Raw genomic sequence first — 70,408 nt, 5'->3', positions numbered from 1 at the left:
GAGCGGCTTGCCAGATGCTTTGCCGGTTGCAGCAGAAGAGCAGCAGCTCACTGAAGGAGAAGCCGGTCACGTTGTCATCTTCCCCATCGATGTCGTACCGCCACATCTGGCAGATGTGCAAGAAGTCAGAGGTCCTCTTCTGGACAGCAGAGGAGGTGGGTGGAGCTGCCGGGTGTTTGGCCTGCCTTGGATCTGAGCTACTCTGAGTAAACAAATACAAATGTGCCAGGGGCCTGTTCTTCGTACCTCGCTAAGTAAGTTAGCCGGATTTGAATGTTGACGATTTGGCGTGATCTTGGATCGCTCGGTTCTCCGAAGCTCATCTGGGACTTGCTGTCATAGCAACAGATCCGTAAGAGTAAGCCTGCTCGGGAGCAGGTTTACTTTATGTAAACAGGATTAGATCGCGCCACTCAGGTATGTCCGCTGCAGTTATATGAAAGCAACAGCGATATTTCGCCACTGTTTTACCATAAATAAATATTATCAATGTAACTAAAGATAATGCAGTATTTGATGCTTTATTGCTTTCATACAGATACATACAGGTCATTTCAGAAAAAAAGGAAAATGTATTATTAATCATTCTATTACATGTATTTGATCATTCCAGATGTAATTCATATTTTAGAGTAGTAATAGTAAATTACTACGTGCAATCAAGATCAGAGACCACGCTACAAAAGCGAAGGTGGAGTTGGGAAGTCTGTTGCAGCCATGTCCTGTCCGTTTGTACGCGAGCAACCCATTGCGGAAGGTGCAAGATTGATAAGGAGGGTTTACAGAATTCAGCGTAGATTGCGGGATAGACGGGATCCTTTAGCTCAGCGCGACAGTTTGCTCATAGAGAGATATTGATTCTCCCGTGAGGGTATTATTTACTCTTCTGTCTCTCTCTCTCTCTCTCTCTCTCTCTCTCTCTCTCTCTCGATCGATCGATATATATATATATCTCCCAACTTACTGTGCATGCTTCAGTCACCCCTTGCATGGGAACAGGTAAAAGTGATGGAGTGTTATGTCAAACTACACACAAAAAAAAAACCCACAATGTCAATAAATGGCACAGTACGTAAAGGGTGTGTGACGAGGGGTGCAGGACCACCACCTGTCTTTATGTGCTCTGCCCTTTTCTGGGTTGCTGTTATGAACAAACAAACAGATTATTCCAGGGTCATAGACTAAAAAGCAATATAAGTGATAAATATTACCATACTGTAGAATATTCCTATATTTCACTTTTACTTGTTCCCATGTTCTAGTGGGTCCTGTTGTGGCTCTAATGTGGAAGAGGATATGGTGTAATATAATATAATGTGGTATAATATAATATCACATGATATAATGTAATGTCATGGATCACTTACGAGTGTAATTTGTCAGCAACTTTCTGCCAGCCCTCTCTCTTGCTTTTGCAGCCTTTGCAGTGTTCCCCTGCGTTTTAATTAAACTCTGAAACTTCTGATATCCCAAAATCAAGAGTTCTTGCTCTGCTGCCGTAATACACTGAGTGCGCCCCTTCCACATCTTCGCCGACCAATCACAGGGTTGCCGATCAATGTTTCTACTATCGATGCGTAGCCCCTTTAAGTCACCCAGTGATCTCAGATTACTTCATCCAGCTGTACTAATCGTCAACAACAGGTGTGTTCGGAGAACCGAATTAGCGAGCTCACGGTTAGCGCGATGATTTGATCTTGGATGTGTCATTTGATCTTGGATGTAGTAAGCGAGGTACGAAGAACATCCCCAGGACTCAAAGATGATGGGTAGTTTGCACAACAAAAGCAGGAGGAGAATCGAGCTGACGACCTGGGAAAATCTCAGCAGGGCTGAATAACTCCTCGGGACTTGTACCAGAAAATAAAAAGTCAGTAATTCTAGTCGGTGTTGGGCTCAGGGAATTTCCGCATATTTGCGCAGGGTTAGTAAATCTAGTGTTATGGCGAGATGTAGAGTGTGATTAAAGTGGTGGGTGGGTTCTTTTACATGTTGAGAAAAGCCAGTTGAGTCTAATAAGAGATTAAATGCTGTGTGGCGGCTGTCATTTTTAGCGTCTACATGGATGTTAAAATCACTCACAATAATTATTTTATCTGAGCTGAGTACTAAATAAGACAGAAACTCTGTGTAAGGCCCCAGGTGGACGATAGATGATAACCAATAAAACTGTTTTTCCATTTTTACGATTAGGATGGACAAGGCTAAGCATCAGGCTTTCAAATGAATTAGAAAGTCTGTCTGGGTTTTTGGTTGATTTATGGGCTGCAAGTGACAAAGAGCAGGAAATCTGCACAAACTTGAACGTTTCACTGCAGAATCAATGAATCATCTGATCAATAATCCGGATCAATGGTCTTTGTCTTCAGGCCAGAGTGAAGAAGAAAAGCAGCAGCTCGCTGACGGAGAACCCTGGCCACGTCGTCATCTTCCCCTTGGATGTCGTATCGCCACATCTGCGAGATGTACAAGAAGACTGATGCATACGTCGGGACAACGGAAGAGGTGGGTGTAGCTTTGCCGGGTTTGCCGGCAACCCTGTGCAGTTTTGAGCGCCTCGCCCGGAAGTTTTGCGGGTAGCCTTCGGCTGTCAAAGATATCTTGAGCGTTTCGCCCGAAGCCTTGCCAAGTAGCCGGCGCTTTGTGCGGGCATCTTGAGCATTTTGCCGGACTTCTTTGCAGTTAGCGGGCACCTGTGCGAATTTCTTGAGCGCTTCGCCAGATTATGGGCTCCCCACTCAGAGGGGTCTCTGAATTTCTTTTTTTGTTTTTTTTCTTATCCACAGACTCTGACACGAGGGGCATGGAGAAACCTGTTTTTTTTGTTGTTTTTTGAGGTTGTTCATCGTTAAAGTACCAGGTATAGAACATTTTAATGTTTAGTGTGTGTGTGTGTGTGTGTGAAGATGTCCCTTTGTTGTTGATAAGTTGTGTTGAATATTTTGTCTGTGAATGTTCTCTGTCATCGTAGTCTAAGGAGCTTGGAAAGATGAGCTTCTAGAACTTGTATGTGAGGAGCAGGAGCTCCTGAAGGAGAACCCCGCCACGTCGTCATTTTTTTTGAGGTTGTCCGTCGTCAATGTACCAGGTATAGAACATTTTAATGTTTAGTGTGTGTGTGTGTGAGAAGATGTCCCTTTGTTGTTGAGAAGTTGTATTGAATATTTTGTCTGTGAATGTTCTCTGTCATCGTAGTCTAAGGAGCTTGGAAAGATGAGCTTCTAGAACTTGTATGTGAGGAGCAGGAGCTCCTGAACGAGAACCCCGGCCACGTCGTCATTTTTTTTGAGGTTGTCCGTCGTCAATGTACCAGGTATAGAACATTTTAATGTTTAGTGTGTGTGTGTGTGTGTGTGTGTGTGTGTGTGTGTGAAAGATGTCCCTTTGTTGTTGAGAAGTTGTATTGAATATTTTGTCTGTGAATGTTCTCTGTCATCGTAGTCTAAGGAGCTTGGAAAGATGAGCTTCTAGAACTTGTATGTAAGGAGCAGGAGCTCCTGAAGGAGAACCCCGCCACTTCGTCATCTTCCCTTGGATGTCGTACCGCCACATCTGGCAGATGTACAAGGATCAGTCTGGACAGCGGAGGTGGTAGCAGGAGCTGCGGCGGTATTTGTCCTGCAGGTGTCTTGAGCGGCTTGCCAGATGCTTTGCGGGTGCCGGCCCGTGCGAGTGTCTTGAGCGGCTTGCCAGATGCTTTGCCGGTTGCAGCAGAAGAGCAGCAGCTCACTGAAGGAGAAGCCCGGTCACGTTGTCATCTTCCCCATCGATGTCGTACCGCCACATCTGGCAGATGTGCAAGAAGTCAGAGGTCCTCTTCTGGACAGCAGAGGAGGTGGGTGGAGCTGCCGGGTGTTTGGCCTGCCTTGGATCTGAGCTACTCTGAGTAAACAAATACAAATGTGCCAGGACTCAAAGATGATGGGTAGTTTGCACAACAAAAGCAGGAGGAGAATCGAGCTGACGACCTGGGAAAATCTCAGCAGGGCTGAATAACTCCTCGGGACTTGTACCAGAAAATAAAAAGTCAGTAATTCTAGTCGGTGTTGGGCTCAGGGAATTTCCGCATATTTGCGCAGGGTTAGTAAATCTAGTGTTATGGCGAGATGTAGAGTGTGATTAAAGTGGTGGGTGGGTTCTTTTACATGTTGAGAAAAGCCAGTTGAGTCTAATAAGAGATTAAATGCTGTGTGGCGGCTGTCATTTTTAGCGTCTACATGGATGTTAAAATCACTCACAATAATTATTTTATCTGAGCTGAGTACTAAATAAGACAGAAACTCTGTGTAAGGCCCCAGGTGGACGATAGATGATAACCAATAAAACTGTTTTTCCATTTTACGATTAGGATGGACAAGGCTAAGCATCAGGCTTTCAAATGAATTAGAAAGTCTGTCTGGGTTTTTGGTTGATTTATGGGCTGCAAGTGACAAAGAGCAGGAAATCTGCACAAACTTGAACGTTTCACTGCAGAATCAATGAATCATCTGATCAATAATCCGGATCAATGGTCTTTGTCTTCAGGCCAGAGTGAAGAAGAAAAGCAGCAGCTCGCTGACGGAGAACCCTGGCCACGTCGTCATCTTCCCCTTGGATGTCGTACCGCCACATCTGCGAGATGTACAAGAAGACTGATGCATACGCCGGGACAACGGAAGAGGTGGGTGTAGCTTTGCCGGGTTTGCCGGCAACCCTGTGCAGTTTTGAGCGCCTCGCCCGGAAGTTTTGCCGGTAGCCTTCGCTGTCAAAGATATCTTGAGCGTTTACCGAAGCCTTGCCAAGTAGCCGGCGCTTTGTGCGGGCATCTTGAGCATTTTGCCGGACTTCTTTGCAGTTAGCGGGCACCTGTGCGAATTTCTTGAGCGCTTCGCCAGATTATGGGCTCCCCACCAGAGGGGTCTCTGAATTTCTTTTTTTGTTTTTTTCTTATCCACAGACTCTGACACGAGGGGCATGGAGAAACCTGTTTTTTTTGTTGTTTTTTTTGAGGTTGTTCATCGTTAAAGTACCAGGTATAGAACATTTTAATGTTTAGTGTGTGTGTGTGTGTGTGTGTGTGTGTGTGAGAAGATGTCCCTTTGTTGTTGAGAAGTTGTATTGAATATTTTGTCTGTGAATGTTCTCTGTCATCGTAGTCTAAGGAGCTTGGAAAGATGAGCTTCTAGAACTTGTATGTAAGGAGCAGGAGCTCCTGAAGGAGAACCCGCCACTTCGTCATCTTCCCCTTGGATGTCGTATCGCCACATCTGGCAGATGTACAAGGATCAGTCTGGACAGCGGAGGTGGTAGCAGGAGCTGCGGCGGTATTTGTCCTGCAGGTGTCTTGAGCGGCTTGCCAGATGCTTTGGTGGCGGCCCGCCCCGCGAGTGTCTTGAGCGGCTTGCCAGATGCTTTGCCGGTTGCAGCAGAAGAGCAGCAGCTCACTGAAGGAGAAGCCCGTCACGTTGTCATCTTCCCCATCGATGTCGTACCGCCACATCTGGCAGATGTGCAAGAAGTCAGAGGTCCTCTTCTGGACAGCAGAGGAGGTGGGTGGAGCTGCCGGGTGTTTGGCCTGCCTTGGATCTGAGCTACTCTGAGTAAACAAATACAAATGTGCCAGGGCCTGTTCTTCGTACCTCGCTAAGTAAGTTAGCCGGATTTGAATGTTGACGATTTGGCGTGATCTTGGATCGCTCGGTTCTCGAAGCTCATCTGGGACTTGCTGTCATAGCAACAGATCCGTAAGAGTAAGCCTGCTCGGGAGCAGGTTTACTTTATGTAAACAGGATTAGATCGCGACCACTCAGGTATGTCCGCTGCAGTTATATGAAAGCAACAGCGATATTTCGCCACTGTTTTACCATAAATAAATATTATCAATGTAACTAAAGATAATGCAGTATTTGATGCTTTATTGCTTTCATACAGATACATACAGGTCATTTCAGAAAAAAAGGAAAATGTATTATTAATCATTCTATTACATGTATTTGATCATTCCAGATGTAATTCATATTTTAGAGTAGTAATAGTAAATTATACTACGTGCAATCAAGATCAGAGACCACGCTACAAAAGCGAAGGTGGAGTTGGGAAGTCTGTTGCAGCCATGTCCTGTCCGTTTGTACGCGAGCAACCCATTGCGGAAGGTGCAAGATTGATAAGGAGGGTTTACAGAATTCAGCGTGAGATTGCGGGATAGACGGGATCCTTTAGCTCAGCGACAGTTTGCTCATAGAGAGATATTGATTCTCCGTGAGGGTATTATTTACTCTTCTGTCTCTCTCTCTCTCTCTCTCTCTCTCTCTCTCTCTCTCTCTCTCTCGATCGATATATATATATCTCCCAACTTACTGTGCATGCTTCAGTCACCCCTTGCATGGGAACAGGTAAAAGTGATGGAGTGTTATGTCAAACTACACACAAAAAACCCACAATGTCAATAAATGGCACAGTACGTAAAGGGGTGTGACGAGGGGTGCAGGACCACCACCTGTCTTTATGTGCTCTGCCCTTTTCTGGGTTGCTGTTATGAACAAACAAACAGATTATTCCAGGGTCATAGACTAAAAGCAATATAAGTGATAAATATTACCATACTGTAGAATATTCCTATATTTCACTTTTACTTGTTCCCATGTTCTAGTGGGTCCTGTTGTGGCTCTAATGTGGAAGAGGATATGGTGTAATATAATATAATGTGGTATAATATAATATCACATGATATAATGTAATGTCATGGATCACTTACGAGTGTAATTTGTCAGCAACTTTCTGCCAGCCCTCTCTCCTTGCTTTTGCAGCCTTTGCAGTGTTCCCCTGCGTTTTAATTAAACTCTGAAACTTCTGATATCCCAAAATCAAGAGTTCTTGCTCTGCTGCCGTAATACACTGAGTGCGCTCCTTCCACATCTTCGCCGACCAATCACAGGGTTGCCGATCAATGTTTCTACTATCGATGCGTAGCCCCTTTTAAGTCACCCAGTGATCTCAGATTACTTCATCCAGCTGTACTAATCGTCAACAACAGGTGTGTTCGGAGAACCGAATTTAGCGAGCTCACGGTTAGCGCGATGATTTGATCTTGGATGTGTCATTTGATCTTGGATGTAGTAAGCGAGGTACGAAAGAACATCCCCAGGACTCAAAGATGATGGGTAGTTTGCACAACAAAAGCAGGAGGAGAATCGAGCTGACGACCTGGGAAAATCTCAGCAGGGCTGAATAACTCCTCGGGACTTGTACCAGAAAATAAAAAAGTCAGTAATTCTAGTCGGTGTTGGGCTCAGGGAATTTCCGCATATTTGCGCAGGGTTAGTAAATCTAGTGTTATGGCGAGATGTAGAGTGTGATTAAAGTGGTGGGTGGGTTCTTTTACATGTTGAGAAAAGCCAGTTGAGTCTAATAAGAGATTAAATGCTGTGTGGCGGCTGTCATTTTTAGCGTCTACATGGATGTTAAAATCACTCACAATAATTATTTTATCTGAGCTGAGTACTAAATAAGACAGAAACTCTGTGTAAGGCCCCAGGTGGACGATAGATGATAACCAATAAAACTGTTTTCCATTTTTACGATTAGGATGGACAAGGCTAAGCATCAGGCTTTCAAATGAATTAGAAAGTCTGTCTGGGTTTTGGTTGATTTATGGGCTGCAAGTGACAAAGAGCAGGAAATCTGCACAAACTTGAACGTTTCACTGCAGAATCAATCACTGCTGCAGAATCAATGAATCATCTGATCAATAATCCGGATCAATGGTCTTTGTCTTCAGGCCAGAGTGAAGAAGAAAAGCAGCAGCTCGCTGACGGAGAACCCTGGCCACGTCGTCATCTTCCCCTTGGATGTCGTACCGCCACATCTGCGAGATGTACAAGAAGACTGATGCATACGTCGGGACAACGGAAGAGGTGGGTGTAGCTTTGCCGGGTTTGCCGGCAACCCTGTGCAGTTTTGAGCGCCTCGCCCGAAGTTTTTGCGGGTAGCCTTCGCTGTCAAAGATATCTTGAGCGTTTAGCCCGAAGCCTTGCCAAGTAGCCGGCGCTTTGTGCGGGCATCTTGAGCATTTTGCCGGACTTCTTTGCAGTTAGCGGGCACCTGTGCGAATTTCTTGAGCGCTTCGCCAGATTATGGGCTCCCCACTCAGAGGGGTCTCTGAATTTCTTTTTTTTGTTTTTTTCTTATCCACAGACTCTGACACGAGGGCATGGAGAAACCTGTTTTTTTGTTGTTTTTTTGAGGTTGTTCATCGTTAAAGTACCAGGTATAGAACATTTTAATGTTTAGTGTGTGTGTGTGTGTGAGAAGATGTCCCTTTGTTGTTGATAAGTTGTGTTGAATATTTTGTCTGTGAATGTTCTCTGTCATCGTAGTCTAAGGAGCTTGGAAAGATGAGCTTCTAGAACTTGTATGTGAGGAGCAGGAGCTCCCTGAAGGAGAACCCCGGCCACGCCGTCATTTTTTTTTTGAGGTTGTCCGTCGACAATGTACCAGGTATAGAACATTTTAATGTTTAGTGTGTGTGTGTGTGTGAAAAGATGTCCCTTTGTTGTTGAGAAGTTGTATTGAATATTTTGTCTGTGAATGTTCTCTGTCATCGTAGTCTAAGGAGCTTGGAAAGATGAGCTTCTAGAACTTGTATGTGAGGAGCAGGAGCTCCTGAACGAGAACCCCGCCACGTCGTCATTTTTTTTGAGGTTGTCCGTCGACAATGTACCAGGTATAGAACATTTTAATGTTTAGTGTGTGTGTGTGTGTGTGTGTGAAAAGATGTCCCTTTGTTGTTGAGAAGTTGTATTGAATATTTTGTCTGTGAATGTTCTCTGTCATCGTAGTCTAAGGAGCTTGGAAAGATGAGCTTCTAGAACTTGTATGTGAGGAGCAGGAGCTCCTGAACGAGAACCCCGCCACGCGTCGTCATTTTTGAGGGTTGTCCGTCGTCAATGTACCAGGTATAGAACATTTTAATGTTTAGTGTGTGTGTGTGTGTGTGTGTGTGTGTGTGTGTGTGAAAAGATGTCCCTTTGTTGTTGAGAAGTTGTATTGAATATTTTGTCTGTGAATGTTCTCTGTCATCGTAGTCTAAGGAGCTTGGAAAGATGAGCTTCTAGAACTTGTATGTAAGGAGCAGGAGCTCCCTGAAGGAGAACCCGGCCACCACTTCGTCATCTTCCCTTGGATGTCGTACCGCCACATCTGGCAGATGTACAAGGATCAGTCTGAACAGCGGAGGTGGTAGCAGGAGCTGCGGCGGTATTTGTCCTGCAGGTGTCTTGAGCGGCTTGCCAGATGCTTTGCGGGTGCCGGCCCGTCTGCGAGTGTCTTGAGCGGCTTGCCAGATGCTTTGCCGGTTGCAGCAGAAGAGCAGCAGCTCACTGAAGGAGAAGCCCGGTCACGTTGTCATCTTCCCCATCGATGTCGTGCCGCCACATCTGGCAGATGTGCAAGAAGTCAGAGGTCCTCTTCTGGACAGCAGAGGAGGTGGGTGGAGCTGCCGGGTGTTTGGCCTGCCTTGGATCTGAGCTACTCTGAGTAAACAAATACAAATGTGCCAGGACTCAAAGATGATGGGTAGTTTGCACAACAAAAGCAGGAGGAGAATCGAGCTGACGACCTGGGAAAATCTCAGCAGGGCTGAATAACTCCTCGGGACTTGTACCAGAAAATAAAAAGTCAGTAATTCTAGTCGGTGTTGGGCTCAGGGAATTTCCGCATATTTGCGCAGGGTTAGTAAATCTAGTGTTATGGCGAGATGTAGAGTGTGATTAAAGTGGTGGGTGGGTTCTTTTACATGTTGAGAAAAGCCAGTTGAGTCTAATAAGAGATTAAATGCTGTGTGGCGGCTGTCATTTTAGCGCGTCTACATGGATGTTAAAATCACTCACAATAATTATTTTATCTGAGCTGAGTACTAAATAAGACAGAAACTCTGTGTAAGGCCCCAGGTGGACGATAGATGATAACCAATAAAACTGTTTTTCCATTTTTACGATTAGGATGGACAAGGCTAAGCATCAGGCTTTCAAATGAATTAGAAAGTCTGTCTGGGTTTTTGGTTGATTTATGGGCTGCAAGTGACAAAGAGCAGGAAATCTGCACAAACTTGAACGTTTCACTGCAGAATCAATGAATCATCTGATCAATAATCCGGATCAATGGTCTTTGTCTTCAGGCCAGAGTGAAGAAGAAAAGCAGCAGCTCGCTGACGGAGAACCCTGGCCACGTCGTCATCTTCCCTTGGATGTCGTGCCGCCACATCTGCGAGATGTACAAGAAGACTGATGCATACGCCGGGACAACGGAAGAGGTGGGTGTAGCTTTGCCGGGTTTGCCGGCAACCCTGTGCAGTTTTGAGCGCCTCCCGGAAGTTTTGCGGGTAGCCTTGGCTGTCAAAGATATCTTGAGCGTTTCGCCGAAGCCTTGCCAAGTAGCCGGCGCTTTGTGCGGGCATCTTGAGCATTTTGCCGGACTTCTTTGCAGTTAGCGGGCACCTGTGCGAATTTCTTGAGCGCTTACCAGATTATGGGCTCCCCACTCAGAGGGTCTCTGAATTTTTCTTTTTTGTTTTTTCTTATCCACAGACTCTGACACGAGGGGCATGGAGAAACCTGTTTTTTTGTTGTTTTTTTGAGGTTGTTCATCGTTAAAGTACCAGGTATAGAACATTTTAATGTTTAGTGTGTGTGTGTGTGTGTGTGTGTGTGTGTGTGTGTGAGAAGATGTCCCTTTGTTGTTGAGAAGTTGTATTGAATATTTTGTCTGTGAATGTTCTCTGTCATCGTAGTCTAAGGAGCTTGGAAAGATGAGCTTCTAGAACTTGTATGTAAGGAGCAGGAGCTCCCTGAAGGAGAACCCGGCCACTTCGTCATCTTCCCTTGGATGTCGTGCCGCCACATCTGGCAGATGTACAAGGATCAGTCTGGACAGCGGAGGTGGTAGCAGGAGCTGCGGCGGTATTTGTCCTGCAGGTGTCTTGAGCGGCTTGCCAGATGCTTTGCGGGTGCCGGCCCGTCGCGAGTGTCTTGAGCGGCTTGCCAGATGCTTTGCCGGTTGCAGCAGAAGAGCAGCAGCTCACTGAAGGAGAAGCCGGTCACGTTGTCATCTTCCCCATCGACGATGTCGTACCGCCACATCTGGCAGATGTGCAAGAAGTCAGAGGTCCTCTTCTGGACAGCAGAGGAGGTGGGTGGAGCTGCCGGGTGTTTGGCCTGCCTTGGATCTGAGCTACTCTGAGTAAACAAATACAAATGTGCCAGGGGCCTGTTCTTCGTACCTCGCTAAGTAAGTTAGCCGGATTTGAATGTTGACGATTTGGCGTGATCTTGGATCGCTCGGTTCTCCGAAGCTCATCTGGGACTTGCTGTCATAGCAACAGATCCGTAAGAGTAAGCCTGCTCGGGAGCAGGTTTACTTTATGTAAACAGGATTAGATCGCGACCACTCAGGTATGTCCGCTGCAGTTATATGAAAGCAACAGCGATATTTCGCCACTGTTTTACCATAAATAAATATTATCAATGTAACTAAAGATAATGCAGTATTTGATGCTTTATTGCTTTCATACAGATACATACAGGTCATTTCAGAAAAAAAGGAAAATGTATTATTAATCATTCTATTACATGTATTTGATCATTCCAGATGTAATTCATATTTTAGAGTAGTAATAGTAAATTACTACGTGCAATCAAGATCAGAGACCACGCTACAAAAGCGAAGGTGGAGTTGGGAAGTCTGTTGCAGCCATGTCCTGTCCGTTTGTACGCGAGCAACCCATTGCGGAAGGTGCAAGATTGATAAGGAGGGTTTACAGAATTCAGCGTAGATTGCGGGATAGACGGGATCCTTTAGCTCAGCGCGACAGTTTGCTCATAGAGAGATATTGATTCTCCCGTGAGGGTATTATTTACTCTTCTGTCTCTCTCTCTCTCTCGATCGATATATATATATATCTCCCAACTTACTGTGCATGCTTCAGTCACCCCTTGCATGGGAACAGGTAAAAGTGATGGAGTGTTATGTCAAACTACACACAAAAAACCCACAATGTCAATAAATGGCACAGTACGTAAAGGGTGTGTGACGAGGGGTGCAGGACCACCACCTGTCTTTATGTGCTCTGCCCTTTTCTGGGTTGCTGTTATGAACAAACAAACAGATTATTCCAGGGTCATAGACTAAAAGCAATATAAGTGATAAATATTACCATACTGTAGAATATTCCTATATTTCACTTTTACTTGTTCCCATGTTCTAGTGGGTCCTGTTGTGGCTCTAATGTGGAAGAGGATATGGTGTAATATAATATAATGTGGTATAATATAATATCACATGATATAATGTAATGTCATGGATCACTTACGAGTGTAATTTGTCAGCAACTTTCTGCCAGCCCTCTCTCCTTGCTTTTGCAGCCTTTGCAGTGTTCCCCTGCGTTTTAATTAAACTCTGAAACTTCTGATATCCCAAAATCAAGAGTTCTTGCTCTGCTGCCGTAATACACTGAGTGCGCTCCTTCCACATCTTCGCCGACCAATCACAGGGTTGCCGATCAATGTTTCTACTATCGATGCGTAGCCCCTTTTAAGTCACCCAGTGATCTCAGATTACTTCATCCAGCTGTACTAATCGTCAACAACAGGTGTGTTCGGAGAACCGAATTAGCGAGCTCACGGTTAGCGCGATGATTTGATCTTGGATGTGTCATTTGATCTTGGATGTAGTAAGCGAGGTACGAAGAACATCCCCAGGACTCAAAGATGATGGGTAGTTTGCACAACAAAAGCAGGAGGAGAATCGAGCTGACGACCTGGGAAAATCTCAGCAGGGCTGAATAACTCCTCGGGACTTGTACCAGAAAATAAAAAGTCAGTAATTCTAGTCGGTGTTGGGCTCAGGGAATTTCCGCATATTTGCGCAGGGTTAGTAAATCTAGTGTTATGGCGAGATGTAGAGTGTGATTAAAGTGGTGGGTGGGTTCTTTTACATGTTGAGAAAAGCCAGTTGAGTCTAATAAGAGATTAAATGCTGTGTGGCGGCTGTCATTTTAGCGTCTACATGGATGTTAAAATCACTCACAATAATTATTTTATCTGAGCTGAGTACTAAATAAGACAGAAACTCTGTGTAAGGCCCCAGGTGGACGATAGATGATAACCAATAAAACTGTTTTTCCATTTTTACGATTAGGATGGACAAGGCTAAGCATCAGGCTTTCAAATGAATTAGAAAGTCTGTCTGGGTTTTGGTTGATTTATGGGCTGCAAGTGACAAAGAGCAGGAAATCTGCACAAACTTGAACGTTTCACTGCAGAATCAATCACTGCTGCAGAATCAATGAATCATCTGATCAATAATCCGGATCAATGGTCTTTGTCTTCAGGCCAGAGTGAAGAAGAAAAGCAGCAGCTCGCTGACGGAGAACCCTGGCCACGTCGTCATCTTCCCCTTGGATGTCGTGCCGCCACATCTGCGAGATGTACAAGAAGACTGATGCATACGTCGGGACAACGGAAGAGGTGGGTGTAGCTTTGCCGGGTTTGCCGGCAACCCTGTGCAGTTTTGAGCGCCTCGCCCGAAAGTTTTGCCGGGTAGCCTTCGGCTGTCAAAGATATCTTGAGCGTTTAAGCTGAAGCCTTGCCAAGTAGCCGGCGCTTTGTGCGGGCATCTTGAGCATTTTGCGGACTTCTTTGCAGTTAGCGGGCACCTGTGCGAATTTCTTGAGCGCTTCACCAGATTATGGGCTCCCCACTCAGAGGGTCTCTGAATTTCTTTTTTTTTTTTTTCTTATCCACAGACTCTGACACGAGGGCATGGAGAAACCTGTTTTTTTTTTGTTTTTTTTTGGTTGTTCATCGTTAAAGTACCAGGTATAGAACATTTTAATGTTTAGTGTGTGTGTGTGTGTGTGTGTGTGTGTGTGTGTGAAGATGTCCCTTTGTTGTTGAGAAGTTGTATTGAATATTTTGTCTGTGAATGTTCTCTGTCATCGTAGTCTAAGGAGCTTGGAAAGATGAGCTTCTAGAACTTGTATGTAAGGAGCAGGAGCTCCTGAAGGAGAACCCGCCACTTCGTCATCTTCCCTTGGATGTCGTACCGCCACATCTGGCAGATGTACAAGGATCAGTCTGGACAGCGGAGGTGGTAGCAGGAGCTGCGGCGGTATTTGTCCTGCAGGTGTCTTGAGCGGCTTGCCAGATGCTTTGGGGTGCCGGCCCGTGCGAGTGTCTTGAGCGGCTTGCCAGATGCTTTGCCGGTTGCAGCAGAAGAGCAGCAGCTCACTGAAGGAGAAGCCCGGTCACGTTGTCATCTTCCCCATCGATGTCGTGTACCGCCACATCTGGCAGATGTGCAAGAAGTCAGAGGTCCTCTTCTGGACAGCAGAGGAGGTGGGTGGAGCTGCCGGGGTGTTTGGCCTGCCTTGGATCTGAGCTACTCTGAGTAAACAAATACAAATGTGCCAGGGGCCTGTTCTTCGTACCTCGCTAAGTAAGTTAGCCGGATTTGAATGTTGACGATTTGGCGTGATCTTGGATCGCTTCGGTTCTCCGAAGCTCATCTGGGACTTGCTGTCATAGCAACAGATCCGTAAGAGTAAGCCTGCTCGGGAGCAGGTTTACTTTATGTAAACAGGATTAGATCGCGCCACTCAGGTATGTCCGCTGCAGTTATATGAAAGCAACAGCGATATTTCGCCACTGTTTTACCATAAATAAATATTATCAATGTAACTAAAGATAATGCAGTATTTGATGCTTTATTGCTTTCATACAGATACATACAGGTCATTTCAGAAAAAAAAAGGAAAATGTATTATTAATCATTCTATTACATGTATTTGATCATTCCAGATGTAATTCATATTTTAGAGTAGTAATAGTAAATTACTACGTGCAATCAAGATCAGAGACCACGCTACAAAAGCGAAGGTGGAGTTGGGAAGTCTGTTGCAGCCATGTCCTGTCCGTTTGTACGCGAAAGCAACCCATTGCGGAAGGTGCAAGATTGATAAGGAGGGTTTACAGAATTCAGCGTGAGATTGCGGGATAGACGGGATCCTTTAGCTCAGCGCGACAGTTTGCTCATAGAGAGATATTGATTCTCCCGTGAGGTATTATTATTTACTCTTCTGTCTCTCTCTCTCTCTCTCTCTCTCTCTCTCTCTCTCGATCGATATATATATATATCTCCCAACTTACTGTGCATGCTTCAGTCACCCCTTGCATGGGAACAGGTAAAAGTGATGGAGTGTTATGTCAAACTACACACAAAAACCCACAATGTCAATAAATGGCACAGTACGTAAAGGGGTGTGACGAGGGGTGCAGGACCACCACCTGTCTTTATGTGCTCTGCCCTTTTCTGGGTTGCTGTTATGAACAAACAAACAGATTATTCCAGGGTCATAGACTAAAAGCAATATAAGTGATAAATATTACCATACTGTAGAATATTCCTATATTTCACTTTTACTTGTTCCCATGTTCTAGTGGGTCCTGTTGTGGCTCTAATGTGGAAGAGGATATGGTGTAATATAATATAATGTGGTATAATATAATATCACATGATATAATGTAATGTCATGGATCACTTACGAGTGTAATTTGTCAGCAACTTTCTGCCAGCCCTCTCTCCTTGCTTTTGCAGCCTTTGCAGTGTTCCCCTGCGTTTTAATTAAACTCTGAAACTTCTGATATCCCAAAATCAAGAGTTCTTGCTCTGCTGCCGTAATACACTGAGTGCGCTCCTTCCACATCTTCGCCGACCAATCACAGGGTTGCCGATCAATGTTTCTACTATCGATCGTAGCCCCTTTTAAGTCACCCAGTGATCTCAGATTACTTCATCCAGCTGTACTAATCGTCAACAACAGGTGTGTTCGGAGAACCGAATTAGCGAGCTCACGGTTAGCGCGATGATTTGATCTTGGATGTGTCATTTGATCTTGGATGTAGTAAGCGAGGTACGAAGAACATCCCCAGGACTCAAAGATGATGGGTAGTTTGCACAACAAAAGCAGGAGGAGAATCGAGCTGACGACCTGGGAAAATCTCAGCAGGGCTGAATAACTCCTCGGGACTTGTACCAGAAAATAAAAAGTCAGTAATTCTAGTCGGTGTTGGGCTCAGGGAATTTCCGCATATTTGCGCAGGGTTAGTAAATCTAGTGTTATGGCGAGATGTAGAGTGTGATTAAAGTGGTGGGTGGGTTCTTTTACATGTTGAGAAAAGCCAGTTGAGTCTAATAAGAGATTAAATGCTGTGTGGCGGCTGTCATTTTAGCGTCTACATGGATGTTAAAATCACTCACAATAATTATTTTATCTGAGCTGAGTACTAAATAAGACAGAAACTCTGTGTAAGGCCCCAGGTGGACGATAGATGATAACCAATAAAACTGTTTTTCCATTTTTACGATTAGGATGGACAAGGCTAAGCATCAGGCTTTCAAATGAATTAGAAAGTCTGTCTGGGTTTTTGGTTGATTTATGGGCTGCAAGTGACAAAGAGCAGGAAATCTGCACAAACTTGAACGTTTCACTGCAGAATCAATCACTGCTGCAGAATCAATGAATCATCTGATCAATAATCCGGATCAATGGTCTTTGTCTTCAGGCCAGAGTGAAGAAGAAAAGCAGCAGCTCGCTGACGGAGAACCCTGGCCACGTCGTCATCTTCCCCTTGGATGTCGTGCCGCCACATCTGCGAGATGTACAAGAAGACTGATGCATACGTCGGGACAACGGAAGAGGTGGGTGTAGCTTTGCGGGTTTGCCGGCAACCCTGTGCAGTTTTGAGCGCCTCGCCCGGAAGTTTTGCGGGTAGCCTTCGCTGTCAAAGATATCTTGAGCGTTTCGCCCAAGCCTTGCCAAGTAGCCGGCGCTTTGTGCGGGCATCTTGAGCATTTTGCGGACTTCTTTGCAGTTAGCGGGCACCTGTGCGAATTTCTTGAGCGCTTCGCCAGATTATGGGCTCCCCACTCAGAGGGTCTCTGAATTTCTTTTTTTGTTTTTTCTTATCCACAGACTCTGACACGAGGGGCATGGAGAAACCTGTTTTTTTTGTGTTTTTTGAGGTTGTTCATCGTTAAAGTACCAGGTATAGAACATTTTAATGTTTAGTGTGTGTGTGTGTGTGAGAAGATGTCCCTTTGTTGTTGATAAGTTGTGTTGAATATTTTGTCTGTGAATGTTCTCTGTCATCGTAGTCTAAGGAGCTTGGAAAGATGAGCTTCTAGAACTTGTATGTGAGGAGCAGGAGCTCCCTGAAGGAGAACCCCGGCCACGTCGTCATTTTTTTGAGGTTGTCCGTCGTCAATGTACCAGGTATAGAACATTTTAATGTTTAGTGTGTGTGTGTGTGTGAGAAGATGTCCCTTTGTTGTTGAGAAGTTGTGTTGAATATTTTGTCTGTGAATGTTCTCTGTCATCGTAGTCTAAGGAGCTTGGAAAGATGAGCTTCTAGAACTTGTATGTGAGGAGCAGGAGCTCCTGAACGAGAACCCCGCCACGTCGTCATTTTTTGAGGTTGTCCGTCGTCAATGTACCAGGTATAGAACATTTTAATGTTTAGTGTGTGTGTGTGTGTGTGTGTGTGTGTGTGTGTGTGAAAAGATGTCCCTTTGTTGTTGAGAAGTTGTATTGAATATTTTGTCTGTGAATGTTCTCTGTCATCGTAGTCTAAGGAGCTTGGAAAGATGAGCTTCTAGAACTTGTATGTAAGGAGCAGGAGCTCCCTGAAGGAGAACCCCGCCACTTCGTCATCTTCCCTTGGATGTCGTACCGCCACATCTGGCAGATGTACAAGGATCAGTCTGAACAGCGGAGGTGGTAGCAGGAGCTGCGGCGTATTTGTCCTGCAGGTGTCTTGAGCGGCTTGCCAGATGCTTTGCGGGTGCCGGCCCGTGCGCGAGTGTCTTGAGCGGCTTGCCAGATGCTTTGCCGGTTGCAGCAGAAGAGCAGCAGCTCACTGAAGGAGAAGCCCGGTCACGTTGTCATCTTCCCCATCGATGTCGTACCGCCACATCTGGCAGATGTGCAAGAAGTCAGAGGTCCTCTTCTGGACAGCAGAGGAGGTGGGTGGAGCTGCCGGGGTGTTTGGCCTGCCTTGGATCTGAGCTACTCTGAGTAAACAAATACAAATGTGCCAGGACTCAAAGATGATGGGTAGTTTGCACAACAAAAGCAGGAGGAGAATCGAGCTGACGACCTGGGAAAATCTCAGCAGGGCTGAATAACTCCTCGGGACTTGTACCAGAAAATAAAAAGTCAGTAATTCTAGTCGGTGTTGGGCTCAGGAATTTCCGCATATTTGCGCAGGGTTAGTAAATCTAGTGTTATGGCGAGATGTAGAGTGTGATTAAAGTGGTGGGTGGGTTCTTTTACATGTTGAGAAAAGCCAGTTGAGTCTAATAAGAGATTAAATGCTGTGTGGCGGCTGTCATTTTTAGCGTCTACATGGATGTTAAAATCACTCACAATAATTATTTTATCTGAGCTGAGTACTAAATAAGACAGAAACTCTGTGTAAGGCCCCAGGTGGACGATAGATGATAACCAATAAAACTGTTTTTCCATTTTTACGATTAGGATGGACAAGGCTAAGCATCAGGCTTTCAAATGAATTAGAAAGTCTGTCTGGGTTTTGGTTGATTTATGGGCTGCAAGTGACAAAGAGCAGGAAATCTGCACAAACTTGAACGTTTCACTGCAGAATCAATGAATCATCTGATCAATAATCCGGATCAATGGTCTTTGTCTTCAGGCCAGAGTGAAGAAGAAAAGCAGCAGCTCGCTGACGGAGAACCCTGGCCACGTCGTCATCTTCCCCTTGGATGTCGTACCGCCACATCTGCCAGATGTACAAGAAGACTGATGCATACGTCGGGACAACGGAAGAGGTGGGTGTAGCTTTGCGGGTTTGCCGGCAACCCTGTGCAGTTTTGAGCGCCTCGCCCGGAAGTTTTGCGGGTAGCCTTCGCTGTCAAAGATATCTTGAGCGTTTAGCCGAAGCCTTGCCAAGTAGCCGGCGCTTTGTGCGGGCATCTTGAGCATTTTGCGGACTTCTTTGCAGTTAGCGGGCACCTGTGCGAATTTCTTGAGCGCTTCGCCAGATTATGGGCTCCCCACTCAGAGGGGTCTCTGAATTTCTTTTTTTTGTTTTTTTCTTATCCACAGACTCTGACACGAGGGGCATGGAGAAACCTGTTTTTTTTGTTGTTTTTTGAGGTTGTTCATCGTTAAAGTACCAGGTATAGAACATTTTAATGTTTAGTGTGTGTGTGTGTGTGTGTGTGTGTGTGTGTGTGTGTGAGATGTCCCTTTGTTGTTGAGAAGTTGTATTGAATATTTTGTCTGTGAATGTTCTCTGTCATCGTAGTCTAAGGAGCTTGGAAAGATGAGCTTCTAGAACTTGTATGTAAGGAGCAGGAGCTCCCTGAAGGAGAACCCCGGCCACTTCGTCATCTTCCCCTTGGATGTCGTACCGCCACATCTGGCAGATGTACAAGGATCAGTCTGGACAGCGGAGGTGGTAGCAGGAGCTGCGGCGGTATTTGTCCTGCAGGTGTCTTGAGCGGCTTGCCAGATGCTTTGCGGGTGCCGGCCCCGTGCGAGTGTCTTGAGCGGCTTGCCAGATGCTTTGCCGGTTGCAGCAGAAGAGCAGCAGCTCACTGAAGGAGAAGCCCGGTCACGTTGTCATCTTCCCCATCGATGTCGTACCGCCACATCTGGCAGATGTGCAAGAAGTCAGAGGTCCTCTTCTGGACAGCAGAGGAGGTGGGTGGAGCTGCCGGGGTGTTTGGCCTGCCTTGGATCTGAGCTACTCTGAGTAAACAAATACAAATGTGCCAGGGGCCTGTTCTTCGTACCTCGCTAAGTAAGTTAGCCGGATTTGAATGTTGACGATTTGGCGTGATCTTGGATCGTTCGGTTCTCCGAAGCTCATCTGGGACTTGCTGTCATAGCAACAGATCCGTAAGAGTAAGCCTGCTCGGGAGCAGGTTTACTTTATGTAAACAGGATTAGATCGCGGCCACTCAGGTATGTCCGCTGCAGTTATATGAAAGCAACAGCGATATTTCGCCACTGTTTTACCATAAATAAATATTATCAATGTAACTAAAGATAATGCAGTATTTGATGCTTTATTGCTTTCATACAGATACATACAGGTCATTTCAGAAAAAAAGGAAAATGTATTATTAATCATTCTATTACATGTATTTGATCATTCCAGATGTAATTCATATTTTAGAGTAGTAATAGTAAATTACTACGTGCAATCAAGATCAGAGACCACGCTACAAAAGCGAAGGTGGAGTTGGGAAGTCTGTTGCAGCCATGTCCTGTCCGTTTGTACGCGAGCAACCCATTGCGGAAGGTGCAAGATTGATAAGGAGGGTTTACAGAATTCAGCGTAGATTGCGGGATAGACGGGATCCTTTAGCTCAGCGCGACAGTTTGCTCATAGAGAGATATTGATTCTCCCGTGAGGGTATTATTTACTCTTCTGTCTCTCTCTCTCTCTCTCTCTCTCGATCGATATATATATATATCTCCCAACTTACTGTGCATGCTTCAGTCACCCCTTGCATGGGAACAGGTAAAAGTGATGGAGTGTTATGTCAAACTACACACAAAAAAACCCACAATGTCAATAAATGGCACAGTACGTAAAGGGGTGTGACGAGGGGGTGCAGGACCACCACCTGTCTTTATGTGCTCTGCCCTTTTCTGGGTTGCTGTTATGAACAAACAAACAGATTATTCCAGGGTCATAGACTAAAAGCAATATAAGTGATAAATATTACCATACTGTAGAATATTCCTATATTTCACTTTTACTTGTTCCCATGTTCTAGTGGGTCCTGTTGTGGCTCTAATGTGGAAGAGGATATGGTGTAATATAATATAATGTGGTATAATATAATATCACATGATATAATGTAATGTCATGGATCACTTACGAGTGTAATTTGTCAGCAACTTTCTGCCAGCCCTCTCTCCTTGCTTTTGCAGCCTTTGCAGTGTTCCCCTGCGTTTTAATTAAACTCTGAAACTTCTGATATCCCAAAATCAAGAGTTCTTGCTCTGCTGCCGTAATACACTGAGTGCGCTCCTTCCACATCTTCGCCGACCAATCACAGGGTTGCCGATCAATGTTTCTACTATCGATCGTAGCCCCTTTTAAGTCACCCAGTGATCTCAGATTACTTCATCCAGCTGTACTAATCGTCAACAACAGGTGTGTTCGGAGAACCGAATTAGCGAGCTCACGGTTAGCGCGATGATTTGATCTTGGATGTGTCATTTGATCTTGGATGTAGTAAGCGAGGTACGAAGAACATCCCCCAGGACTCAAAGATGATGGGTAGTTTGCACAACAAAAGCAGGAGGAGAATCGAGCTGACGACCTGGGAAAATCTCAGCAGGGCTGAATAACTCCTCGGGACTTGTACCAGAAAATAAAAAGTCAGTAATTCTAGTCGGTGTTGGGCTCAGGGAATTTCCGCATATTTGCGCAGGGTTAGTAAATCTAGTGTTATGGCGAGATGTAGAGTGTGATTAAAGTGGTGGGTGGGTTCTTTTACATGTTGAGAAAAGCCAGTTGAGTCTAATAAGAGATTAAATGCTGTGTGGCGGCTGTCATTTTAGCGTCTACATGGATGTTAAAATCACTCACAATAATTATTTTATCTGAGCTGAGTACTAAATAAGACAGAAACTCTGTGTAAGGCCCCAGGTGGACGATAGATGATAACCAATAAAACTGTTTTTCCATTTTTACGATTAGGATGGACAAGGCTAAGCATCAGGCTTTCAAATGAATTAGAAAGTCTGTCTGGGTTTTGGTTGATTTATGGGCTGCAAGTGACAAAGAGCAGGAAATCTGCACAAACTTGAACGTTTCACTGCAGAATCAATGAATCATCTGATCAATAATCCGGATCAATGGTCTTTGTCTTCAGGCCAGAGTGAAGAAGAAAAGCAGCAGCTCGCTGACGGAGAACCCTGGCCACGTCGTCATCTTCCCCTTGGATGTCGTATCGCCACATCTGCGAGATGTACAAGAAGACTGATGCATACGTCGGGACAACGGAAGAGGTGGGTGTAGCTTTGCCGGGTTTGCCGGCAACCCTGTGCAGTTTTGAGCGCCTCGCCCGGAAGTTTTTGCGGGTAGCCTTCGGCTGTCAAAGATATCTTGAGCGTTTAGCCCAAGCCTTGCCAAGTAGCCGGCGCTTTGTGCGGGCATCTTGAGCATTTTGCGGACTTCTTTGCAGTTAGCGGGCACCTGTGCGAATTTCTTGAGCGCTTCGCCAGATTATGGGCTCCCCACTCAGAGGGGTCTCTGAATTTCTTTTTTTTTTTTTCTTATCCACAGACTCTGACACGAGGGGCATGGAGAAACCTGTTTTTTTTGTTGTTTTTTTGAGGTTGTTCATCGTTAAAGTACCAGGTATAGAACATTTTAATGTTTAGTGTGTGTGTGTGTGTGTGAGAAGATGTCCCTTTGTTGTTGAGAAGTTGTATTGAATATTTTGTCTGTGAATGTTCTCTGTCATCGTAGTCTAAGGAGCTTGGAAAGATGAGCTTCTAGAACTTGTATGTAAGGAGCAGGAGCTCCCTGAAGGAGAACCCCGGCCACTTCGTCATCTTCCCCTTGGATGTCGTACCGCCACATCTGGCAGATGTACAAGGATCAGTCTGGACAGCGGAGGTGGTAGCAGGAGCTGCGGCGGTATTTGTCCTGCAGGTGTCTTGAGCGGCTTGCCAGATGCTTTGCGGTGCCGGCCCGTCACGAGTGTCTTGAGCGGCTTGCCAGATGCTTTGCCGGTTGCAGCAGAAGAGCAGCAGCTCACTGAAGGAGAAGCCCGGTCACGTTGTCATCTTCCCCATCGATGTCGTACCGCCACATCTGGCAGATGTGCAAGAAGTCAGAGGTCCTCTTCTGGACAGCAGAGGAGGTGGGTGGAGCTGCCGGGGTGTTTGGCCTGCCTTGGATCTGAGCTACTCTGAGTAAACAAATACAAATGTGCCAGGGGCCTGTTCTTCGTACCTCGCTAAGTAAGTTAGCCGGATTTGAATGTTGACGATTTGGCGTGATCTTGGATCGTTCGGTTCTCCGAAGCTCATCTGGGACTTGCTGTCATAGCAACAGATCCGTAAGAGTAAGCCTGCTCGGGAGCAGGTTTACTTTATGTAAACAGGATTAGATCGCGGCCACTCAGGTATGTCCGCTGCAGTTATATGAAAGCAACAGCGATATTTCGCCACTGTTTTACCATAAATAAATATTATCAATGTAACTAAAGATAATGCAGTATTTGATGCTTTATTGCTTTCATACAGATACATACAGGTCATTTCAGAAAAAAAAGGAAAATGTATTATTAATCATTCTATTACATGTATTTGATCATTCCAGATGTAATTCATATTTTAGAGTAGTAATAGTAAATTACTACGTGCAATCAAGATCAGAGACCACGCTACAAAAGCGAAGGTGGAGTTGGGAAGTCTGTTGCAGCCATGTCCTGTCCGTTTGTACGAGCAACCCCATTGCGGAAGGTGCAAGATTGATAAGGAGGGTTTACAGAATTCAGCGTAGATTGCGGGATAGACGGGATCCTTTAGCTCAGCGCGACAGTTTGCTCATAGAGAGATATTGATTCTCCCGTGAGGGTATTATTTACTCTTCTGTCTCTCTCTCTCTCTCTCTCTCTCTCTCTCTCTCTCTCGATCGATATATATATATATCTCCCAACTTACTGTGCATGCTTCAGTCACCCCTTGCATGGGAACAGGTAAAAGTGATGGAGTGTTATGTCAAACTACACACAAAAACCCACAATGTCAATAAATGGCACAGTACGTAAAGGGTGTGTGACGAGGGGTGCAGGACCACCACCTGTCTTTATGTGCTCTGCCCTTTTCTGGGTTGCTGTTATGAACAAACAAACAGATTATTCCAGGGTCATAGACTAAAAAGCAATATAAGTGATAAATATTACCATACTGTAGAATATTCCTATATTTCACTTTTACTTGTTCCCATGTTCTAGTGGGTCCTGTTGTGGCTCTAATGTGGAAGAGGATATGGTGTAATATAATATAATGTGGTATAATATAATATCACATGATATAATGTAATGTCATGGATCACTTACGAGTGTAATTTGTCAGCAACTTTCTGCCAGCCCTCTCTCCTTGCTTTTGCAGCCTTTGCAGTGTTCCCCTGCGTTTTAATTAAACTCTGAAACTTCTGATATCCCAAAATCAAGAGTTCTTGCTCTGCTGCCGTAATACACTGAGTGCGCCCTTCCACATCTTCGCCGACCAATCACAGGGTTGCCGATCAATGTTTCTACTATCGATCGTAGCCCCTTTTAAGTCACCCAGTGATCTCAGATTACTTCATCCAGCTGTACTAATCGTCAACAACAGGTGTGTTCGGAGAACCGAATTAGCGAGCTCACGGTTAGCGCGATGATTTGATCTTGGATGTGTCATTTGATCTTGGATGTAGTAAGCGAGTGCGAAGAACATCCCCAGGACTCAAAGATGATGGGTAGTTTGCACAACAAAAGCAGGAGGAGAATCGAGCTGACGACCTGGGAAAATCTCAGCAGGGCTGAATAACTCCTCGGGACTTGTACCAGAAAATAAAAAGTCAGTAATTCTAGTCGGTGTTGGGCTCAGGGAATTTCCGCATATTTGCGCAGGGGTTAGTAAATCTAGTGTTATGGCGAGATGTAGAGTGTGATTAAAGTGGTGGGTGGGTTCTTTTACATGTTGAGAAAAGCCAGTTGAGTCTAATAAGAGATTAAATGCTGTGTGGCGGCTGTCATTTTAGCGTCTACATGGATGTTAAAATCACTCACAATAATTATTTTATCTGAGCTGAGTACTAAATAAGACAGAAACTCTGTGTAAGGCCCCAGGTGGACGATAGATGATAACCAATAAAACTGTTTTTCCATTTTTACGATTAGGATGGACAAGGCTAAGCATCAGGCTTTCAAATGAATTAGAAAGTCTGTCTGGGTTTTGGTTGATTTATGGGCTGCAAGTGACAAAGAGCAGGAAATCTGCACAAACTTGAACGTTTCACTGCAGAATCAATGAATCATCTGATCAATAATCCGGATCAATGGTCTTTGTCTTCAGGCCAGAGTGAAGAAGAAAAGCAGCAGCTCGCTGACGGAGAACCCTGGCCACGTCGTCATCTTCCCCTTGGATGTCGTACCGCCACATCTGCGAGATGTACAAGAAGACTGATGCATACGTCGGGACAACGGAAGAGGTGGGTGTAGCTTTGCGGGTTTGCCGGCAACCCTGTGCAGTTTTGAGCGCCTCGCCCGGAAGTTTTGCGGGGTAGCCTTGGCTGTCAAAGATATCTTGAGCGTTTCGCGAAGCCTTGCCAAGTAGCCGGCGCTTTGTGCGGGCATCTTGAGCATTTTGCGGACTTCTTTGCAGTTAGCGGGCACCTGTGCGAATTTCTTGAGCGCTTCGCCAGATTATGGGCTCCCCACTCAGAGGGTCTCTGAATTTCTTTTTTTGTTTTTCTTATCCACAGACTCTGACACGAGGGGCATGGAGAAACCTGTTTTTTGTTGTTTTTTTGAGGTTGTTCATCGTTAAAGTACCAGGTATAGAACATTTTAATGTTTAGTGTGTGTGTGTGTGTGTGAGAAGATGTCCCTTTGTTGTTGATAAGTTGTGTTGAATATTTTGTCTGTGAATGTTCTCTGTCATCGTAGTCTAAGGAGCTTGGAAAGATGAGCTTCTAGAACTTGTATGTGAGGAGCAGGAGCTCCTGAAGGAGAACCCGGCCACGTCGTCATTTTTTTTTGAGGTTGTCCGTCGTCAATGTACCAGGTATAGAACATTTTAATGTTTAGTGTGTGTGTGTGTGTGAGAAGATGTCCCTTTGTTGTTGAGAAGTTGTGTTGAATATTTTGTCTGTGAATGTTCTCTGTCATCGTAGTCTAAGGAGCTTGGAAAGATGAGCTTCTAGAACTTGTATGTGAGGAGCAGGAGCTCCTGAGCGAGAACCCCGCCACGTCGTCATTTTTTTTGAGGTTGTCCGTCGACAATGTACCAGGTATAGAACATTTTAATGTTTAGTGTGTGTGTGTGTGTGTGTGTGAAAGATGTCCCTTTGTTGTTGAGAAGTTGTATTGAATATTTTGTCTGTGAATGTTCTCTGTCATCGTAGTCTAAGGAGCTTGGAAAGATGAGCTTCTAGAACTTGTATGTGAGGAGCAGGAGCTCCTGAGCGAGAACCCCGGCCACGTCGTCATTTTTTTTGAGGTTGTCCGTCGTCAATGTACCAGGTATAGAACATTTTAATGTTTAGTGTGTGTGTGTGTGTGTGTGTGTGTGTGTGTGTGTGTGTGTGTGTGTGTGTGTGTGAAAGATGTCCCTTTGTTGTTGAGAAGTTGTATTGAATATTTTGTCTGTGAATGTTCTCTGTCATCGTAGTCTAAGGAGCTTGGAAAGATGAGCTTCTAGAACTTGTATGTAAGGAGCAGGAGCTCCCTGAAGGAGAACCCGGCCACTTCGTCATCTTCCCTTGGATGTCGTACCGCCACATCTGGCAGATGTACAAGGATCAGTCTGAACAGCGGAGGTGGTAGCAGGAGCTGCGGCGGTATTTGTCCTGCAGGTGTCTTGAGCGGCTTGCCAGATGCTTTGCGGTGCCGCCCCGTGCGAGTGTCTTGAGCGGCTTGCCAGATGCTTTGCCGGTTGCAGCAGAAGAGCAGCAGCTCACTGAAGGAGAAGCCGGTCACGTTGTCATCTTCCCCATCGATGTCGTGCCGCCACATCTGGCAGATGTGCAAGAAGTCAGAGGTCCTCTTCTGGACAGCAGAGGAGGTGGGTGGAGCTGCCGGGGTGTTTGGCCTGCCTTGGATCTGAGCTACTCTGAGTAAACAAATACAAATGTGCCAGGACTCAAAGATGATGGGTAGTTTGCACAACAAAAGCAGGAGGAGAATCGAGCTGACGACCTGGGAAAATCTCAGCAGGGCTGAATAACTCCTCGGGACTTGTACCAGAAAATAAAAAGTCAGTAATTCTAGTCGGTGTTGGGCTCAGGGAATTTCCGCATATTTGCGCAGGGTTAGTAAATCTAGTGTTATGGCGAGATGTAGAGTGTGATTAAAGTGGTGGGTGGGTTCTTTTACATGTTGAGAAAAGCCAGTTGAGTCTAATAAGAGATTAAATGCTGTGTGGCGGCTGTCATTTTTAGCGTCTACATGGATGTTAAAATCACTCACAATAATTATTTTATCTGAGCTGAGTACTAAATAAGACAGAAACTCTGTGTAAGGCCCCAGGTGGACGATAGATGATAACCAATAAAACTGTTTTTCCATTTTACGATTAGGATGGACAAGGCTAAGCATCAGGCTTTCAAATGAATTAGAAAGTCTGTCTGGGTTTTTGGTTGATTTATGGGCTGCAAGTGACAAAGAGCAGGAAATCTGCACAAACTTGAACGTTTCACTGCAGAATCAATGAATCATCTGATCAATAATCCGGATCAATGGTCTTTGTCTTCAGGCCAGAGTGAAGAAGAAAAGCAGCAGCTCGCTGACGGAGAACCCTGGCCACGTCGTCATCTTCCCCTTGGATGTCGTATCGCCACATCTGCGAGATGTACAAGAAGACTGATGCATACGTCGGGACAACGGAAGAGGTGGGTGTAGCTTTGCGGGTTTGCCGGCAACCCTGTGCAGTTTTGAGCGCCTCGCCCGGAAGTTTTGCGGGTAGCCTTCGGCTGTCAAAGATATCTTGAGCGTTTCGCCCGAAGCCTTGCCAAGTAGCCGGCGCTTTGTGCGGGCATCTTGAGCATTTTGCGGACTTCTTTGCAGTTAGCGGGCACCTGTGCGAATTTCTTGAGCGCTTCGCCAGATTATGGGCTCCCCACTCAGAGGGTCTCTGAATTTCTTTTTTTTTTTTCTTATCCACAGACTCTGACACGAGGGGCATGGAGAAACCTGTTTTTTTTGTTGTTTTTTGAGGTTGTTCATCGTTAAAGTACCAGGTATAGAACATTTTAATGTTTAGTGTGTGTGTGTGTGTGTGTGTGTGTGTGTGAGAAGATGTCCCTTTGTTGTTGAGAAGTTGTATTGAATATTTTGTCTGTGAATGTTCTCTGTCATCGTAGTCTAAGGAGCTTGGAAAGATGAGCTTCTAGAACTTGTATGTAAGGAGCAGGAGCTCCCTGAAGGAGAACCCCGCCACTTCGTCATCTTCCCTTGGATGTCGTGCCGCCACATCTGGCAGATGTACAAGGATCAGTCTGGACAGCGGAGGTGGTAGCAGGAGCTGCGGCGGTATTTGTCCTGCAGGTGTCTTGAGCGGCTTGCCAGATGCTTTGCGGGTGCCGGCCCGTCGCGAGTGTCTTGAGCGGCTTGCCAGATGCTTTGCCGGTTGCAGCAGAAGAGCAGCAGCTCACTGAAGGAGAAGCCCGTCACGTTGTCATCTTCCCCATCGATGTCGTACCGCCACATCTGGCAGATGTGCAAGAAGTCAGAGGTCCTCTTCTGGACAGCAGAGGAGGTGGGTGGAGCTGCCGGGGTGTTTGGCCTGCCTTGGATCTGAGCTACTCTGAGTAAACAAATACAAATGTGCCAGGGGCCTGTTCTTCGTACCTCGCTAAGTAAGTTAGCGGGATTTGAATGTTGACGATTTGGCGTGATCTTGGATCGTTCGGTTCTCCGCTCATCTGGGACTTGCTGTCATAGCAACAGATCCGTAAGAGTAAGCCTGCTCGGGAGCAGGTTTACTTTATGTAAACAGGATTAGATCGCGCCACTCAGGTATGTCCGCTGCAGTTATATGAAAGCAACAGCGATATTTCGCCACTGTTTTACCATAAATAAATATTATCAATGTAACTAAAGATAATGCAGTATTTGATGCTTTATTGCTTTCATACAGATACATACAGGTCATTTCAGAAAAAAGGAAAATGTATTATTAATCATTCTATTACATGTATTTGATCATTCCAGATGTAATTCATATTTTAGAGTAGTAATAGTAAATTACTACGTGCAATCAAGATCAGAGACCACGCTACAAAAGCGAAGGTGGAGTTGGGAAGTCTGTTGCAGCCATGTCCTGTCCGTTTGTACGCGAGCAACCCATTGCGGAAGGTGCAAGATTGATAAGGAGGGTTTACAGAATTCAGCGTAGATTGCGGGATAGACGGGATCCTTTAGCTCAGCGCGACAGTTTGCTCATAGAGATATTGATTCTCCGTGAGGGTATTATTTACTCTTCTGTCTCTCTCTCTCTCTCTCTCTCTCTCTCTCTCTCTCGATCGATATATATATATCTCCCAACTTACTGTGCATGCTTCAGTCACCCCTTGCATGGGAACAGGTAAAAGTGATGGAGTGTTATGTCAAACTACACACAAAAACCCACAATGTCAATAAATGGCACAGTACGTAAAGGGGTGTGACGAGGGGTGCAGGACCACCACCTGTCTTTATGTGCTCTGCCCTTTTCTGGGTTGCTGTTATGAACAAACAAACAGATTATTCCAGGGTCATAGACTAAAAAGCAATATAAGTGATAAATATTACCATACTGTAGAATATTCCTATATTTCACTTTTACTTGTTCCCATGTTCTAGTGGGTCCTGTTGTGGCTCTAATGTGGAAGAGGATATGGTGTAATATAATATAATGTGGTATAATATAATATCACATGATATAATGTAATGTCATGGATCACTTACGAGTGTAATTTGTCAGCAACTTTCTGCCAGCCCTCTCTCTTGCTTTTGCAGCCTTTGCAGTGTTCCCCTGCGTTTTAATTAAACTCTGAAACTTCTGATATCCCAAAATCAAGAGTTCTTGCTCTGCTGCCGTAATACACTGAGTGCGCTCCTTCCACATCTTCGCCGACCAATCACAGGGTTGCCGATCAATGTTTCTACTATCGATCGTAGCCCCTTTTAAGTCACCCAGTGATCTCAGATTACTTCATCCAGCTGTACTAATCGTCAACAACAGGTGTGTTCGGAGAACCGAATTAGCGAGCTCACGGTTAGCGCGATGATTTGATCTTGGATGTGTCATTTGATCTTGGATGTAGTAAGCGAGTACGAAGAACATCCCCAGGACTCAAAGATGATGGGTAGTTTGCACAACAAAAGCAGGAGGAGAATCGAGCTGACGACCTGGGAAAATCTCAGCAGGGCTGAATAACTCCTCGGGACTTGTACCAGAAAATAAAAAGTCAGTAATTCTAGTCGGTGTTGGGCTCAGGGAATTTCCGCATATTTGCGCAGGGTTAGTAAATCTAGTGTTATGGCGAGATGTAGAGTGTGATTAAAGTGGTGGGTGGGTTCTTTTACATGTTGAGAAAAGCCAGTTGAGTCTAATAAGAGATTAAATGCTGTGTGGCGGCTGTCATTTTAGCGTCTACATGGATGTTAAAATCACTCACAATAATTATTTTATCTGAGCTGAGTACTAAATAAGACAGAAACTCTGTGTAAGGCCCCAGGTGGACGATAGATGATAACCAATAAAACTGTTTTTCCATTTTTACGATTAGGATGGACAAGGCTAAGCATCAGGCTTTCAAATGAATTAGAAAGTCTGTCTGGGTTTTTGGTTGATTTATGGGCTGCAAGTGACAAAGAGCAGGAAATCTGCACAAACTTGAACGTTTCACTGCAGAATCAATCACTGCTGCAGAATCAATGAATCATCTGATCAATAATCCGGATCAATGGTCTTTGTCTTCAGGCCAGAGTGAAGAAGAAAAGCAGCAGCTCGCTGACGGAGAACCCTGGCCACGTCGTCATCTTCCCCTTGGATGTCGTACCGCCACATCTGCGAGATGTACAAGAAGACTGATGCATACGTCGGGACAACGGAAGAGGTGGGTGTAGCTTTGCCGGGTTTGCCGGCAACCCTGTGCAGTTTTGAGCGCCTCGCCGGAAGTTTTGCCGGGTAGCCTTCGGCTGTCAAAGATATCTTGAGCGTTTCGCCCAAGCCTTGCCAAGTAGCCGGCGCTTTGTGCGGGCATCTTGAGCATTTTGCGGACTTCTTTGCAGTTAGCGGGCACCTGTGCGAATTTCTTGAGCGCTTCGCCAGATTATGGGCTCCCCACTCAGAGGGTCTCTGAATTTCTTTTTTTTTTTTTCTTATCCACAGACTCTGACACGAGGGGCATGGAGAAACCTGTTTTTTTTGTTGTTTTTTGAGGTTGTTCATCGTTAAAGTACCAGGTATAGAACATTTTAATGTTTAGTGTGTGTGTGTGTGTGAGAAGATGTCCCTTTGTTGTTGATAAGTTGTGTTGAATATTTTGTCTGTGAATGTTCTCTGTCATCGTAGTCTAAGGAGCTTGGAAAGATGAGCTTCTAGAACTTGTATGTGAGGAGCAGGAGCTCCTGAAGGAGAACCCGCCCACGTCGTCATTTTTTTTGAGGTTGTCCGTCGTCAATGTACCAGGTATAGAACATTTTAATGTTTAGTGTGTGTGTGTGTGTGAGAAGATGTCCCTTTGTTGTTGAGAAGTTGTGTTGAATATTTTGTCTGTGAATGTTCTCTGTCATCGTAGTCTAAGGAGCTTGGAAAGATGAGCTTCTAGAACTTGTATGTGAGGAGCAGGAGCTCCTGAACGAGAACCCCGCCACGTCGTCATTTTTTTGAGGTTGTCCGTCGACAATGTACCAGGTATAGAACATTTTAATGTTTAGTGTGTGTGTGTGTGTGTGAAAAGATGTCCCTTTGTTGTTGAGAAGTTGTATTGAATATTTTGTCTGTGAATGTTCTCTGTCATCGTAGTCTAAGGAGCTTGGAAAGATGAGCTTCTAGAACTTGTATGTGAGGAGCAGGAGCTCCTGAACGAGAACCCGCCCACGTCGTCATTTTTTTTGAGGTTGTCCGTCGTCAATGTACCAGGTATAGAACATTTTAATGTTTAGTGTGTGTGTGTGTGTGTGTGTGTGTGTGTGTGAAAAGATGTCCCTTTGTTGTTGAGAAGTTGTATTGAATATTTTGTCTGTGAATGTTCTCTGTCATCGTAGTCTAAGGAGCTTGGAAAGATGAGCTTCTAGAACTTGTATGTAAGGAGCAGGAGCTCCCTGAAGGAGAACCCGCCACTTCGTCATCTTCCCTTGGATGTCGTACCGCCACATCTGGCAGATGTACAAGGATCAGTCTGAACAGCGGAGGTGGTAGCAGGAGCTGCGGCGGTATTTGTCCTGCAGGTGTCTTGAGCGGCTTGCCAGATGCTTTGCGGTGCCGCCCGTCGTGCGAGTGTCTTGAGCGGCTTGCCAGATGCTTTGCCGGTTGCAGCAGAAGAGCAGCAGCTCACTGAAGGAGAAGCCGGTCACGTTGTCATCTTCCCCATCGATGTCGTACCGCCACATCTGGCAGATGTGCAAGAAGTCAGAGGTCCTCTTCTGGACAGCAGAGGAGGTGGGTGGAGCTGCCGGGGTGTTTGGCCTGCCTTGGATCTGAGCTACTCTGAGTAAACAAATACAAATGTGCCAGGACTCAAAGATGATGGGTAGTTTGCACAACAAAAGCAGGAGGAGAATCGAGCTGACGACCTGGGAAAATCTCAGCAGGGCTGAATAACTCCTCGGGACTTGTACCAGAAAATAAAAAGTCAGTAATTCTAGTCGGTGTTGGGCTCAGGGAATTTCCGCATATTTGCGCAGGGTTAGTAAATCTAGTGTTATGGCGAGATGTAGAGTGTGATTAAAGTGGTGGGTGGGTTCTTTTACATGTTGAGAAAAGCCAGTTGAGTCTAATAAGAGATTAAATGCTGTGTGGCGGCTGTCATTTTTAGCGTCTACATGGATGTTAAAATCACTCACAATAATTATTTTATCTGAGCTGAGTACTAAATAAGACAGAAACTCTGTGTAAGGCCCCAGGTGGACGATAGATGATAACCAATAAAACTGTTTTTCCATTTTTACGATTAGGATGGACAAGGCTAAGCATCAGGCTTTCAAATGAATTAGAAAGTCTGTCTGGGTTTTGGTTGATTTATGGGCTGCAAGTGACAAAGAGCAGGAAATCTGCACAAACTTGAACGTTTCACTGCAGAATCAATGAATCATCTGATCAATAATCCGGATCAATGGTCTTTGTCTTCAGGCCAGAGTGAAGAAGAAAAGCAGCAGCTCGCTGACGGAGAACCCTGGCCACGTCGTCATCTTCCCTTGGATGTCGTACCGCCACATCTGCGAGATGTACAAGAAGACTGATGCATACGTCGGGACAACGGAAGAGGTGGGTGTAGCTTTGCCGGGTTTGCCGGCAACCCTGTGCAGTTTTGAGCGCCTCGCCCGGAAGTTTTTGCGGGTAGCCTTCGGCTGTCAAAGATATCTTGAGCGTTTAAGCCTGCCTTGCCAAGTAGCCGGCGCTTTGTGCGGGCATCTTGAGCATTTTGCCGGACTTCTTTGCAGTTAGCGGGCACCTGTGCGAATTTCTTGAGCGCCGCCAGATTATGGGCTCCCCACTCAGAGGGGTCTCTGAATTTCTTTTTTTGTTTTTTCTTATCCACAGACTCTGACACGAGGGGCATGGAGAAACCTGTTTTTTTTGTTGTTTTTTGAGGTTGTTCATCGTTAAAGTACCAGGTATAGAACATTTTAATGTTTAGTGTGTGTGTGTGTGTGTGTGTGTGTGTGTGTGTGTGTGTGTGTGTGAAGATGTCCCTTTGTTGTTGAGAAGTTGTATTGAATATTTTGTCTGTGAATGTTCTCTGTCATCGTAGTCTAAGGAGCTTGGAAAGATGAGCTTCTAGAACTTGTATGTAAGGAGCAGGAGCTCCCTGAAGGAGAACCCCGCCACTTCGTCATCTTCCCTTGGATGTCGTGCCGCCACATCTGGCAGATGTACAAGGATCAGTCTGGACAGCGGAGGTGGTAGCAGGAGCTGCGGCGGTATTTGTCCTGCAGGTGTCTTGAGCGGCTTGCCAGATGCTTTGCGGTGCCGGCCCGTCATGAGTGTCTTGAGCGGCTTGCCAGATGCTTTGCCGGTTGCAGCAGAAGAGCAGCAGCTCACTGAAGGAGAAGCCCGGTCACGTTGTCATCTTCCCCATCGATGTCGTGCCGCCACATCTGGCAGATGTGCAAGAAGTCAGAGGTCCTCTTCTGGACAGCAGAGGAGGTGGGTGGAGCTGCCGGGTGTTTGGCCTGCCTTGGATCTGAGCTACTCTGAGTAAACAAATACAAATGTGCCAGGGGCCTGTTCTTCGTACCTCGCTAAGTAAGTTAGCCGGTTTGAATGTTGACGATTTGGCGTGATCTTGGATCGCTCGGTTCTCCGAAGCTCATCTGGGACTTGCTGTCATAGCAACAGATCCGTAAGAGTAAGCCTGCTCGGGAGCAGGTTTACTTTATGTAAACAGGATTAGATCGCGCCACTCAGGTATGTCCGCTGCAGTTATATGAAAGCAACAGCGATATTTCGCCACTGTTTTACCATAAATAAATATTATCAATGTAACTAAAGATAATGCAGTATTTGATGCTTTATTGCTTTCATACACAGATACATACAGGTCATTTCAGAAAAAAAGGAAAATGTATTATTAATCATTCTATTACATGTATTTGATCATTCCAGATGTAATTCATATTTTAGAGTAGTAATAGTAAATTACTACGTGCAATCAAGATCAGAGACCACGCTACAAAAGCGAAGGTGGAGTTGGGAAGTCTGTTGCAGCCATGTCCTGTCCGTTTGTACGCGAGCAACCCATTGCGGAAGGTGCAAGATTGATAAGGAGGGTTTACAGAATTCAGCGTAGATTGCGGGATAGACGGGATCCTTTAGCTCAGCGCGACAGTTTGCTCATAGAGATATTGATTCTCCCGTGAGGGTATTATTTACTCTTCTGTCTCTCTCTCTCTCGATCGATATATATATATATCTCCCAACTTACTGTGCATGCTTCAGTCACCCCTTGCATGGGAACAGGTAAAAGTGATGGAGTGTTATGTCAAACTACACACAAAAAACCCACAATGTCAATAAATGGCACAGTACGTAAAGGGGTGTGACGAGGGGTGCAGGACCACCACCTGTCTTTATGTGCTCTGCCCTTTTCTGGGTTGCTGTTATGAACAAACAAACAGATTATTCCAGGGTCATAGACTAAAAGCAATATAAGTGATAAATATTACCATACTGTAGAATATTCCTATATTTCACTTTTACTTGTTCCCATGTTCTAGTGGGTCCTGTTGTGGCTCTAATGTGGAAGAGGATATGGTGTAATATAATATAATGTGGTATAATATAATATCACATGATATAATGTAATGTCATGGATCACTTACGAGTGTAATTTGTCAGCAACTTTCTGCCAGCCCTCTCTCCTTGCTTTTGCAGCCTTTGCAGTGTTCCCCTGCGTTTTAATTAAACTCTGAAACTTCTGATATCCCAAAATCAAGAGTTCTTGCTCTGCTGCCGTAATACACTGAGTGCGCTCCTTCCACATCTTCGCCGACCAATCACAGGGTTGCCGATCAATGTTTCTACTATCGATGCGTAGCCCCTTTTAAGTCACCCAGTGATCTCAGATTACTTCATCCAGCTGTACTAATCGTCAACAACAGGTGTGTTCGGGAGAACCGAATTAGCGAGCTCACGGTTAGCGCGATGATTTGATCTTGGATGTGTCATTTGATCTTGGATGTAGTAAGCGAGTACGAAGAACATCCCCAGGACTCAAAGATGATGGGTAGTTTGCACAACAAAAGCAGGAGGAGAATCGAGCTGACGACCTGGGAAAATCTCAGCAGGGCTGAATAACTCCTCGGGACTTGTACCAGAAAATAAAAAGTCAGTAATTCTAGTCGGTGTTGGGCTCAGGGAATTTCCGCATATTTGCGCAGGGTTAGTAAATCTAGTGTTATGGCGAGATGTAGAGTGTGATTAAAGTGGTGGGTGGGTTCTTTTACATGTTGAGAAAAGCCAGTTGAGTCTAATAAGAGATTAAATGCTGTGTGGCGGCTGTCATTTTTAGCGTCTACATGGATGTTAAAATCACTCACAATAATTATTTTATCTGAGCTGAGTACTAAATAAGACAGAAACTCTGTGTAAGGCCCCAGGTGGACGATAGATGATAACCAATAAAACTGTTTTTCCATTTTTACGATTAGGATGGACAAGGCTAAGCATCAGGCTTTCAAATGAATTAGAAAGTCTGTCTGGGTTTTGGTTGATTTATGGGCTGCAAGTGACAAAGAGCAGGAAATCTGCACAAACTTGAACGTTTCACTGCAGAATCAATCACTGCTGCAGAATCAATGAATCATCTGATCAATAATCCGGATCAATGGTCTTTGTCTTCAGGCCAGAGTGAAGAAGAAAAGCAGCAGCTCGCTGACGGAGAACCCTGGCCACGTCGTCATCTTCCCTTGGATGTCGTATCGCCACATCTGCGAGATGTACAAGAAGACTGATGCATACGTCCGGGACAACGGAAGAGGTGGGTGTAGCTTTGCGGGTTTGCCGGCAACCCTGTGCAGTTTTGAGCGCCTCGCCCGGAAGTTTTGCCGGGTAGCCTTCGCTGTCAAAGATATCTTGAGCGTTTCGCCCGAAAGCCTTGCCAAGTAGCCGGCGCTTTGTGCGGGCATCTTGAGCATTTTGCCGGACTTCTTTGCAGTTAGCGGGCACCTGTGCGAATTTCTTGAGCGCTTCGCCAGATTATGGGCTCCCCACTCAGAGGGGTCTCTGAATTTCTTTTTTTTTTTTTTTCTTATCCACAGACTCTGACACGAGGGGCATGGAGAAACCTGTTTTTTTGTTGTTTTTTTTGAGGTTGTTCATCGTTAAAGTACCAGGTATAGAACATTTTAATGTTTAGTGTGTGTGTGTGTGTGTGTGAGAAGATGTCCCTTTGTTGTTGATAAGTTGTGTTGAATATTTTGTCTGTGAATGTTCTCTGTCATCGTAGTCTAAGGAGCTTGGAAAGATGAGCTTCTAGAACTTGTATGTGAGGAGCAGGAGCTCCTGAAGGAGAACCCCGCCACGTCGTCATTTTTTTGAGGTTGTCCGTCGTCAATGTACCAGGTATAGAACATTTTAATGTTTAGTGTGTGTGTGTGTGAGAAGATGTCCCTTTGTTGTTGAGAAGTTGTATTGAATATTTTGTCTGTGAATGTTCTCTGTCATCGTAGTCTAAGGAGCTTGGAAAGATGAGCTTCTAGAACTTGTATGTGAGGAGCAGGAGCTCCTGAACGAGAACCCCGCCACGTCGTCATTTTTTTGAGGTTGTCCGTCGTCAATGTACCAGGTATAGAACATTTTAATGTTTAGTGTGTGTGTGTGTGTGTGTGTGTGTGTGTGTGTGTGTGTGTGAAAAGATGTCCCTTTGTTGTTGAGAAGTTGTATTGAATATTTTGTCTGTGAATGTTCTCTGTCATCGTAGTCTAAGGAGCTTGGAAAGATGAGCTTCTAGAACTTGTATGTAAGGAGCAGGAGCTCCCTGAAGGAGAACCCCGCCACTTCGTCATCTTCCCTTGGATGTCGTATCGCCACATCTGGCAGATGTACAAGGATCAGTCTGAACAGCGGAGGTGGTAGCAGGAGCTGCGGCGGTATTTGTCCTGCAGGTGTCTTGAGCGGCTTGCCAGATGCTTTGCGGGTGCCGGCCCCGTCTGAAAGTGTCTTGAGCGGCTTGCCAGATGCTTTGCCGGTTGCAGCAGAAGAGCAGCAGCTCACTGAAGGAGAAGCCCGGTCACGTTGTCATCTTCCCCATCGATGTCGTACCGCCACATCTGGCAGATGTGCAAGAAGTCAGAGGTCCTCTTCTGGACAGCAGAGGAGGTGGGTGGAGCTGCCGGGGTGTTTGGCCTGCCTTGGATCTGAGCTACTCTGAGTAAACAAATACAAATGTGCCAGGACTCAAAGATGATGGGTAGTTTGCACAACAAAAGCAGGAGGAGAATCGAGCTGACGACCTGGGAAAATCTCAGCAGGGCTGAATAACTCCTCGGGACTTGTACCAGAAAATAAAAAAGTCAGTAATTCTAGTCGGTGTTGGGCTCAGGGAATTTCCGCATATTTGCGCAGGGTTAGTAAATCTAGTGTTATGGCGAGATGTAGAGTGTGATTAAAGTGGTGGGTGGGTTCTTTTACATGTTGAGAAAAGCCAGTTGAGTCTAATAAGAGATTAAATGCTGTGTGGCGGCTGTCATTTTTAGCGTCTACATGGATGTTAAAATCACTCACAATAATTATTTTATCTGAGCTGAGTACTAAATAAGACAGAAACTCTGTGTAAGGCCCCAGGTGGACGATAGATGATAACCAATAAAACTGTTTTTCCATTTTTACGATTAGGATGGACAAGGCTAAGCATCAGGCTTTCAAATGAATTAGAAAGTCTGTCTGGGTTTTTGGTTGATTTATGGGCTGCAAGTGACAAAGAGCAGGAAATCTGCACAAACTTGAACGTTTCACTGCAGAATCAATCACTGCTGCAGAATCAATGAATCATCTGATCAATAATCCGGATCAATGGTCTTTGTCTTCAGGCCAGAGTGAAGAAGAAAAGCAGCAGCTCGCTGACGGAGAACCCTGGCCACGTCGTCATCTTCCCCTTGGATGTCGTACCGCCACATCTGCGAGATGTACAAGAAGACTGATGCATACGTCGGGACAACGGAAGAGGTGGGTGTAGCTTTGCCGGGTTTGCCGGCAACCCTGTGCAGTTTTGAGCGCCTCGCCCGGAAGTTTTTGCCGGGTAGCCTTCGGCTGTCAAAGATATCTTGAGCGTTTCGCCCGAAGCCTTGCCAAGTAGCCGGCGCTTTGTGCGGGCATCTTGAGCATTTTGCCGGACTTCTTTGCAGTTAGCGGGCACCTGTGCGAATTTCTTGAGCGCTTCGCCAGATTATGGGCTCCCCACTCAGAGGGGTCTCTGAATTTCTTTTTTTTGTTTTTTTCTTATCCACAGACTCTGACACGAGGGGCATGGAGAAACCTGTTTTTTTTGTTGTTTTTTTGAGGTTGTTCATCGTTAAAGTACCAGGTATAGAACATTTTAATGTTTAGTGTGTGTGTGTGTGTGAGAAGATGTCCCTTTGTTGTTGATAAGTTGTGTTGAATATTTTGTCTGTGAATGTTCTCTGTCATCGTAGTCTAAGGAGCTTGGAAAGATGAGCTTCTAGAACTTGTATGTGAGGAGCAGGAGCTCCCTGAAGGAGAACCCCGCCACGCGTCGTCATTTTTTTTTGAGGTTGTCCGTCGTCAATGTACCAGGTATAGAACATTTTAATGTTTAGTGTGTGTGTGTGTGTGAGAAGATGTCCCTTTGTTGTTGAGAAGTTGTGTTGAATATTTTGTCTGTGAATGTTCTCTGTCATCGTAGTCTAAGGAGCTTGGAAAGATGAGCTTCTAGAACTTGTATGTGAGGAGCAGGAGCTCCTGAACGAGAACCCGGCCACGTCGTCATTTTTTTTTGGGTTGTCCGTCGACAATGTACCAGGTATAGAACATTTTAATGTTTAGTGTGTGTGTGTGTGTGTGAAGATGTCCTTTGTTGTTGAGAAGTTGTATTGAATATTTTGTCTGTGAATGTTCTCTGTCATCGTAGTCTAAGGAGCTTGGAAAGATGAGCTTCTAGAACTTGTATGTGAGGAGCAGGAGCTCCCTGAACGAGAACCCCGCCACGTCGTCATTTTTTTTGGTTGTCCGTCGTCAATGTACCAGGTATAGAACATTTTAATGTTTAGTGTGTGTGTGTGTGTGTGTGTGTGTGTGTGTGTGAAAAGATGTCCCTTTGTTGTTGAGAAGTTGTATTGAATATTTTGTCTGTGAATGTTCTCTGTCATCGTAGTCTAAGGAGCTTGGAAAGATGAGCTTCTAGAACTTGTATGTAAGGAGCAGGAGCTCCCTGAAGGAGAACCCCGCCACTTCGTCATCTTCCCTTGGATGTCGTACCGCCACATCTGGCAGATGTACAAGGATCAGTCTGAACAGCGGAGGTGGTAGCAGGAGCTGCGGCGGTATTTGTCCTGCAGGTGTCTTGAGCGGCTTGCCAGATGCTTTGCGGTGCCGGCCCGTGCGCGAGTGTCTTGAGCGGCTTGCCAGATGCTTTGCCGGTTGCAGCAGAAGAGCAGCAGCTCACTGAAGGAGAAGCCCGTCACGTTGTCATCTTCCCCATCGATGTCGTACCGCCACATCTGGCAGATGTGCAAGAAGTCAGAGGTCCTCTTCTGGACAGCAGAGGAGGTGGGTGGAGCTGCCGGGGTGTTTGGCCTGCCTTGGATCTGAGCTACTCTGAGTAAACAAATACAAATGTGCCAGGACTCAAAGATGATGGGTAGTTTGCACAACAAAAGCAGGAGGAGAATCGAGCTGACGACCTGGGAAAATCTCAGCAGGGCTGAATAACTCCTCGGGACTTGTACCAGAAAATAAAAAAGTCAGTAATTCTAGTCGGTGTTGGGCTCAGGAATTTCCGCATATTTGCGCAGGGTTAGTAAATCTAGTGTTATGGCGAGATGTAGAGTGTGATTAAAGTGGTGGGTGGGTTCTTTTACATGTTGAGAAAAGCCAGTTGAGTCTAATAAGAGATTAAATGCTGTGTGGCGGCTGTCATTTTTAGCGTCTACATGGATGTTAAAATCACTCACAATAATTATTTTATCTGAGCTGAGTACTAAATAAGACAGAAACTCTGTGTAAGGCCCCAGGTGGACGATAGATGATAACCAATAAAACTGTTTTTCCATTTTACGATTAGGATGGACAAGGCTAAGCATCAGGCTTTCAAATGAATTAGAAAGTCTGTCTGGGTTTTTGGTTGATTTATGGGCTGCAAGTGACAAAGAGCAGGAAATCTGCACAAACTTGAACGTTTCACTGCAGAATCAATGAATCATCTGATCAATAATCCGGATCAATGGTCTTTGTCTTCAGGCCAGAGTGAAGAAGAAAAGCAGCAGCTCGCTGACGGAGAACCCTGGCCACGTCGTCATCTTCCCTTGGATGTCGTACCGCCACATCTGCGAGATGTACAAGAAGACTGATGCATACGCCGGGACAACGGAAGAGGTGGGTGTAGCTTTGCGGGTTTGCCGGCAACCCTGTGCAGTTTTGAGCGCCTCGCCGAAGAAGTTTTGCCGGTAGCCTTCGGCTGTCAAAGATATCTTGAGCGTTTAAGCGAAGCCTTGCCAAGTAGCCGGCGCTTTGTGCGGGCATCTTGAGCATTTTGCGGACTTCTTTGCAGTTAGCGGGCACCTGTGCGAATTTCTTGAGCGCTTCAGCCAGATTATGGGCTCCCCACTCAGAGGGTCTCTGAATTTCTTTTTTTTTTTTTTTTATCCACAGACTCTGACACGAGGGGCATGGAGAAACCTGTTTTTTTTGTTGTTTTTGAGGTTGTTCATCGTTAAAGTACCAGGTATAGAACATTTTAATGTTTAGTGTGTGTGTGTGTGTGTGTGTGTGTGTGTGTGTGTGTGTGTGTGTGTGAGAAGATGTCCCTTTGTTGTTGAGAAGTTGTATTGAATATTTTGTCTGTGAATGTTCTCTGTCATCGTAGTCTAAGGAGCTTGGAAAGATGAGCTTCTAGAACTTGTATGTAAGGAGCAGGAGCTCCCTGAAGGAGAACCCCGCCACTTCGTCATCTTCCCTTGGATGTCGTGCCGCCACATCTGGCAGATGTACAAGGATCAGTCTGGACAGCGGAGGTGGTAGCAGGAGCTGCGGCGGTATTTGTCCTGCAGGTGTCTTGAGCGGCTTGCCAGATGCTTTGGCGGTGCCGGCCCGTGCGAGTGTCTTGAGCGGCTTGCCAGATGCTTTGCCGGTTGCAGCAGAAGAGCAGCAGCTCACTGAAGGAGAAGCCCGGTCACGTTGTCATCTTCCCCATCGATGTCGTATCGCCACATCTGGCAGATGTGCAAGAAGTCAGAGGTCCTCTTCTGGACAGCAGAGGAGGTGGGTGGAGCTGCCGGGGTGTTTGGCCTGCCTTGGATCTGAGCTACTCTGAGTAAACAAATACAAATGTGCCAGGGGCCTGTTCTTCGTACCTCGCTAAGTAAGTTAGCCGGATTTGAATGTTGACGATTTGGCGTGATCTTGGATCGCTTCGGTTCTCCGAAGCTCATCTGGGACTTGCTGTCATAGCAACAGATCCGTAAGAGTAAGCCTGCTCGGGAGCAGGTTTACTTTATGTAAACAGGATTAGATCGCGACCACTCAGGTATGTCCGCTGCAGTTATATGAAAGCAACAGCGATATTTCGCCACTGTTTTACCATAAATAAATATTATCAATGTAACTAAAGATAATGCAGTATTTGATGCTTTATTGCTTTCATACAGATACATACAGGTCATTTCAGAAAAAAAGGAAAATGTATTATTAATCATTCTATTACATGTATTTGATCATTCCAGATGTAATTCATATTTTAGAGTAGTAATAGTAAATTACTACGTGCAATCAAGATCAGAGACCACGCTACAAAAGCGAAGGTGGAGTTGGGAAGTCTGTTGCAGCCATGTCCTGTCCGTTTGTACGCGAGCAACCCATTGCGGAAGGTGCAAGATTGATAAGGAGGGTTTACAGAATTCAGCGTGATTGCGGGATAGACGGGATCCTTTAGCTCAGCGCGACAGTTTGCTCATAGAGATATTGATTCTCCCGTGAGGGTATTATTTACTCTTCTGTCTCTCTCTCTCTCGATCGATATATATATATATCTCCCAACTTACTGTGCATGCTTCAGTCACCCCTTGCATGGGAACAGGTAAAAGTGATGGAGTGTTATGTCAAACTACACACAAAAACCCACAATGTCAATAAATGGCACAGTACGTAAAGGGGTGTGACGAGGGGTGCAGGACCACCACCTGTCTTTATGTGCTCTGCCCTTTTCTGGGTTGCTGTTATGAACAAACAAACAGATTATTCCAGGGTCATAGACTAAAAGCAATATAAGTGATAAATATTACCATACTGTAGAATATTCCTATATTTCACTTTTACTTGTTCCCATGTTCTAGTGGGTCCTGTTGTGGCTCTAATGTGGAAGAGGATATGGTGTAATATAATATAATGTGGTATAATATAATATCACATGATATAATGTAATGTCATGGATCACTTACGAGTGTAATTTGTCAGCAACTTTCTGCCAGCCCTCTCTCCTTGCTTTTGCAGCCTTTGCAGTGTTCCCCTGCGTTTTAATTAAACTCTGAAACTTCTGATATCCCAAAATCAAGAGTTCTTGCTCTGCTGCCGTAATACACTGAGTGCGCTCCTTCCACATCTTCGCCGACCAATCACAGGGTTGCCGATCAATGTTTCTACTATCGATCGTAGCCCCTTTAAGTCACCCAGTGATCTCAGATTACTTCATCCAGCTGTACTAATCGTCAACAACAGGTGTGTTCGGAGAACCGAATTAGCGAGCTCACGGTTAGCGCGATGATTTGATCTTGGATGTGTCATTTGATCTTGGATGTAGTAAGCGAGGTACGAAGAACATCCCCAGGACTCAAAGATGATGGGTAGTTTGCACAACAAAAGCAGGAGGAGAATCGAGCTGACGACCTGGGAAAATCTCAGCAGGGCTGAATAACTCCTCGGGACTTGTACCAGAAAATAAAAAGTCAGTAATTCTAGTCGGTGTTGGGCTCAGGGAATTTCCGCATATTTGCGCAGGGGTTAGTAAATCTAGTGTTATGGCGAGATGTAGAGTGTGATTAAAGTGGTGGGTGGGTTCTTTTACATGTTGAGAAAAGCCAGTTGAGTCTAATAAGAGATTAAATGCTGTGTGGCGGCTGTCATTTTTAGCGTCTACATGGATGTTAAAATCACTCACAATAATTATTTTATCTGAGCTGAGTACTAAATAAGACAGAAACTCTGTGTAAGGCCCCAGGTGGACGATAGATGATAACCAATAAAACTGTTTTTCCATTTTTACGATTAGGATGGACAAGGCTAAGCATCAGGCTTTCAAATGAATTAGAAAGTCTGTCTGGGTTTTGGTTGATTTATGGGCTGCAAGTGACAAAGAGCAGGAAATCTGCACAAACTTGAACGTTTCACTGCAGAATCAATCACTGCTGCAGAATCAATGAATCATCTGATCAATAATCCGGATCAATGGTCTTTGTCTTCAGGCCAGAGTGAAGAAGAAAAGCAGCAGCTCGCTGACGGAGAACCCTGGCCACGTCGTCATCTTCCCCTTGGATGTCGTATCGCCACATCTGCGAGATGTACAAGAAGACTGATGCATACGTCGGGACAACGGAAGAGGTGGGTGTAGCTTTGCCGGGTTTGCCGGCAACCCTGTGCAGTTTTGAGCGCCTCGCCCGGAAGTTTTGCCGGGTAGCCTTCGGCTGTCAAAGATATCTTGAGCGTTTACCCGAAGCCTTGCCAAGTAGCCGGCGCTTTGTGCGGGCATCTTGAGCATTTTGCCGGACTTCTTTGCAGTTAGCGGGCACCTGTGCGCGAATTTCTTGAGCGCTTCGCCAGATTATGGGCTCCCCACTCAGAGGGTCTCTGAATTTCTTTTTTTTTTTTTCTTATCCACAGACTCTGACACGAGGGGCATGGAGAAACCTGTTTTTTTTTTGTTTTTTTGAGGTTGTTCATCGTTAAAGTACCAGGTATAGAACATTTTAATGTTTAGTGTGTGTGTGTGTGTGTGTGAGAAGATGTCCCTTTGTTGTTGATAAGTTGTGTTGAATATTTTGTCTGTGAATGTTCTCTGTCATCGTAGTCTAAGGAGCTTGGAAAGATGAGCTTCTAGAACTTGTATGTGAGGAGCAGGAGCTCCTGAAGGAGAACCCCGCCACGTCGTCATTTTTTTTTTGAGGTTGTCCGTCGTCAATGTACCAGGTATAGAACATTTTAATGTTTAGTGTGTGTGTGTGTGTGAGAAGATGTCCCTTTGTTGTTGAGAAGTTGTATTGAATATTTTGTCTGTGAATGTTCTCTGTCATCGTAGTCTAAGGAGCTTGGAAAGATGAGCTTCTAGAACTTGTATGTGAGGAGCAGGAGCTCCTGAACGAGAACCCCGCCACGTCGTCATTTTTTTTGAGGTTGTCCGTCGTCAATGTACCAGGTATAGAACATTTTAATGTTTAGTGTGTGTGTGTGTGTGTGTGTGTGTGTGTGTGTGTGTGAAAAGATGTCCCTTTGTTGTTGAGAAGTTGTATTGAATATTTTGTCTGTGAATGTTCTCTGTCATCGTAGTCTAAGGAGCTTGGAAAGATGAGCTTCTAGAACTTGTATGTAAGGAGCAGGAGCTCCCTGAAGGAGAACCCGGCCACTTCGTCATCTTCCCTTGGATGTCGTACCGCCACATCTGGCAGATGTACAAGGATCAGTCTGAACAGCGGAGGTGGTAGCAGGAGCTGCGGCGGTATTTGTCCTGCAGGTGTCTTGAGCGGCTTGCCAGATGCTTTGCGGGTGCCGGCCCGTCGGCGAGTGTCTTGAGCGGCTTGCCAGATGCTTTGCCGGTTGCAGCAGAAGAGCAGCAGCTCACTGAAGGAGAAGCCGGTCACGTTGTCATCTTCCCCATCGATGTCGTATCGCCACATCTGGCAGATGTGCAAGAAGTCAGAGGTCCTCTTCTGGACAGCAGAGGAGGTGGGTGGAGCTGCCGGGGTGTTTGGCCTGCCTTGGATCTGAGCTACTCTGAGTAAACAAATACAAATGTGCCAGGACTCAAAGATGATGGGTAGTTTGCACAACAAAAGCAGGAGGAGAATCGAGCTGACGACCTGGGAAAATCTCAGCAGGGCTGAATAACTCCTCGGGACTTGTACCAGAAAATAAAAAGTCAGTAATTCTAGTCGGTGTTGGGCTCAGGGAATTTCCGCATATTTGCGCAGGGTTAGTAAATCTAGTGTTATGGCGAGATGTAGAGTGTGATTAAAGTGGTGGGTGGGTTCTTTTACATGTTGAGAAAAGCCAGTTGAGTCTAATAAGAGATTAAATGCTGTGTGGCGGCTGTCATTTTTAGCGTCTACATGGATGTTAAAATCACTCACAATAATTATTTTATCTGAGCTGAGTACTAAATAAGACAGAAACTCTGTGTAAGGCCCCAGGTGGACGATAGATGATAACCAATAAAACTGTTTTTCCATTTTTACGATTAGGATGGACAAGGCTAAGCATCAGGCTTTCAAATGAATTAGAAAGTCTGTCTGGGTTTTGGTTGATTTATGGGCTGCAAGTGACAAAGAGCAGGAAATCTGCACAAACTTGAACGTTTCACTGCAGAATCAATCACTGCTGCAGAATCAATGAATCATCTGATCAATAATCCGGATCAATGGTCTTTGTCTTCAGGCCAGAGTGAAGAAGAAAAGCAGCAGCTCGCTGACGGAGAACCCTGGCCACGTCGTCATCTTCCCCTTGGATGTCGTACCGCCACATCTGCGAGATGTACAAGAAGACTGATGCATACGTCGGGACAACGGAAGAGGTGGGTGTAGCTTTGCCGGGTTTGCCGGCAACCCTGTGCAGTTTTGAGCGCCTCGCCCGGAAGTTTTGCGGGTAGCCTTCGGCTGTCAAAGATATCTTGAGCGTTTCGCCCAAGCCTTGCCAAGTAGCCGGCGCTTTGTGCGGGCATCTTGAGCATTTTGCCGGACTTCTTTGCAGTTAGCGGGCACCTGTGCGAATTTCTTGAGCGCTTCGCCAGATTATGGGCTCCCCACTCAGAGGGGTCTCTGAATTTCTTTTTTTTGTTTTTTTCTTATCCACAGACTCTGACACGAGGGGCATGGAGAAACCTGTTTTTTTTGTTGTTTTTTTGAGGTTGTTCATCGTTAAAGTACCAGGTATAGAACATTTTAATGTTTAGTGTGTGTGTGTGTGTGAGAAGATGTCCCTTTGTTGTTGATAAGTTGTGTTGAATATTTTGTCTGTGAATGTTCTCTGTCATCGTAGTCTAAGGAGCTTGGAAAGATGAGCTTCTAGAACTTGTATGTGAGGAGCAGGAGCTCCCTGAAGGAGAACCCCGGCCACGTCGTCATTTTTTTGAGGTTGTCCGTCGTCAATGTACCAGGTATAGAACATTTTAATGTTTAGTGTGTGTGTGTGTGTGAGAAGATGTCCCTTTGTTGTTGAGAAGTTGTGTTGAATATTTTGTCTGTGAATGTTCTCTGTCATCGTAGTCTAAGGAGCTTGGAAAGATGAGCTTCTAGAACTTGTATGTGAGGAGCAGGAGCTCCCTGAACGAGAACCCCGGCCACGTCGTCATTTTTTTGAGGTTGTCCGTCGACAATGTACCAGGTATAGAACATTTTAATGTTTAGTGTGTGTGTGTGTGTGTGAAAAGATGTCCCTTTGTTGTTGAGAAGTTGTATTGAATATTTTGTCTGTGAATGTTCTCTGTCATCGTAGTCTAAGGAGCTTGGAAAGATGAGCTTCTAGAACTTGTATGTGAGGAGCAGGAGCTCCCTGAACGAGAACCCCGGCCACGTCGTCATTTTTTTGAGGTTGTCCGTCGTCAATGTACCAGGTATAGAACATTTTAATGTTTAGTGTGTGTGTGTGTGTGTGTGTGTGTGTGTGTGAAAAGATGTCCCTTTGTTGTTGAGAAGTTGTATTGAATATTTTGTCTGTGAATGTTCTCTGTCATCGTAGTCTAAGGAGCTTGGAAAGATGAGCTTCTAGAACTTGTATGTAAGGAGCAGGAGCTCCCTGAAGGAGAACCCGCCACTTCGTCATCTTCCCTTGGATGTCGTATCGCCACATCTGGCAGATGTACAAGGATCAGTCTGAACAGCGGAGGTGGTAGCAGGAGCTGCGGCGGTATTTGTCCTGCAGGTGTCTTGAGCGGCTTGCCAGATGCTTTGCGGGTGCCGCCCCGTCGCGAGTGTCTTGAGCGGCTTGCCAGATGCTTTGCCGGTTGCAGCAGAAGAGCAGCAGCTCACTGAAGGAGAAGCCCGGTCACGTTGTCATCTTCCCCATCGATGTCGTACCGCCACATCTGGCAGATGTGCAAGAAGTCAGAGGTCCTCTTCTGGACAGCAGAGGAGGTGGGTGGAGCTGCCGGGTGTTTGGCCTGCCTTGGATCTGAGCTACTCTGAGTAAACAAATACAAATGTGCCAGGACTCAAAGATGATGGGTAGTTTGCACAACAAAAGCAGGAGGAGAATCGAGCTGACGACCTGGGAAAATCTCAGCAGGGCTGAATAACTCCTCGGGACTTGTACCAGAAAATAAAAAAGTCAGTAATTCTAGTCGGTGTTGGGCTCAGGGAATTTCCGCATATTTGCGCAGGGTTAGTAAATCTAGTGTTATGGCGAGATGTAGAGTGTGATTAAAGTGGTGGGTGGGTTCTTTTACATGTTGAGAAAAGCCAGTTGAGTCTAATAAGAGATTAAATGCTGTGTGGCGGCTGTCATTTTTAGCGCTCTACATGGATGTTAAAATCACTCACAATAATTATTTTATCTGAGCTGAGTACTAAATAAGACAGAAACTCTGTGTAAGGCCCCAGGTGGACGATAGATGATAACCAATAAAACTGTTTTTCCATTTTTACGATTAGGATGGACAAGGCTAAGCATCAGGCTTTCAAATGAATTAGAAAGTCTGTCTGGGTTTTGGTTGATTTATGGGCTGCAAGTGACAAAGAGCAGGAAATCTGCACAAACTTGAACGTTTCACTGCAGAATCAATGAATCATCTGATCAATAATCCGGATCAATGGTCTTTGTCTTCAGGCCAGAGTGAAGAAGAAAAGCAGCAGCTCGCTGACGGAGAACCCTGGCCACGTCGTCATCTTCCCTTGGATGTCGTATCGCCACATCTGCGAGATGTACAAGAAGACTGATGCATACGTCGGGACAACGGAAGAGGTGGGTGTAGCTTTGCCGGGTTTGCCGGCAACCCTGTGCAGTTTTGAGCGCCTCGCCCGGAAGTTTTGCCGGTAGCCTTCGGCTGTCAAAGATATCTTGAGCGTTTAGCGAAGCCTTGCCAAGTAGCCGGCGCTTTGTGCGGGCATCTTGAGCATTTTGCCGACTTCTTTGCAGTTAGCGGGCACCTGTGCGAATTTCTTGAGAGCGCTTCGCCAGATTATGGGCTCCCCACTCAGAGGGGTCTCTGAATTTCTTTTTTTTGTTTTTTTCTTATCCACAGACTCTGACACGAGGGGCATGGAGAAACCTGTTTTTTTTGTTGTTTTTTTGAGGTTGTTCATCGTTAAAGTACCAGGTATAGAACATTTTAATGTTTAGTGTGTGTGTGTGTGTGTGTGTGTGTGTGTGTGTGAAGATGTCCCTTTGTTGTTGAGAAGTTGTATTGAATATTTTGTCTGTGAATGTTCTCTGTCATCGTAGTCTAAGGAGCTTGGAAAGATGAGCTTCTAGAACTTGTATGTAAGGAGCAGGAGCTCCCTGAAGGAGAACCCCGGCCACTTCGTCATCTTCCCCTTGGATGTCGTACCGCCACATCTGGCAGATGTACAAGGATCAGTCTGGACAGCGGAGGTGGTAGCAGGAGCTGCGGCGGTATTTGTCCTGCAGGTGTCTTGAGCGGCTTGCCAGATGCTTTGCGGGGTGCCGGCCCGTCGGCGAAATGTCTTGAGCGGCTTGCCAGATGCTTTGCCGGTTGCAGCAGAAGAGCAGCAGCTCACTGAAGGAGAAGCCCGGTCACGTTGTCATCTTCCCCATCGATGTCGTGCCGCCACATCTGGCAGATGTGCAAGAAGTCAGAGGTCCTCTTCTGGACAGCAGAGGAGGTGGGTGGAGCTGCCGGGTGTTTGGCCTGCCTTGGATCTGAGCTACTCTGAGTAAACAAATACAAATGTGCCAGGGGCCTGTTCTTCGTACCTCGCTAAGTAAGTTAGCCGGATTTGAATGTTGACGATTTGGCGTGATCTTGGATCGCTCGGTTCTCCGAAGCTCATCTGGGACTTGCTGTCATAGCAACAGATCCGTAAGAGTAAGCCTGCTCGGGAGCAGGTTTACTTTATGTAAACAGGATTAGATCGCGGCCACTCAGGTATGTCCGCTGCAGTTATATGAAAGCAACAGCGATATTTCGCCACTGTTTTACCATAAATAAATATTATCAATGTAACTAAAGATAATGCAGTATTTGATGCTTTATTGCTTTCATACAGATACATACAGGTCATTTCAGAAAAAAAGGAAAATGTATTATTAATCATTCTATTACATGTATTTGATCATTCCAGATGTAATTCATATTTTAGAGTAGTAATAGTAAATTACTACGTGCAATCAAGATCAGAGACCACGCTACAAAAGCGAAGGTGGAGTTGGGAAGTCTGTTGCAGCCATGTCCTGTCCGTTTGTACGCCGAGCAACCCATTGCGGAAGGTGCAAGATTGATAAGGAGGGTTTACAGAATTCAGCGTGAGATTGCGGGATAGACGGGATCCTTTAGCTCAGCGCGACAGTTTGCTCATAGAGAGATATTGATTCTCCCGTGAGGGTATTATTTACTCTTCTGTCTCTCTCTCTCTCTCTCTCTCTCTCTCTCTCTCTCGATCGATATATATATATATCTCCCAACTTACTGTGCATGCTTCAGTCACCCCTGCATGGGAACAGGTAAAAGTGATGGAGTGTTATGTCAAACTACACACAAAAAAACCCACAATGTCAATAAATGGCACAGTACGTAAAGGGGTGTGACGAGGGGTGCAGGACCACCACCTGTCTTTATGTGCTCTGCCCTTTTCTGGGTTGCTGTTATGAACAAACAAACAGATTATTCCAGGGTCATAGACTAAAAGCAATATAAGTGATAAATATTACCATACTGTAGAATATTCCTATATTTCACTTTTACTTGTTCCCATGTTCTAGTGGGTCCTGTTGTGGCTCTAATGTGGAAGAGGATATGGTGTAATATAATATAATGTGGTATAATATAATATCACATGATATAATGTAATGTCATGGATCACTTACGAGTGTAATTTGTCAGCAACTTTCTGCCAGCCCTCTCTCTTGCTTTTGCAGCCTTTGCAGTGTTCCCCTGCGTTTTAATTAAACTCTGAAACTTCTGATATCCCAAAATCAAGAGTTCTTGCTCTGCTGCCGTAATACACTGAGTGCGCTCCTTCCACATCTTCGCCGACCAATCACAGGGTTGCCGATCAATGTTTCTACTATCGATGCGTAGCCCCTTTTAAGTCACCCAGTGATCTCAGATTACTTCATCCAGCTGTACTAATCGTCAACAACAGGTGTGTTCGGAGAACCGAATTAGCGAGCTCACGGTTAGCGCGATGATTTGATCTTGGATGTGTCATTTGATCTTGGATGTAGTAAGCGAGGTACGAAGAACATCCCCCAGGACTCAAAGATGATGGGTAGTTTGCACAACAAAAGCAGGAGGAGAATCGAGCTGACGACCTGGGAAAATCTCAGCAGGGCTGAATAACTCCTCGGGACTTGTACCAGAAAATAAAAAGTCAGTAATTCTAGTCGGTGTTGGGCTCAGGGAATTTCCGCATATTTGCGCAGGGTTAGTAAATCTAGTGTTATGGCGAGATGTAGAGTGTGATTAAAGTGGTGGGTGGGTTCTTTTACATGTTGAGAAAAGCCAGTTGAGTCTAATAAGAGATTAAATGCTGTGTGGCGGCTGTCATTTTAGCGTCTACATGGATGTTAAAATCACTCACAATAATTATTTTATCTGAGCTGAGTACTAAATAAGACAGAAACTCTGTGTAAGGCCCCAGGTGGACGATAGATGATAACCAATAAAACTGTTTTTCCATTTTACGATTAGGATGGACAAGGCTAAGCATCAGGCTTTCAAATGAATTAGAAAGTCTGTCTGGGTTTTTGGTTGATTTATGGGCTGCAAGTGACAAAGAGCAGGAAATCTGCACAAACTTGAACGTTTCACTGCAGAATCAATCACTGCTGCAGAATCAATGAATCATCTGATCAATAATCCGGATCAATGGTCTTTGTCTTCAGGCCAGAGTGAAGAAGAAAAGCAGCAGCTCGCTGACGGAGAACCCTGGCCACGTCGTCATCTTCCCCTTGGATGTCGTACCGCCACATCTGCGAGATGTACAAGAAGACTGATGCATACGCCGGGACAACGGAAGAGGTGGGTGTAGCTTTGCGGGTTTGCCGGCAACCCTGTGCAGTTTTGAGCGCCTCGCCGGAAGTTTTTGCGGGTAGCCTTCGGCTGTCAAAGATATCTTGAGCGTTTCGCCCGAAGCCTTGCCAAGTAGCCGGCGCTTTGTGCGGGCATCTTGAGCATTTTGCGGACTTCTTTGCAGTTAGCGGGCACCTGTGCGAATTTCTTGAGCGCTTCGCCAGATTATGGGCTCCCCACTCAGAGGGTCTCTGAATTTCTTTTTTTTTTTTTTTCTTATCCACAGACTCTGACACGAGGGGCATGGAGAAACCTGTTTTTTTTTGTTGTTTTTTTGAGGTTGTTCATCGTTAAAGTACCAGGTATAGAACATTTTAATGTTTAGTGTGTGTGTGTGTGTGTGAGAAGATGTCCCTTTGTTGTTGATAAGTTGTGTTGAATATTTTGTCTGTGAATGTTCTCTGTCATCGTAGTCTAAGGAGCTTGGAAAGATGAGCTTCTAGAACTTGTATGTGAGGAGCAGGAGCTCCTGAAGGAGAACCCCGCCACGTCGTCATTTTTTGAGGTTGTCCGTCGACAATGTACCAGGTATAGAACATTTTAATGTTTAGTGTGTGTGTGTGTGTGTGTGTGTGTGTGAAAAGATGTCCCTTTGTTGTTGAGAAGTTGTATTGAATATTTTGTCTGTGAATGTTCTCTGTCATCGTAGTCTAAGGAGCTTGGAAAGATGAGCTTCTAGAACTTGTATGTAAGGAGCAGGAGCTCCCTGAAGGAGAACCCCGCCACTTCGTCATATTCCCTTGGATGTCGTACCGCCACATCTGCGAGATGTACAAGAAGTCAGAGGTCCTCTTCTGGACAGCAGAGGAGGTGGGTGGAGCTGCCGGGGTGTTTGGCCTGCCTTGGATCTGAGCTACTCTGAGTAAACAAATACAAATGTGCCAGGACTCAAAGATGATGGGTAGTTTGCACAACAAAAGCAGGAGGAGAATCGAGCTGACGACCTGGGAAAATCTCAGCAGGGCTGAATAACTCCTCGGGACTTGTACCAGAAAATAAAAAGTCAGTAATTCTAGTCGGTGTTGGGCTCAGGGAATTTCCGCATATTTGCGCAGGGTTAGTAAATCTAGTGTTATGGCGAGATGTAGAGTGTGATTAAAGTGGTGGGTGGGTTCTTTTACATGTTGAGAAAAGCCAGTTGAGTCTAATAAGAGATTAAATGCTGTGTGGCGGCTGTCATTTTTAGCGCCTACATGGATGTTAAAATCACTCACAATAATTATTTTATCTGAGCTGAGTACTAAATAAGACAGAAACTCTGTTTAAGGCCCCAGGTGGACGATAGATGATAACCAATAAAACTGTTTTTCCATTTTTACGATTAGGATGGACAAGGCTAAGCATCAGGCTTTCAAATGAATTAGAAAGTCTGTCTGGGTTTTGGTTGATTTATGGGCTGCAAGTGACAAAGAGCAGGAAATCTGCACAAACTTGAACGTTTCACTGCAGAATCAATGAATCATCTGATCAATAATCCGGATCAATGGTCTTTGTCTTCAGGCCAGAGTGAAGAAGAAAAGCAGCAGCTCGCTGACGGAGAACCCTGTTGCGTCGTCATCTTCCCCTTGGATGTCGTACCGCCACATCTGCGAGATGTACAAGAAGACTGATGCATACGCCGGGACAACGGAAGAGGTGGGTGTAGCTTTGCCGGGTTTGCCGGCAACCCTGTGCAGTTTTGAGCGCCTCGCCCGGAAGTTTTTGCCGGGTAGCCTTCGGCTGTCAAAGATATCTTGAGCGTTTCGCCCGAAGCCTTGCCAAGTAGCCGGCGCTTTGTGCGGGCATCTTGAGCATTTTGCCGGACTTCTTTGCAGTTAGCGGGCACCTGTGCGAATTTCTTGAGCGCTTCGCCAGATTATGGGCTCCCCACCAGAGGGGTCTCTGAATTTCTTTTTTTGTTTTTTTCTTATCCACAGACTCTGACACGAGGGCATGGAGAAACCTGTTTTTTTTGTTGTTTTTTGAGGTTGTTCATCGTTAAAGTACCAGGTATAGAACATTTTAATGTTTAGTGTGTGTGTGTGTGTGTGAGAAGATGTCCCTTTGTTGTTGATAAGTTGTGTTGAATATTTTGTCTGTGAATGTTCTCTGTCATCGTAGTCTAAGGAGCTTGGAAAGATGAGCTTCTAGAACTTGTATGTGAGGAGCAGGAGCTCCCTGAAGGAGAACCCCGCCACGTCGTCATTTTTTTTTGAGGTTGTCCGTCGTCAATGTACCAGGTATAGAACATTTTAATGTTTAGTGTGTGTGTGTGTGTGAGAAGATGTCCCTTTGTTGTTGAGAAGTTGTATTGAATATTTTGTCTGTGAATGTTCTCTGTCATCGTAGTCTAAGGAGCTTGGAAAGATGAGCTTCTAGAACTTGTATGTGAGGAGCAGGAACTCCCTGAAGGAGAACCCCGGCCACTTCGTCATCTTCCCCTTGGATGTCGTACCGCCACATCTGGCAGATGTACAAGGATCAGTCTGGACAGCGGAGGTGGTAGCAGGAGCTGCGGCGGTATTTGTCCTGCAGGTGTCTTGAGCGGCTTGCCAGATGCTTTGCGGGTGCCGGCCCGTCGGCGAGTGTCTTGAGCGGCTTGCCAGATGCTTTGCCGGTTGCAGCAGAAGAGCAGCAGCTCACTGAAGGAGAAGCCCGGTCACGTTGTCATCTTCCCCATCGATGTGTACCGCCACATCTGGCAGATGTGCAAGAAGTCAGAGGTCCTCTTCTGGACAGCAGAGGAGGTGGGTGGAGCTGCCGGGTGTTTGGCCTGCCTTGGATCTGAGCTACTCTGAGTAAACAAATACAAATGTGCCAGGACTCAAAGATGATGGGTAGTTTGCACAACAAAAGCAGGAGGAGAATCGAGCTGACGACCTGGGAAAATCTCAGCAGGGCTGAATAACTCCTCGGGACTTGTACCAGAAAATAAAAAAGTCAGTAATTCTAGTCGGTGTTGGGCTCAGGGAATTTCCGCATATTTGCGCAGGGTTAGTAAATCTAGTGTTATGGCGAGATGTAGAGTGTGATTAAAGTGGTGGGTGGGTTCTTTTACATGTTGAGAAAAGCCAGTTGAGTCTAATAAGAGATTAAATGCTGTGTGGCGGCTGTCATTTTAGCGTCTACATGGATGTTAAAATCACTCACAATAATTATTTTATCTGAGCTGAGTACTAAATAAGACAGAAACTCTGTGTAAGGCCCCAGGTGGACGATAGATGATAACCAATAAAACTGTTTTTCCATTTTTACGATTAGGATGGACAAGGCTAAGCATCAGGCTTTCAAATGAATTAGAAAGTCTGTCTGGGTTTTTGGTTGATTTATGGGCTGCAAGTGACAAAGAGCAGGAAATCTGCACAAACTTGAACGTTTCACTGCAGAATCAATCACTGCTGCAGAATCAATGAATCATCTGATCAATAATCCGGATCAATGGTCTTTGTCTTCAGGCCAGAGTGAAGAAGAAAAGCAGCAGCTCGCTGACGGAGAACCCTGGCCACGCCGTCATCTTCCCTTGGATGTCGTGCCGCCACATCTGCGAGATGTACAAGAAGACTGATGCATACGCCGGGACAACGGAAGAGGTGGGTGTAGCTTTGCGGGTTTGCCGGCAACCCTGTGCAGTTTTGAGCGCCTCGCCGGAAGTTTTGCCGGTAGCCTTCGGCTGTCAAAGATATCTTGAGCGCTTTCGCCCAAGCCTTGCCAAGTAGCCGGCGCTTTGTGCGGGCATCTTGAGCATTTTGCCGGACTTCTTTGCAGTTAGCGGGCACCTGTGCGAATTTCTTGAGCGCTTCGCCAGATTATGGGCTCCCCACCAGAGGGGTCTCTGAATTTCTTTTTTTTTTTTTTCTTATCCACAGACTCTGACACGAGGGGCATGGAGAAACCTGTTTTTTTTGTTGTTTTTTGAGGTTGTTCATCGTTAAAGTACCAGGTATAGAACATTTTAATGTTTAGTGTGTGTGTGTGTGTGTGTGTGAGAAGATGTCCCTTTGTTGTTGATAAGTTGTGTTGAATATTTTGTCTGTGAATGTTCTCTGTCATCGTAGTCTAAGGAGCTTGGAAAGATGAGCTTCTAGAACTTGTATGTGAGGAGCAGGAGCTCCCTGAAGGAGAACCCCGCCACGTCGTCATTTTTGAGGTTGTCCGTCGTCAATGTACCAGGTATAGAACATTTTAATGTTTAGTGTGTGTGTGTGTGTGAGAAGATGTCCCTTTGTTGTTGAGAAGTTGTATTGAATATTTTGTCTGTGAATGTTCTCTGTCATCGTAGACTAAGGAGCTTGGAAAGATGAGCTTCTAGAACTTGTATGTGAGGAGCAGGAACTCCCTGAAGGAGAACCCGGCCACTTCGCCATCTTCCCTTGATGTCGTATCCGCCACATCTGGCAGATGTACAAGGATCAGTCTGGACAGCGGAGGTGGTAGCAGGAGCTGCGGCGGTATTTGTCCTGCAGGTGTCTTGAGCGGCTTGCCAGATGCTTTGCGGTGCCGCCCCGTGCGCGAGTGTCTTGAGCGGCTTGCCAGATGCTTTGCCGGTTGCAGCAGAAGAGCAGCAGCTCACTGAAGGAGAAGCCCGGTCACGTTGTCATCTTCCCCTTGGATGTCGTACCGCCACATCTGGCAGATGTACAAGGATCAGTCTGGACAGCGGAGGTGGTAGCAGGAGCTGCGGCGGTATTTGTCCTGCAGGTGTCTTGAGCGGCTTGCCAGATGCTTTGCGGGTGCCGCCCCGCGCGAGTGTCTTGAGCGGCTTGCCAGATGCTTTGCCGGTTGCAGCAGAAGAGCAGCAGCTCACTGAAGGAGAAGCCCGGTCACGTTGTCATCTTCCCCATCGATGTCGTACCGCCACATCTGGCAGATGTGCAAGAAGTCAGAGGTCCTCTTCTGGACAGCAGAGGAGGTGGGTGGAGCTGCCGGGTGTTTGGCCTGCCTTGGATCTGAGCTACTCTGAGTAAACAAATACAAATGTGCCAGGACTCAAAGATGATGGGTAGTTTGCACAACAAAAGCAGGAGGAGAATCGAGCTGACGACCTGGGAAAATCTCAGCAGGGCTGAATAACTCCTCGGGACTTGTACCAGAAAATAAAAAGTCAGTAATTCTAGTCGGTGTTGGGCTCAGGGAATTTCCGCATATTTGCGCAGGGTTAGTAAATCTAGTGTTATGGCGAGATGTAGAGTGTGATTAAAGTGGTGGGTGGGTTCTTTTACATGTTGAGAAAAGCCAGTTGAGTCTAATAAGAGATTAAATGCTGTGTGGCGGCTGTCATTTTTAGCGCCTACATGGATGTTAAAATCACTCACAATAATTATTTTATCTGAGCTGAGTACTAAATAAGACAGAAACTCTGTGTAAGGCCCCAGGTGGACGATAGATGATAACCAATAAAACTGTTTTTCCATTTTTACGATTAGGATGGACAAGGCTAAGCATCAGGCTTTCAAATGAATTAGAAAGTCTGTCTGGGTTTTTGGTTGATTTATGGGCTGCAAGTGACAAAAGAGCAGGAAATCTGCACAAACTTGAACGTTTCACTGCAGAATCAATGAATCATCTGATCAATAATCCGGATCAATGGTCTTTGTCTTCAGGCCAGAGTGAAGAAGAAAAGCAGCAGCTCGCTGACGGAGAACCCTGGCCACGTCGTCATCTTCCCTTGGATGTCGTACCGCCACATCTGCGAGATGTACAAGAAGACTGATGCATACGTCGGGACAACGGAAGAGGTGGGTGTAGCTTTGCCGGGTTTGCCGGCAACCCTGTGCAGTTTTGAGCGCCTCGCCCGGAAGTTTTGCCGGGTAGCCTTCGCTGTCAAAGATATCTTGAGCGCCGCTCGAAGCCTTGCCAAGTAGCCGGCGCTTTGTGCGGGCATCTTGAGCATTTTGCCGGACTTCTTTGCAGTTAGCGGGCACCTGTGCGACTTTCTTGAGCGCTTGCCAGATTATGGGCTCCCCACTCAGAGGGGTCTCTGAATTTCTTTTTTTTGTTTTTTTCTTATCCACAGACTCTGACACGAGGGGCATGGAGAAACCTGTTTTTTTTTGTTGTTTTTTTGAGGTTGTTCATCGTTAAAGTACCAGGTATAGAACATTTTAATGTTTAGTGTGTGTGTGTGTGTGTGTGTGTGTGTGTGTGTGAGAAGATGTCCCTTTGTTGTTGAGAAGTTGTATTGAATATTTTGTCTGTGAATGTTCTCTGTCATCGTAGTCTAAGGAGCTTGGAAAGATGAGCTTCTAGAACTTGTATGTAAGGAGCAGGAGCTCCCTGAAGGAGAACCCCGGCCACTTCGTCATCTTCCCCTTGGATGTCGTACCGCCACATCTGGCAGATGTACAAGGATCAGTCTGGACAGCGGAGGTGGTAGCAGGAGCTGCGGCGGTATTTGTCCTGCAGGTGTCTTGAGCGGCTTGCCAGATGCTTTGCGGGTGCCGGCCCCGTGCGAGTGTCTTGAGCGGCTTGCCAGATGCTTTGCCGGTTGCAGCAGAAGAGCAGCAGCTCACTGAAGGAGAAGCCCGGTCACGTTGTCATCTTCCCCATCGACAAATGTACCGCCACATCTGGCAGATGTGCAAGAAGTCAGAGGTCCTCTTCTGGACAGCAGAGGAGGTGGGTGGAGCTGCCGGGGTGTTTGGCCTGCCTTGGATCTGAGCTACTCTGAGTAAACAAATACAAATGTGCCAGGGGCCTGTTCTTCGTACCTCGCTAAGTAAGTTAGCCGGATTTGAATGTTGACGATTTGGCGTGATCTTGGATCGTTCGGTTCTCCGAAGCTCATCTGGGACTTGCTGTCATAGCAACAGATCCGTAAGAGTAAGCCTGCTCGGGAGCAGGTTTACTTTATGTAAACAGGATTAGATCGCGCCACTCAGGTATGTCCGCTGCAGTTATATGAAAGCAACAGCGATATTTTCGCCACTGTTTTACCATAAATAAATATTATCAATGTAACTAAAGATAATGCAGTATTTGATGCTTTATTGCTTTCATACAGATACATACAGGTCATTTCAGAAAAAAAAAGGAAAATGTATTATTAATCATTCTATTACATGTATTTGATCATTCCAGATGTAATTCATATTTTAGAGTAGTAATAGTAAATTACTACGTGCAATCAAGATCAGAGACCACGCTACAAAAGCGAAGGTGGAGTTGGGAAGTCTGTTGCAGCCATGTCCTGTCCGCTTTGTACGCGAGCAACCCATTGCGGAAGGTGCAAGATTGATAAGGAGGGTTTACAGAATTCAGCGTGATTGCGGGATAGACGGGATCCTTTAGCTCAGCGCGACAGTTTGCTCATAGAGAGATATTGATTCTCCGTGAGGGTATTATTTACTCTTCTGTCTCTCTCTCTCTCTCTCTCTCTCTCTCTCTCTCTCTCTCTCGATCGATATATATATATATCTCCCAACTTACTGTGCATGCTTCAGTCACCCCTGCATGGGAACAGGTAAAAGTGATGGAGTGTTATGTCAAACTACACACAAAAAAACCCACAATGTCAATAAATGGCACAGTACGTAAAGGGTGTGACGAGGGGTGCAGGACCACCACCTGTCTTTATGTGCTCTGCCCTTTTCTGGGTTGCTGTTATGAACAAACAAACAGATTATTCCAGGGTCATAGACTAAAAGCAATATAAGTGATAAATATTACCATACTGTAGAATATTCCTATATTTCACTTTTACTTGTTCCCATGTTCTAGTGGGTCCTGTTGTGGCTCTAATGTGGAAGAGGATATGGTGTAATATAATATAATGTGGTATAATATAATATCACATGATATAATGTAATGTCATGGATCACTTACGAGTGTAATTTGTCAGCAACTTTCTGCCAGCCCTCTCCCTGCTTTTGCAGCCTTTGCAGTGTTCCCCTGCGTTTTAATTAAACTCTGAAACTTCTGATATCCCAAAATCAAGAGTTCTTGCTCTGCTGCCGTAATACACTGAGTGCGCCCCTTCCACATCTTCGCCGACCAATCACAGGGTTGCCGATCAATGTTTCTACTATCGATGCGTAGCCTTTTAAGTCACCCAGTGATCTCAGATTACTTCATCCAGCTGTACTAATCGTCAACAACAGGTGTGTTCGGAGAACCGAATTAGCGAGCTCACGGTTAGCGCGATGATTTGATCTTGGATGTGTCATTTGATCTTGGATGTAGTAAGCGAGGTACGAAGAACATCCCCAGGACTCAAAGATGATGGGTAGTTTGCACAACAAAAGCAGGAGGAGAATCGAGCTGACGACCTGGGAAAATCTCAGCAGGGCTGAATAACTCCTCGGGACTTGTACCAGAAAATAAAAAGTCAGTAATTCTAGTCGGTGTTGGGCTCAGGGAATTTCCGCATATTTGCGCAGGGTTAGTAAATCTAGTGTTATGGCGAGATGTAGAGTGTGATTAAAGTGGTGGGTGGGTTCTTTTACATGTTGAGAAAAGCCAGTTGAGTCTAATAAGAGATTAAATGCTGTGTGGCGGCTGTCATTTTTAGCGCCTACATGGATGTTAAAATCACTCACAATAATTATTTTATCTGAGCTGAGTACTAAATAAGACAGAAACTCTGTGTAAGGCCCCAGGTGGACGATAGATGATAACCAATAAAACTGTTTTTCCATTTTTACGATTAGGATGGACAAGGCTAAGCATCAGGCTTTCAAATGAATTAGAAAGTCTGTCTGGGTTTTGGTTGATTTATGGGCTGCAAGTGACAAAGAGCAGGAAATCTGCACAAACTTGAACGTTTCACTGCAGAATCAATGAATCATCTGATCAATAATCCGGATCAATGGTCTTTGTCTTCAGGCCAGAGTGAAGAAGAAAAGCAGCAGCTCGCTGACGGAGAACCCTGGCCACGCCGTCATCTTCCCTTGGATGTCGTATCGCCACATCTGCGAGATGTACAAGAAGACTGATGCATACGCCGGGACAACGGAGGAGGTGGGTGTAGCTTTGCCGGGTTTGCCGGCAACCCTGTGCAGTTTTGAGCGCCTCGCCCGGAAGTTTTTGCCGGGTAGCCTTCGGCTGTCAAAGATATCTTGAGCGTTTCGCCCGAAGCCTTGCCAAGTAGCCGGCGCTTTGTGCGGGCATCTTGAGCATTTTGCCGGACTTCTTTGCAGTTAGCGGGCACCTGTGCGAATTTCTTGAGCGCTTCGCCAGATTATGGGCTCCCCACCAGAGGGGTCTCTGAATTTCTTTTTTTTTTTTTTTCTTATCCACAGACTCTGACACGAGGGCATGGAGAAACCTGTTTTTTTGTTGTTTTTTTTGAGGTTGTTCATCGTTAAAGTACCAGGTATAGAACATTTTAATGTTTAGTGTGTGTGTGTGTGTGTGTGAGAAGATGTCCCTTTGTTGTTGATAAGTTGTGTTGAATATTTTGTCTGTGAATGTTCTCTGTCATCGTAGTCTAAGGAGCTTGGAAAGATGAGCTTCTAGAACTTGTATGTGAGGAGCAGGAGCTCCTGAAGGAGAACCCCGCCACGTCGTCATTTTTTTGAGGTTGTCCGTCAGTCAATGTACCAGGTATAGAACATTTTAATGTTTAGTGTGTGTGTGTGTGTGTGTGTGTGAGAAGATGTCCCTTTGTTGTTGATAAGTTGTGTTGAATATTTTGTCTGTGAATGTTCTCTGTCATCGTAGTCTAAGGAGCTTGGAAAGATGAGCTTCTAGAACTTGTATGTGAGGAGCAGGAGCTCCCTGAAGGAGAACCCCGGCCACGTCGTCATTTTTTTTGAGGTTGTCCATCGTCAATGTACCAGGTATAGAACATTTTAATGTTTAGTGTGTGTGTGTGTGTGTGAGAAGATGTCCCTTTGTTGTTGAGAAGTTGTATTGAATATTTTGTCTGTGAATGTTCTCTGTCATCGTAGACTAAGGAGCTTGGAAAGATGAGCTTCTAGAACTTGTATGTGAGGAGCAGGAACTCCCTGAAGGAGAACCCCGGCCACTTCGTCATCTTCCCTTGGATGTCGTATCGCCACATCTGGCAGATGTACAAGGATCAGTCTGGACAGCGGAGGTGGTAGCAGGAGCTGCGGCGCGTATTTGTCCTGCAGGTGTCTTGAGCGGCTTGCCAGATGCTTTGCGGTGCCGGCCCCGCATGCGAGTGTCTTGAGCGGCTTGCCAGATGCTTTGCCGGTTGCAGCAGAAGAGCAGCAGCTCACTGAAGGAGAAGCCCGGTCACGTTGTCATCTTCCCCATCGATGTCGTACCGCCACATCTGGCAGATGTGCAAGAAGTCAGAGGTCCTCTTCTGGACAGCAGAGGAGGTGGGTGGAGCTGCCGGGTGTTTGGCCTGCCTTGGATCTGAGCTACTCTGAGTAAACAAATACAAATGTGCCAGGACTCAAAGATGATGGGTAGTTTGCACAACAAAAGCAGGAGGAGAATCGAGCTGACGACCTGGGAAAATCTCAGCAGGGCTGAATAACTCCTCGGGACTTGTACCAGAAAATAAAAAAGTCAGTAATTCTAGTCGGTGTTGGGCTCAGGGAATTTCCGCATATTTGCGCAGGGTTAGTAAATCTAGTGTTATGGCGAGATGTAGAGTGTGATTAAAGTGGTGGGTGGGTTCTTTTACATGTTGAGAAAAGCCAGTTGAGTCTAATAAGAGATTAAATGCTGTGTGGCGGCTGTCATTTTTAGCGTCTACATGGATGTTAAAATCACTCACAATAATTATTTTATCTGAGCTGAGTACTAAATAAGACAGAAACTCTGTGTAAGGCCCCAGGTGGACGATAGATGATAACCAATAAAACTGTTTTTCCATTTTTACGATTAGGATGGACAAGGCTAAGCATCAGGCTTTCAAATGAATTAGAAAGTCTGTCTGGGTTTTTGGTTGATTTATGGGCTGCAAGTGACAAAGAGCAGGAAATCTGCACAAACTTGAACGTTTCACTGCAGAATCAATGAATCATCTGATCAATAATCCGGATCAATGGTCTTTGTCTTCAGGCCAGAGTGAAGAAGAAAAGCAGCAGCTCGCTGACGGAGAACCCTGGCCACGTCGTCATCTTCCCCTGGATGTCGTGCCGCCACATCTGCGAGATGTACAAGAAGACTGATGCATACGCCGGGACACGGAAGAGGTGGGTGTAGCTTTGCCGGGTTTGCCGGCAACCCTGTGCAGTTTTTGAGTGCCTCGCCCGGAAGTTTTGCCGGGTAGCCTTCGCTGTCAAAGATATCTTGAGCGTTTAAGCCCAAGCCTTGCCAAGTAGCCGGCGCTTTGTGCGGGCATCTTGAGCATTTTGCCGGACTTCTTTGCAGTTAGCGGGCACCTGTGCGAATTTCTTGAGCGCTTCGCCAGATTATGGGCTCCCACCAGAGGGGTCTCTGAATTTCTTTTTTGTTTTTTTCTTATCCACAGACTCTGACACGAGGGGCATGGAGAAACCTGTTTTTTTTTGTTGTTTTTGAGGTTGTTCATCGTTAAAGTACCAGGTATAGAACATTTTAATGTTTAGTGTGTGTGTGTGTGTGTGAGAAGATGTCCCTTTGTTGTTGATAAGTTGTGTTGAATATTTTGTCTGTGAATGTTCTCTGTCATCGTAGTCTAAGGAGCTTGGAAAGATGAGCTTCTAGAACTTGTATGTGAGGAGCAGGAGCTCCTGAAGGAGAACCCCGCCACGTCGTCATTTTTTTTTGAGGTTGTCCGTCGTCAATGTACCAGGTATAGAACATTTTAATGTTTAGTGTGTGTGTGTGTGTGTGAGAAGATGTCCTTTGTTGTTGAGAAGTTGTGTTGAATATTTTGTCTGTGAATGTTCTCTGTCATCGTAGTCTAAGGAGCTTGGAAAGATGAGCTTCTAGAACTTGTATGTGAGGAGCAGGAGCTCCTGAACGAGAACCCCGCCACGCTCGTCATTTTTTTTTGAGGTTGTCCGTCGTCAATGTACCAGGTATAGAACATTTTAATGTTTAGTGTGTGTGTGTGTGTGTGTGTGTGTGTGTGTGAAAAGATGTCCCTTTGTTGTTGAGAAGTTGTATTGAATATTTTGTCTGTGAATGTTCTCTGTCATCGTAGTCTAAGGAGCTTGGAAAGATGAGCTTCTAGAACTTGTATGTGAGGAGCAGGAACTCCCTGAAGGAGAACCCGCCACTTCGTCATCTTCCCTTGGATGTCGTATCGCCATATCTGGCAGATGTACAAGGATCAGTCTGGACAGCGGAGGTGGTAGCAGGAGCTGCGGCGGTATTTGTCCTGCAGGTGTCTTGAGCGGCTTGCCAGATGCTTTGCGGGTGCCGGCCCCGTCATGCGAGTGTCTTGAGCGGCTTGCCAGATGCTTTGCCGGTTGCAGCAGAAGAGCAGCAGCTCACTGAAGGAGAAGCCCGTCACGTTGTCATCTTCCCCATCGATGTCGTGCCGCCACATCTGGCAGATGTGCAAGAAGTCAGAGGTCCTCTTCTGGACAGCAGAGGAGGTGGGTGGAGCTGCCGGGGTGTTTGGCCTGCCTTGGATCTGAGCTACTCTGAGTAAACAAATACAAATGTGCCAGGACTCAAAGATGATGGGTAGTTTGCACAACAAAAGCAGGAGGAGAATCGAGCTGACGACCTGGGAAAATCTCAGCAGCCTTGCCCCATATCTGTCAGTACGCTGTCATCAAATGAAAATAAATTGAAACAGTCAGCTGGGCAGATGCTGGTTTTGTCTAAGATCCTTCCATTTCTTATGGACAAAATTGGAGAAAATCATTGCACACAAATGCTACGTAACATGTTAGAGATCATAAAAATTTGTTTTCACCTATTATTGCTGTCTCAACTCTCTCCAGACTGAAGCTTTTAATAGAGGTGCATTTAAAACATTTCAAACAACTGTTTCCAGATGAAAATATTATACCTAAACATCATTATTTACTGCATCTTCCTTCTCAGATTAAGGCTCTTTGTCCTACAGTGAGGCATATGTGTATGCGCTTTGAGTCAAAACATTGTTTCTTCAAGCAGTGGGCTCTGAAAAGTAGTTTTAAGAATATTTGTAAATCTCTTGTGAAGCACAACCAACTTTATGAATGTAGTCAGAACGTGCATGAGAAACATCCCATTTTTTCAAGTGAAGTCGACATTGGTCCAGCCTCTGAGGTGAAAAATGGTCATTATGTAGAAGGAAAGATTGAAGACTTCATTGAGCAAGTTGACCATGTAGTGTCTGTACAGTGGAATATGCTACATGGAAATAAACATTCATGTGAAAAATCTTTGGTTATTTCTGATGTCATAAATGATGCTCCAGAGTTTGCACTTGTTAAAAACATCTATATTGTAAATGCATCTGTGTATTGTTTTGAATGCCAGCCTCTCTCTACAGTTGGGTGGAATGATCAATATTTAGCTTATGAGGTAGAAGTTCCCTGTCTAGCTCAGGCAAATATTTTTGTGGATGCTGGAAATCTTGTTGATTATACAGCATACCACTATGTAAACTTTAGTAACAGCAAGTACATTCCAGTGAAGTATGATCTCACTGACATCATCAAACATCATTTTTGAGTCTTTTGTGAATATGTGGGCTGAAATATGTTTTTAAACACTGGCAAAAAATTATTGTTCTATTTACTTTTTATTTTACTTTTGGCGCAATCTGTTCAGTGCAACACAACTGAGAGGGAAACAATTTCAGTGTTTTGCCTCTTTTTCAATGTCACATTGATATGGTTTGACTGGTATGTAAGAAAAATAAATACACTGTGCTTAAGATACTAAGACTCATAATAATGCAATGTTGGGCATGTTATTAACCTGCAGTTCTCAATAAAGTAGATTTGATGTCTTGATTCAAGTTAGGTCTATTTCTTGAAACAAGATGATACAGCTTTTACAAATAACACAGCAGCTTAAAACGTTTATGAAATTCCAAAAAAAGCTTGTTTTGTGTGAGATATGACTCAAAACAATATGTTTTCAAGAGTTTTTTACTTAACAAGATATCCAAGATGTACTGTCTAAAAACAAGTTCCTATATATCACTGAAACGTTACTCTTTAGCTTATTATGGCTTATTTTAAGTGTGATTAGATATTTTGACTTGAAATAAGACAAATATACTTGGTAAGATTTTGAGTTTTTGCAATGTAGAGGACAAGTGGGGCTATGACTGTATGTTGCAGCTGACTAAAGGTGCAGTGAGTACTGGCAACTGCACTCTCTTGTCTAGTCTATTTCCCCCAATCCCAAAGCAGACAACAATTGGACCATTTATGCCAAGAAAAGACAACTATACATGTTTTAAGTTTTCAACGGATGATGTAAAGTACAAATTGGGAGAAATTGACCCAAGCTGGTGTTCTGTCACACTCACGGGAAGAACCATAAACAATGTAAGGTTGTATTATTACTGTGGACATAGCACTCTTTTGGTTCGGGTTCCTCTGAGAAGTGAAGGGACGTGTGCTATGGTGCGACTGGGAGCTCCACTCATGCTAATCGGAAACAAGGTAAAAGCCATTCCACAACGCAATACACGCACTTTAGCAGCAAAACGTAAGAGACACATTTTGGCAAAAAGAGACCCAGGGGACACGTTTATGATCCTAGACTGAATTCACCCACCTGGATCGACTCAATAGGAGTGCCCAGGCATTTGAAAGCATATTCATATGGATAACGCCCAATAAGAATGTTGATCGCATTAATTATGTTCACTACAATGTGCTGAGACTCTCTAACCTAACCAGGGACGCCATGGAAGGGTTCACAGAACAATTGGGTCCGACCTCGTTGATGGGGGTGCAAAATCAAATGGCCCTTGTGTTGGGTCTGTGTTTCCACAAGCCCCGCTGGTTTTAGAGACTTATTCATCATGAAAGAAAACAAGACAGTCAGCGATCGATCGATTTTCCTTGCAAGGGAGGTCTCGTTGGTGTCTACTACGAAAATGACCCCAACTCCGGCCTCCTCCCGCTGCCTTTTATTGAGAAACAGTTCACACAAAACGCATCACAGCAAAGCAACGCCCACATGGTTCTCAGACAAGGCATTGTATGTATATGTGTGAACTTCTGTATGTATGTAAGAATGTGTGTGTGTGTGTGTGTGTGTGTGTGTGTGTGTGTGTGAGACCTCCTGCTGGGCAGGAAGCTTACATCAAAAAGACCTTCACAAGGATGTGTCTGTAATAAAAGACTACAGCCCCCCCACCCAGAACCTCGAGAATCTGGGGAGGGGGACAGTGAAATTCTTTTCATCCCACAGTTAAACAATGTAGAGATGGATGGTAAGCATAAAAATGACAAACATTTAACAATTCACTCTAACATTCCCTCCTGTGTTGTGATTTTTATGCTCCAAATTATTCCTATGTAGTATATTCTTAGCCATGCACCTCTTGCTTGACATTTTCAGCACAGGTGTCATTTATACACAGGCTTCTGTCATGTCATTCATTTCAGTCAATTCATATTGTTGTAAGAGTACATAATTAACAAATGTATTAGGAATCATCTTAGTTCGCATTGATCTTATACACTGTAAAATGCATCCTATACATAAGCGAATCAATCTCAACAGTCCAAAATCAGGAGTTAATATTTTCAAAAGAAGATGCCACCAAGGACCAGACATTAACCAAGCTATCCAGCCTTGTGGTGCATCTACTCCTGTCATGTGATTCATTATGTATTTCTGCAAGTAAACAACTGAATGTAAACAGTCAAACAAGAAGAATCAACATTCTCAAAAATCATATGTCACTACAATCCAACTGTATACAGACATAGGCATTCAAACACATCAGTTGACTTTATTGTTTGTCCATGTGGCTCTCAGCTAACTTCAAAGCTGTAGCCTGGTCAACACCCTTCTTTATGACTCCTATCAACCCCCAAATCTTCTCACTATAGGCATCCTGTGGGGTTAGAGTCAACTGGTGAATTATCTGCATTTACAACTCTTATCCTGTCCTGTTATCACCGCAGAAAAAGCTTTGTAAAGGAAATTGGATCAAGGTGTTTTGATCTTCTTGGCTCACAACCTCAACCAGCTTAGAGAAGTGTTCATGATGTAAATGTAGACAAAAGGCTTCTCTGTTTACCAGTGATGGGAATAACGGCGTTACAAATAACGGCGTTACTTTTTTTCAGTAACGGTAATCTAACTAATTACTATTCCTATCGTTACAACGGTGTTACAGTTACTAACAAGGAAACGCGGTCCGTTACCATTTTTCAACAAACAGACGGTTGAAGCTGTGTTCAGCTTACGCATCTTATATCAGCTGCACGGAAGTAGCTGTAAGTAATCTGGACGCTACAGCTTTAAGCAGCTGCGCGCTCCATGGACGGTAATCACGATCACTGTCTAGCACAACACCTGGAGCTAAGGAGGCAAAACAATCGCATGAGTGCTGCTGTTTGACTGAGGAAGAATAAAGTAGTCGTGGTAAGTCAATCACATGACCACTTAAAGACAAAGCAACAAGGTGCCAGTTTTAAAATTGTGTCGATAGGCCACGTAAAACCAGAGTCATGATCAACAATATATACGCAGCGTTTTTTCTCAATAGTTTCGCCACGTTAGCGCTTAGCAAGCACTCTCTGCTTATGAGCAAAAAAACAAAACAAAGTTTTAGGAGTGACGGCGAGAGAAAGAGAGAGAGAGAAAGAGAGAGGGAGAGAGCAGGAAAAGAGAGAGCGAGTTTTATGATGTGAGAGATTTGTGACGTTTAGCATGTTTGGAGTGTGTGGTTAATGTGTTGTCTTGTGTAGTTAGTGTGTAGTGTTGTGGATACTTTTGTGTTGTGTGTCAGAACAATGAGGCGACTGCTGTCTCCAGGTAGAAACAGGAGTGATACACCTGCTGCTGTCAGACCTGCAGGTATCAGGCTGTGATGTTCTCCTTTGTAGTGGACAGAAATGATTTTTTGGAGTGGCACAAATAATTTGTGTGGCATCTTATTGAAGAACAGCTGATTGTTCTGTAAATAATTTGAAATGGTTATTTTAAAAGGGGGTAAAAAGTAAATGGATGCAAATAACTTTGTTGTTTGCAAAACTTGTGCATAGGATTTTAAAATTGACAATTAATATTTACATTTGAAGTTGTGAAATATGATTCATTAAACATGTTTATGGTTGTTACAGTAAAAATATAACTTTTTCTACTGTGATTTTATGTTTTTTGTCTGATTTTAGATCAATTCTGGTTATACAGTATGATAAAATGAGAACATAACTGTAAATTCAGGCACGTGAGGTTGGGCTAAAACAAATGATACCAAACAAGGCAAAGTAAATAGTTTTTAAAGGTAAAATGTGGAGAGAAAATCAAGAGTAGTAAAAAAAATGGCCAATTATACCCTGGACGCCGGAGGGTTAAACGTTCTTTGTTTTGTTTTTAAGTAACGCAATAGTTACTTTTCCAAGTAATTAATTACTTTTAGAATATTGTAACTCAGTTACTAACTCAGTTACTTTTTTGAAGAAGTAACTAGTAACTGTAATTGAATTACTATTTCAAAGTGTAAGGAGTTTTCCTGTAATGCAACTCAGATTGGAATAAATGACACTCAGACAGGTTTTACAAATTAACGTGCACGGGAGAGAACTGGACAGGCGCCGTTCCTTCGCTTGACCTCAGTTGCTCTCGTCCGCTCTCCCGTAACACTGCTCTTTTATTGTGGTTACATGAATATGCATAGGTTCATTAACATATGACGTATACCTTGTGTGTGTGTGTGTGTGTGTGTGGGGGGTCGAGATATGACCCCGTGAAGACTCCCCAAAGCTGGTGCCAGGAGTCTAGCGGTCCATCTAAACAAAAGGCTCTTAGACTAAAACAGATACAGAGTAGGTGTCCTCCTATACCATAAATCAGTAAGAGAAGGTACAACCTCTCATGCTCCCAGGATGTGTGTGTGTGAAAGTCAGAGAGCTCTGGAATGCACACAAAGCTTGCACAACGTAACTTCTCTAGTAAAAAAGAGCAAACACATCTAGAAAACCTTAAACAAAATGTACTTCTAAACATAAACATAATAAAATCTTTCAACATTCCCTCCTGTTGTTTGATCTTTTCTCCTATATATATATATACATAGCAACTCACTAACACTGTATCAGTCTATGGCCACTTGTAAAACATTTTTAGCCAGGACATCATTAATTAGTGGGTTTTGTGAATAAGTTATATCCAAATGTCTATCTCATTATCATCTTCTTCATTCTGTGGTAGGGTGATGTAAGCATTAATTGAAGCAGTTACCATTTTTGACACACCATGTTCTTCAAACAAGGTATGACGATGAAGTAGAAAGACACAATAACAATAGTAAAACACCAACTAAAACA

The 70,408-nt window shown here is 45.0% G+C and overlaps 6 long non-coding RNA genes across 12 annotated transcripts; all 6 read left to right on the top strand.

The window, feature by feature from the left end:
- The first annotated feature begins 17,050 nt into the window (after nucleotides 1–17,050).
- LOC120434732 lies at nucleotides 17,051–22,758 on the top strand. Of its 2 annotated transcripts, XR_005609314.1 has the most exons (6): nucleotides 17,051–17,078; nucleotides 17,188–17,305; nucleotides 19,359–19,756; nucleotides 21,949–22,084; nucleotides 22,362–22,436; nucleotides 22,548–22,758. It is a non-coding gene; the product is annotated as an uncharacterized LOC120434732 (long non-coding RNA). The 2 variants fall into 2 exon arrangements; XR_005609313.1 differs by lacking the exons at nucleotides 17,051–17,078; nucleotides 17,188–17,305 and adding an exon at nucleotides 19,199–19,230.
- Nucleotides 22,759–26,799: 4,041 nt separating this feature from the next.
- Nucleotides 26,800–27,993, top strand: LOC120434794. Its single transcript, XR_005609359.1, has 3 exons — nucleotides 26,800–26,857; nucleotides 27,548–27,683; nucleotides 27,958–27,993. It is a non-coding gene; the product is annotated as an uncharacterized LOC120434794 (long non-coding RNA).
- Nucleotides 27,994–37,662: 9,669 nt separating this feature from the next.
- LOC120434712 lies at nucleotides 37,663–39,903 on the top strand. 2 transcript variants are annotated; one of them, XR_005609298.1, is made up of 4 exons: nucleotides 37,663–37,819; nucleotides 38,530–38,665; nucleotides 38,949–39,023; nucleotides 39,831–39,903. It is a non-coding gene; the product is annotated as an uncharacterized LOC120434712 (long non-coding RNA). The 2 variants fall into 2 exon arrangements; XR_005609297.1 differs by lacking the exon at nucleotides 39,831–39,903 and adding an exon at nucleotides 39,133–39,206.
- A 5,633-nt stretch (nucleotides 39,904–45,536) lies between these two features.
- Nucleotides 45,537–54,670, top strand: LOC120434710. Of its 5 annotated transcripts, none has more exons than XR_005609295.1 (7): nucleotides 45,537–45,604; nucleotides 46,313–46,448; nucleotides 46,729–46,803; nucleotides 46,913–47,030; nucleotides 47,140–47,257; nucleotides 47,369–47,486; nucleotides 54,450–54,670. It is a non-coding gene; the product is annotated as an uncharacterized LOC120434710 (long non-coding RNA). The 5 variants fall into 5 exon arrangements; XR_005609294.1 differs by lacking the exon at nucleotides 54,450–54,670 and adding an exon at nucleotides 52,535–52,586; XR_005609293.1 differs by lacking the exon at nucleotides 54,450–54,670 and adding an exon at nucleotides 49,313–49,525.
- A 3,092-nt stretch (nucleotides 54,671–57,762) lies between these two features.
- Nucleotides 57,763–58,637, top strand: LOC120434713. Its single transcript, XR_005609299.1, has 3 exons — nucleotides 57,763–57,835; nucleotides 58,114–58,189; nucleotides 58,317–58,637. It is a non-coding gene; the product is annotated as an uncharacterized LOC120434713 (long non-coding RNA).
- A 2,990-nt stretch (nucleotides 58,638–61,627) lies between these two features.
- Nucleotides 61,628–62,065, top strand: LOC120434714. The gene is made up of 3 exons (XR_005609301.1): nucleotides 61,628–61,640; nucleotides 61,758–61,876; nucleotides 61,988–62,065. It is a non-coding gene; the product is annotated as an uncharacterized LOC120434714 (long non-coding RNA).
- Nucleotides 62,066–70,408: the final 8,343 nt, after the last annotated feature.

Source organism: Oreochromis aureus, linkage group 19, assembly GCF_013358895.1.
Source record: "Oreochromis aureus strain Israel breed Guangdong linkage group 19, ZZ_aureus, whole genome shotgun sequence".
Taxonomy (NCBI): domain Eukaryota; kingdom Metazoa; phylum Chordata; class Actinopteri; order Cichliformes; family Cichlidae; genus Oreochromis; species Oreochromis aureus.
Note: the sequence above shows the minus strand (reverse complement) of the source record. Positions and strands in the feature narration are given on the sequence as shown.